At 45.0% G+C, this 60,948-nt stretch overlaps 6 protein-coding genes across 12 annotated transcripts in view; all 6 read left to right on the top strand.

Annotated features, from left to right (window-relative positions):
* The window catches only part of LOC115551936 (zinc finger protein 271), a 4,267-nt gene extending 3,150 nt beyond the window's left edge, over positions 1-1,117 (top strand). For both annotated transcript variants that reach the window (XM_030367559.1, XM_030367560.1), the window contains exon 6: positions 1-1,117. This exon is cut by the window's left edge and continues 101 nt beyond it. In XM_030367559.1, coding sequence (XP_030223419.1) covers positions 1-456 — 456 coding nt within the window. In that variant the 3' untranslated portion in view covers positions 457-1,117.
* The window catches only part of LOC115551952 (zinc finger protein 846), a 5,266-nt gene extending 1,477 nt beyond the window's left edge, over positions 1-3,789 (top strand). Inside the window, exons 2-3 of the mRNA XM_030367593.1 lie at positions 2,216-2,282; positions 2,722-3,789. Coding sequence (XP_030223453.1) covers positions 2,270-2,282; positions 2,722-3,281 — 573 coding nt within the window. The 5' untranslated portion in view covers positions 2,216-2,269 and the 3' untranslated portion in view covers positions 3,282-3,789. The remainder of the gene's footprint in view (positions 1-2,215; positions 2,283-2,721) is intronic.
* Positions 3,790-5,187: 1,398 nt separating this feature from the next.
* On the top strand, positions 5,188-8,827 carry LOC115551937 (zinc finger protein 570-like). Of its 2 annotated transcripts, none has more exons than XM_030367561.1 (6): positions 5,188-5,751; positions 6,019-6,113; positions 6,228-6,291; positions 6,806-7,038; positions 7,232-7,298; positions 8,070-8,827. In XM_030367561.1, exons 1-6 carry the CDS (start codon positions 5,445-5,447, stop codon positions 8,627-8,629), a joined length of 1,326 nt encoding a protein of 441 aa, XP_030223421.1. In that variant the 5' UTR covers positions 5,188-5,444; the 3' UTR covers positions 8,630-8,827. The 2 variants fall into 2 exon arrangements, with proteins under 2 accessions (XP_030223421.1, XP_030223424.1); XM_030367564.1 differs by having other exon boundaries at positions 5,190-5,751; positions 7,235-7,298.
* Positions 7,095-17,851, top strand: LOC115551944 (zinc finger protein 227). The gene is made up of 8 exons (XM_030367587.1): positions 7,095-7,104; positions 9,873-9,933; positions 10,748-10,980; positions 11,174-11,240; positions 11,743-11,778; positions 12,008-14,369; positions 14,539-14,605; positions 17,005-17,851. The coding sequence occupies exons 3-6, from the start codon at positions 10,777-10,779 to the stop codon at positions 12,565-12,567; spliced, it is 867 nt and encodes a 288-aa protein (XP_030223447.1). The 5' UTR covers positions 7,095-7,104; positions 9,873-9,933; positions 10,748-10,776; the 3' UTR covers positions 12,568-14,369; positions 14,539-14,605; positions 17,005-17,851.
* A 21,161-nt stretch (positions 17,852-39,012) lies between these two features.
* LOC115551939 (zinc finger protein 782) lies at positions 39,013-42,490 on the top strand. Of its 5 annotated transcripts, none has more exons than XM_030367576.1 (4): positions 39,013-39,434; positions 40,664-40,926; positions 41,096-41,159; positions 41,546-42,490. In XM_030367576.1, exons 1-4 carry the CDS (start codon positions 39,128-39,130, stop codon positions 42,151-42,153), a joined length of 1,242 nt encoding a protein of 413 aa, XP_030223436.1. In that variant the 5' UTR covers positions 39,013-39,127; the 3' UTR covers positions 42,154-42,490. The 5 variants fall into 5 exon arrangements, with proteins under 5 accessions (XP_030223436.1, XP_030223435.1, XP_030223434.1 ...); XM_030367575.1 differs by having other exon boundaries at positions 39,014-39,434; positions 41,093-41,159; XM_030367574.1 differs by having other exon boundaries at positions 39,018-39,434; positions 41,543-42,490.
* An 8,389-nt stretch (positions 42,491-50,879) lies between these two features.
* LOC115552758 (gastrula zinc finger protein xFG20-1) lies at positions 50,880-60,651 on the top strand. The gene is made up of 9 exons (XM_030369072.1): positions 50,880-51,245; positions 51,597-53,142; positions 53,428-53,522; positions 53,646-53,712; positions 53,899-54,705; positions 56,920-57,228; positions 58,567-58,661; positions 58,792-58,858; positions 59,175-60,651. Exons 2-9 carry the CDS (start codon positions 52,836-52,838, stop codon positions 59,969-59,971), a joined length of 2,544 nt encoding a protein of 847 aa, XP_030224932.1. The 5' UTR covers positions 50,880-51,245; positions 51,597-52,835; the 3' UTR covers positions 59,972-60,651.
* The last annotated feature ends 297 nt before the right edge of the window (positions 60,652-60,948 follow it).

The following is a 60,948-nucleotide window of genomic DNA, read 5'->3' on the forward strand; positions in this document are numbered from 1 at the left end:
CGGAATCAGAGAGTCCACAGAAAGGGGGAGGGCCCATTGGCGGCGGACGGCCATGACACCCTCTTCAGCACGTCCGAACTGGAGGCCCTGAGCTCGTTGTCTGCGGACCACAGCGTGGCCAAGAGCCTGGACTGCGGCGGCGTGCCGCTCGTCCACCGCGAGGAGCTGACTGGGTACCGGGCCTTCCGCAAGGGCCAGCCCTGTGTCGAGTGTGGCAAGATTTTCCCCAACAATGCCAAGATGATCATCCACATGCGTAGCCACACCGGCGAGAAGCCGTACGGGTGCGAACTATGCAAGAAGCGCTTCCAGCAGAAAGGCGACCTGAAGATTCACATGAGGAGGATTCATTCCGGGGAGTGGCCCCTTGTGTGTCCCCAGTGCAACGCCAGCTTCCGTGACTCCAAATATTTGCGTCGCCACATGATCCAGCACATGGGTAATGGGGTGCCTTGACACGGGGCAATGGGAGGCTTTGATTGACATCTTTATTGTGTCTGTGATGAAATTACTGCTTACGATATTTATTGTTCACGATTTTAAAGACTCTTTCCAAGTTTCCACTTTTTTCGTTTTTACTGTTGTAAATAATACATTTCTGCGTCATTACGTTACCTTTTGCAATCAAAAATTGCCTGCAAAGTTCACTTGTGGAATGAATTACTGCAATGTAAACCCTCGTTAAACATGATCATTTCAACTGTCTTTCAATTCTATTTGCTTAATCCCAACTTCCTCTTGTTTTGACTTTCTGTTTGCTGTCTTCTTTCGAGTGCCAGTATTTTCTAGTTCTTACCTTGGGTTTTATCACAATGGTCCATAATGGCTGAGTTCTACTTTCTACAATTATATAATCAACTAAAAAAAGTCACTGGTTAAACATAGATCTCAGTGATGCTTAAGTCAGTTTACGGTCCTCCCTCTAGAATGCAGCATTATCTGATGGGACAAAGTCTGAAGTTTCCTAAAATCGTTCACTCTTCAATCCTTGTTTGTCTAACGAAAGTTAAATGAAAGGATGATTAACTTATGTTAAATTCAAATTTAAAAGATGTCAATGAATGGTACGAGAGAACTTTTTCAACGTGAAATTAAATTTTTGAAGCTTTTTGCTAGGGTTAATATCTCGTCAATTATTCAGCTTGGATACTTAAAAATGCAATCGTATTTTAATAGAGTACAAAGCGGTTGCTTATTCTGAAATAATCGACCGCTGAATTATTTTAAAGGACCAATGTGTTCAGTTTGGAGTTTCGTCAAAGCCGTGTAGTATTGGCCACAACTTGCGCCACATTGTTGTTTTTACCAGTATTACGGTAATGTACAGGAAGTGGGAACTGTTCCTCTTACGTTCAGGGATAACTCGACATCACAGGGTCCGTTTAATTTCAGTTTCTCTAAGTTCTCGCCGGTGGTAGAATAAAATATGTCAATAAACATGTCGCCGTGCGGCTCAACTTTGGAAGAACAGCTTTCGTCCATAATGGACGTACTTGCGAAAGCGGCCGTATCTGAAATTAGCCAACTGTTCTCGGAAGGCTCGACTACCCTTCGCTTACAAATAACTCAGAGCCTGAAAGAAAACGAAGCGCTGAGGACGAGGATGAAAGTGATGAGGAGTGAGCTGTTTTCTTTGCGGCTTCAAACGAGATCAAATGCATCACGTGCGGCAAGTCGTTTCGCCCTGGCTCGAGCCAACATCTGCAAACCACGGACTAAACTACTGGGAAATGGTGAGTTGATCTCCGGCTGTAAAATAGGTGGAGAAACAGGACGGAGCAAGGGTTCTTTAAGCACTCTCACTTATCACTTATCTAGTTATTACATGTAGTAATAGCAAATTGTAATGATAACAAGGATCATGATTAATAATGAGCAATAACAGAAAATGTAAATCAGCTCACAACCCATGCCTAATACGATATGCCCTTCCTGCACTTTGGCTGCCCTTGGTCAAGAATGCAATGTATTCTTCATCCTCGTCATCCTCAGGTCAAAAGCCCCCGATGGAAAACAAGGTGGTTGGAGGTCCCCCTCATCTTAAATCATCCAAAAGTGAGGCTTCCTCTGTTACAACTCCAGCAGAGGTAGGCACAACAAACGCATAGAAGGCTCACACCTTTTATGATTCAATTAGTTGCTAATTGGGATGTACAACTTTTCTGAGCAAATGCAAGAATATGGCTTGTTTGTGTTTCCATCTTTATGTGAAAAGCAGCAGACCCTAGACACCATTTTAATTAAGGATGAAGAGGATATTGTTGGTGGCATGCTCTCTGTAGGTGAGTAATACAAATTGCAGCCATGCGAGCAAGCAAACGACTCGACTGAGATTGACCTTGATTCTTCCTGCGTTAAAAAGCCTGGTCCTTCAAAAAGTTCAGAGAATTCACAAGGAGCGTGTGTTTCATCTGTAAAGAGCAACTCTGGGCTCAATCTCATGTGTGAAAGGCCTACTACAGGGAAGGAGACGACATCCCTTGTTATTGTTATTGTTAATATAATAATTGCACCCGTCTTACATGTAATGGTACACTCAGCTTATCTTCGAGTCTGGGGAGGAAGGGGTGGGAGGAGACAACTCTCTCCAATACTGTGTATTTATGACTGCAGTACACATTCTTAACCCTCTGTGTCAAGTGTGTACAACGTACATGCTGTATCCCTTTGTGCAAATAATAAATTAATTCAATTACTTTCTCTTTGTTTTCCTCTCTGCAGAAGACTACGAATACATTGGAGGCCGCAGCACACAGAGAGGTGCCAACTCGGAGAGACTGCATGTGGACGCCCCTGGCTCCTCCCACATGTCCAGTCACAACGGGGATCTGCGGATCCTAAGTGTCCATGGAAAAGGGGAGGGCCCACTGGCGGGGGACGGCCATGACACCCTCTTCACCGTGTCTGAACTGGAGGCCCTGAGCTCGCTGTCCACGGACAACAGCGCGGCCAAGAGCCTGGACTGCGGCGAGCGGCAGGTCCATCGTGAGGAGCGGACTAGGCATCTGGGCGGCCGCAAGGGCCGGCCCTGTGTCGTGTGTGGCAGGGTGTTTCCCAACAATGCCAAGATGACCATCCACATGCGTACCCACACCGGCGAGAAGCCCTACGGGTGTGACCAATGCATGAAGCGCTTCCAACAGAAAGGCAACCTGAAGATCCACATGAGGATTCACTCCGGGGAGAGGCCCTTCGTGTGTCTGCAGTGCAACGCCAGCTACAGCGACTCCAGCAATTTGCGTCGCCACATGATGAAGCACACGGGGCACAGGATGCTTTGATGGACAACTCTATTGTGTCTGTGATGAAATTAATGCTCTATCTTTTATTCATTACAATTAAGGATGCCTTCCATTGTTAAGATATTTATTAAAAAAAAAATCGATATTCCTCTTTTTATTGTTGTTAATAATCTATGTCTGTGTCATTACCCCTTAGGGCTGATATGGTCCCACATTCGCACAACACAAGGGGGGGTTACGGACCCGATACGTCCTTACGGACCCTCCTTGCGTCCACTGCCAGGGCCTGGCGTGCGCCTCCCAAAAATTGTAACCTTCCATCGAGGCGACGCAGCAGCAAGGGCAGTGATTGGGCCGCTCACTAAAACCCGACGTTGGACCATAATCAGCCCTTAACCTTTGTTATCACAAATTGCCTGCAAAATTAGAATAGTGCAAAGTAACCCCACATTATACATGATAGTTTCCTGATTACCCATGGACCCCCCCCTGACTGGTTCTTGGTCCCTTTTTGTGCCACCTCAATAAAAAAAGCTTGGAATCGTAAGTAGCCCATTCCTGTGAGGAGTTATTTTTTAAAGATACTAGAAAATGCATTTCCTGCTGAAAATGCGGTGAGGTCTGTGGTGCAAAGTGAGGAAAGCTATGTGCAAAGCCACATAGATTAAGACACAGAGAAACGTTAAATGGCTTAAATCAACTGAAGGGATTTGAACAAAAGTCTAAATGGAGTAAACAATGTTAACATGCACACCATTTAAGAAAAAGTAAATGGTTGGAAACAAATAAATTGACTGCTGAATGAAAAGCGCAAAGCATTGCTAAAAATGTAGAAATGAATTGAACTGAAGAATCTGAAACTTCAAATGTATTGCCCTGCACTGTGTGTGTGTGTGTGTGTGTGTGTGTGTGTGTGTGTGTGCAGGGCCGTTGCACCAAATCCTGGGCCCTGTATACAAGAGGTACTGATGCCCCCCCCCCCCCCCCCCGAATTCCCCCTACCAGCCCCCTGCGCTGAATTGTTGAGGGGGGGGGGGTAGAGAACAATTGTTAAGGGGGGGGGGGGGGGGGGGGGGAGACGTGGCCGTGTGCGACTCCTAACACTATGGGCTGGTGGATAATTCGAAATAATATATATATATTTTTTTTTGCCATGGGCCCCCCTCTGCCATGGGCCCCCACCACGACTGCCTGTGTGTGTGTGTGTGTGTGTGTGTGTGTGTGTGTGTGTGTGTGTGTGTGTGTGTGTGTGTGTGTGTGTGTGTGTGTGCGCGCGAGCGTGCGTGCGTCTTTAAGAGAACAACGAGCCGATGCGTGATTAAAAGTAGCTCAATAGAGGGCGGAAAAACTGCCCAATCTGGTAACACTGCCTGAACGTCCTCCAAAAGTAGCCCAATCTGGCGAGAAAAACCGCCAAATCGGGCAACGCTGCTGAACGTCCTCACGCTCCAGCGTCAATGTAAATCAATGAGACCAACTGAGAACAACGCCATAAATCTGCAGATTTACATTTTCAAGGCAGTGTGATAACTGTAGAATAGCTCAGACGGAGGCTTTCTTATGGTGTTTTATTTAACATTGCACAGCTAGTACATGTTATCAGTTCCAACATATTCGCTAGCCAACTAATCAACCGGGGTCTCATGCTCACGTGACTACGTGGCTCATTGGGCCAATCAAAGCTCATCAATGCAATGCAGATACAACATTCTACAATAACTTCCTACATAGCTCCCACTTGAGTTTGTTTAGTGTGGTGAGTTGGTTCAGGTGGTCAGATGTAAAAATGTATTCACTCAACTGTATACAAATAAACCTGTTAATTGGCCTATCTGTGAATAAATGTGCTAATATATATCGCTTGTGATCCCTGAGTATGTAGGCACAAAATGTAGGCTGAATGATAAAGCATAGTACTGAAAAACAAAGCCAACGATTTGGAGTGGACACAGGTTATGGAGAAAGGGAGAAACGGACAAGGAGAAAGAGACTTCATTATTAATATCAAGTTGGCCACAACTTGTCACATATACACGCGCACGCATGCACACGATGTTGTGCGTGCGTGCGCAATTTTCCAGTAGTTACGGTAATATACAGGAAGGAGCCATAGCATCAGACGCGTTCCATTCTGGGGTTAAACAACATCACAGGGTTCGTTTATTTTCAGCCTGTTATTTCTCGCCGGTAGGCTAGTAAAACATGTTAATGAGCATGTCGCCAAGCGGCTCCACTTTGGAAGAACAGGTTTCGTCCATAATGGACGTACTGGCGAAAGCGGCCGTATCTGAAATTAGCCAACTCTTCTCGGAAGGCTCGACTACCCTTTGCTTACAAATAACTCAGAGCCTGAAAGAAAACGAAGCACTGAGGAAGAGGATGAAGGTGATGAGGAGTGAGCTGTTTTCTTTGCGGCTTCAAACGAGATCAAATGCATCGCGTGCGGCAAGTCGTTTCGCCCTGGCTCGAGCCAACATCTGCAAACCAAGGTCTAAACCACTGGGGAATGGTGAGTTGAATCCTAGCTGTGATAGGTGGAAAACAGGACCGTACAAGTGTTCAGGGGGTAATATTAATGAATACATTTGTAGTAATAGGAAATAGTTATTACAATAACCATGATTCGTAATTAACAATTAATCATCATGATTTGTAACGGAGAAGCAGGGTTACCTCACAACACATGTCTCATATAATTTGAGGATATGCCCATTACCTGAACTTTGAATGCTCTTGGTCAAGAATGTAATGTATTCTTCATCATCACCATTATCAGGCCAAAAGCCCCTGGTGGACCACAAGGCGGTTGGAAATCCCCCTTATCTTAAACCATCAATAAGTGAGGCTTCCTCCATTACAACTCCAGCAGAGGTAGGCACATACGCGTAGAAAACATACACCTTTATGATTCAATGCGTCTTAAATGGGGGGTTCTCTGCAAATGCAATATTATGTATTGTGTGTGTTTTCCTTTCTGTTTTAAAGCAGGTGACCCCAGACATCATTTTGATCAAGGATGAAGAGGATACCAGTGGATGCAGGCCAGCAGGTGAGTCATACAAATTGCAGCAACGATTCCAGGCTGCCTACTAAATTCTACCTGCGCTTAAAAGCCTAGTCTTCTTTTAAAAACGCATCTTGACCAGAGTCCTGATAAAGCACAAGTACATTTCTAAGATGGAGACAGCCAAGAGCCCAGAAGTTGGTGTATCATTCTCGAACAATAAATCAATTGAAAACGTCTAAATGTTAGTTGATCTGCTTACAGAGAATGACACGTTGTTGCTTGTTATTGTCAGAATATAATAATTGTCTCACATGTCCTGTGGTGCTCGGATCGTTTTGCGCTGGTGTTCGTTTGGTGTCCTCAACCTGGTCACCCTCTTGAGCTCCGAGCCTAGAGCCGAGGCTGGAGGAGACCTCCCTCTCAAAAACTGTGACTCTGTCAGCAATACACATTTTAAACCCTGTGTGTCAGTGTTGCATGATGTACTTTTAAATAGTTTCATTCACATGTACAGAGTACACACCTTTGTGAAAATACATATTTTCTCCCTCTGCAGAAGACTGCGATGCGTTTGGAGACCACAGCATGCAGCCCGGCGCCGACTATGAGCCTCTGCGTGGGGAGTTGAGGATCCTGAGTGTCCACGGACAAGGGGAGGGCCCATTGGTGGTGGACGGCCATGACACCCTCTTCACCGCGGCCAAACTGGAGGCCCTGAGCTCACTGTCTGTGGCCAAGAGCCTGGACTGCGGCGAGCGGTTGGTCTGCCGCGAGGAGCGCACTGTGCAGGTTAGAAATCCCCCTTCTCATTCCCCATCCAAAAGGGAGGTGTCCTCTGTTACAACTCCAGCAGAGGTTGGCACAGCATACACATAGAAAGCACACACATTTTATGATTCAATTTGTCGTTAGTGGGTATTGAAATCTTTTCCGTGCAAATGCAAGAATATGTAGTGTGTTGTTTCCCTCTTAATGTGGAAAGCAGCAGACCCCAGACACCATCTTAATCAAGAATGAAGAGGATATCGTTGAAGGCATGCCCGCTGTAGGTGAGTAATACACATTGCAGTGATGTAAGCAAGCAAACAAACTGGATCAACTGAGATTCTACCTGCGCTAAAAAGCCTGGTCCTCCTTGAAAAACACATCATGACCAGAGCCCTGCTCAAACACCTTGGGAGTTGTATTTCAAAGATGGAAACAGCTAAGAGCCTAAAGGTTTTCAAGACAGAGGCCACATGAACTGGTTTATTATATTGCAAACGGTTAAATGTTAGCAGATCCATTTACAGCTAGCCCTTTCACACATGCTCTGTTAGCCTGACATCCTCCGGATTACAGGCAAATGTTACAATCTGCCCCTCCGGAGTTTACCTGGCCCGGCCCCTAGTGTGAAGGAGAGACGGATAATTAATAACGAGAGAGTGGGCGTGTTGACGGTGTGTTGCTGACTGCAGTAAACTTTCTAAACCCTCAGTGTCAAGGGTGTACAAAGTACATACTGTAACCTTTTGTTCAAATAATGTATGAATACATTTTCTGTCTCTCTGTTTTCCTCTCTGCAGAAGGCTGCGCAGCGCCACCTCGGAAGGTCTGCAAGTCTGAACGTCCAGTCTAGATTAATTGCGCTTGTCTCACATGTCATGTTGTGCTCAGCTCATTTTGCACTGGTGTTCGTTCAGTGTCCTCAACCCTTGTCATCCGCTTGAGCTTCGAGTCTAGGGAGGAGGGGGCTGGAGGAAACATCCCTCTCCAACTGTGCCTCTTTTCAACCCTCTGTGTCAATGTTACAAACACAACTTTCTGTTTTTTCTCTGCAGAACACGGCGATGCCTTTGGAGACCGCAGCACACAGCAAGGCGCCAACTCGGAGAGTCTGCGTGCGGCCGCCCCTGGCTCCTCCCACATGTCCAGTCACAACGGGGAGCTGCGGATCCTGAGCGTCCACGGAAAAGGGGAGGGCCCACTAGCGGTGGACGGCAATGACACCCTTTTCAATGTGTCCGAACTGGAGGCCCTGAGCTCGTTTTCTGTGGACCACAGCGTGGGCGAGAGCCTGGACTGCGGCGAGCAGATCTTCCGCCAAGAGGAGCTGACTAGGCATCGGGGCGGCCGCAAAGGCCGGCCCTGTGTCGTGTGTGGCAAGGTTTTCCCCAACAATGCCAAGATGGCCATCCACATGCGTACCCACACCGGCGAGAAGCCCTACAGGTGTGACCAATGCATGAAGCGCTTCAGACAGAGCTGCAACCTGAAGATCCACATGAGGATTCACTCCGGGGAGAAGCCCGAAGTGTGTCTGCAGTGCAACGCCAGTTTCAGTGACCCGAGCAATTTGCGTCGCCACATTTACAAGCACACGCGCAATGTGGTGCTTTGACACTGGGCAACGGGACGATTTGATTGACGCCTCTATCATGTATTCGATGAATTATTATTTTTTCATGACGATGAAAAAAAAAAACGTTCCACCTTTTTCATATTTATATAAAAAAACCGTTATTGTTAATAATTGATGTAAAATTAATGCTAAATATATATTCTTCCTGAAATTGACATTTTGGGGATTCTGGATGAGCTTTCTTTTCACCGATCATCCTTTCTCCTTGTCTGAGAGTTGGCTGTTTTTATTTTTCTAAGAAATATTCTGAGTATCCCCGGCAGTACTTCAGAGTACTCCAAGGGGTACGCGTAGCCCCATTTGCTCATTTATGTTGTTTTCCCGTAGTTACGGTAATATTCCGGAAGAGGCCGTAGGGTGCATTCCGTTCTTGGATAAATAGACATCACAGGGTTCGTTTCATTTCAGTCTGTTATTTCTCGCCGGTGGTTGAGTAAAGTATGTTGATAAACATGTCGCGGAGCGGCTCCACTTTGGAAGAACAGCTTTCGTCCATAATGGACGTACTTGCGAAAGCGGCCGTGTCTGAAATTAGCCAACTCTTCTCTGAAGGCACGACTACCCTTTTCTTACAAATAACTCGGAGCCTGAAAGAAAACGAAGCACTGAGGAAGAGGATGAAGATGATGAGGAGTGAGCTGTTTTCTTTGCGGCTTCAAACGAGATCAAATGCATCGCGTGCGGCAAGTCGTTTCGCCCTGGCTCGAGCCAACATCTGCAAACCAAGGTCTAAACCACTGGGGAATGGTGAGTTGAATCCATGCTGTGATATGTGGAAAACAGGACCGTACAAGTGTTCAGGGGGTAATATTAATGACTGTATTTGTGGTAATAGGAAGAAGTTATTATTATAATCATGATTCGTAATTAACAATTAATGATGATTTGTAACGGAGAAGCAGGGTTACCTCACAACACATGCCTCATAATTTGAGGATATGCCCATTGCCCGCACTTTGAATGCTCTTGGTCAAGAATGTAATGTATTCTTCATCATCATCATTATCAGGCCAAAAGCCCCTGGTGGACCACAAGGCGGTTGGAAATCCCCCTTATCTTAAACCATCAATAAGTGAGGCTTCCTCCATTACAACTCCAGCAGAGGTAGGCACATACGCGTAGAAAACATACACCTTTATGATTCAATGCGTCTTAAATGGGGGGTTCTCTGCAAATGCAATATTATGTATTGTGTGTGTTTTCCTTTCTGTTTTGAAAGCAGGTGACCCCAGACATCATTTTGATCAAGGATGAAGAGGATACCAGTGGATGCAGGCCAGCAGGTGAGTCATACAAATTGCAGCAACGATTCCAGGCTGCCTACTAAATTCTACCTGCGCTTAAAAGCCTAGTCTTCTTTTAAAAACGCATCTTGACCAGAGTCCTGATAAAACATGCGTACATTTCTAAGATGGAGACAGCCAAGATCCCAGAAGTTGGTGTATCATTCTTGAACAATAAATCAATTGAAAACGTGTAAATGTTATTTGATCTGCTTACAGAGAATGACACGTTGTCGCTTGTTATTGTCAAAATATAATAATTGTCTCACATGTCCTGTTGTGCTCGGATCGTTTATTGTTTATTATGGATCCCCATTAGTTGTCGCAGAAGCGGCAGACTAGTCTTCCTGGGGTCCAATTAAAATCTGAACATACAAACAATTAATCATCACTCAAAATACATTAAAAGTAGTGACAAAACTACAAATACACAGCAACAGTCAAACAAACAAATAAATGGGCATCTGGGCGCCTCAGAGCACAAACACCTTCATCAAAACATAATTCATTGAGAGCCAAGCCAAGTCAGAGTCCCGAGTTCATATTTAACATAAATAAAAATAGGATTTAATTTGCCTCTTGAATTCCCTCGTTTTGCGCTAGTGTTCGTTCGGTGTCCTCAATCTGGTCACCCTCTTGAGCTCCGAGCCTGGAGCCGAGGCTGGAGGAGACCTCCCTCTCAAAAACTGTGACTCTGTCAGCAATACACATTTTAAACCCTGTGTGTCAGTGTTACATGATGACTTTTAAATAGTTTCATTCACATGTACAGAGTACACACTTTTGTGAAAATACAAATTTTCTCACTCTGCAGAAGACTGCGGTGCGTTTGGAGACCACAGCATGCAGCGCGGCGCCGACTATGAGCTTCTGCGTGGGGAGTTGAGGATCCTGAGTGTCCACGGACAAGGGGAGGGCCCATTGGTGGTGGACGGCCATGACACCCTCTTCACCGCGGCCAAACTGGAGGCCCTGAGCTCACTGTCTGTGGCCAAGAGCCTGGACTGCAGCGAGCGGTTGGTCTGCCGCGAGGAGCGCACTGTGCAGGTTAGAAATCCCCCTTCTCATTCCCCATCCAAAAGGGAGGCATCCTCTGTTACAACTCCAGCAGAGGTAGGCACAGCATACACATAGAAAGCACACACCTTTTAGGATTTAATTTGTCGTTAGTGGGTATTGAAATCTTTTCCGTGCAAATGCAAGAATATGTATTGTGTTGTTTCCCTCTTAATGTGGAAAGCAGCAGACCCCAGACACCATCTTAATCAAGAATGAAGAGGATAACGTTGTAGGCATGCCCTCTGTAGGTGAGTAATACACATTGCAGTGATGTAAGCAAGCAAACAAACTGGATCAACTGAGAATTTACCTGCGCTAAAAAGCCTGGCCCTCCTTGAAAAACGCATCATGACCAGACCCCTGCTCAAATACCTTGGGAGTTGCATTTCAAAGATGGAAACAGCTAAGAGCCTAAAGGTTTTCAAGACAGAGGCCACATGAACTGGTTTATTATATTGCAAACGGTTAAATGTTAGCAGATCCACTTACAGCTAGCCCTTTCACACATGCACTGTAAGCCTGACATCCTCCGGACTACACGCAAATGTCAGAATCGGCCCCTCCGGAGTTTTACTGGCCCAGCCCCTAAGTGTGAAGGAGAGACGGGTAATTAATAATGAGAGAGTGTGTTGCTGACTGCAGTAAACTTTCTAAACCCTCAGTGTGAAGTTTGTAAAAAGTACATACTGTAACCTTTTGTTCAAATAATGTAGGAATACATTTCATGGCTCTCTGTTTTCCTCTCTTCAGAAGACTGCAGAAGACTGCGCGGCGCCACCTCGGAAGGTCTGCAAGTCTGAACATCCAGTCTAGATTAATTGCGCTTGTCTCACAGGTCATGTTGTGCTCAGCTCATTTTGCACTGGTGTTCGTTCAGTGTCCTCAACCCTTGTCATCCGCTTGAGCTTCGAATCTAGGGAGGAGGGGGCTGGAGGAAACATCCCTCTCCAACTGTGCCTCTTTTCAACCCTCTGTGTCAATGTTACAAACACAACTTTCTGTTTTTTCTCTGCAGAACACGGCGATGCCTTTGGAGACCGCAGCACACAGCAAGGCGCCAACTTGGAGAGTCTGCGTGCGGCCGCCCCTGGCTCCTCCCACATGTCCAGTCACAACGGGGAGCTGCGGATCCTGAGCGTCCACGGAAAAGGGGAGGGCCCACTAGCGGTGGACGGCCATGACAACCTTTTCAACGCGTCCGAACTGGAGGCCCTGAGCTTGCTGTCTGTGGACCACAGTGTGGGCGAGAGCCTGGACTGCGGCGAGCAGATATTTTGCCACAAGGAGCTGACTAGGCATCGGGGCGGCCGCAAAGGCCGGCCCTGTGTCGTGTGTGGCCAGGTTTTCCCCAACAATGCCAAGATGGCCATCCACATGCGTACCCACACCGGCGAGAAGCCCTACAGGTGTGACCAATGCATGAAGCGCTTCAGACACAGCTGCAACCTGAAGATCCACATGAGGATTCACTCCGGGGAGAAGCCCGAAGTGTGTCTGCAGTGCAACGCCAGTTTCAGTGACCCGAGCAATTTGCGTCGCCACATTTACAAGCACACGCGCAATGGGGTGCTTTGACACTGGGCAACGGGACGATTTGATTGACGCCTCTATCATGTATCCGATTTATTTTTTCTTCATGACGATGAAAAAAACGCTTTCCAAATTTCTCATATTTATCAAAAAAATATATATATTGTTACTTGATGTAAAATTAATGCTAAAGTGTATTCTTCCTGAAATTGACATTTTGGGGATTCTGGATGAGGTTTTTTTTCACGGATCATCCTTTCTCCTTGTCTGAGGGTTAGCTCTTTTTATTTTTCTAAGAAATAATCTGAGTATCCCCGGCAGTACTCCTAAGTACTCCAAGGGGTACGCGTAGCCCCATTTGCTCATTTATGTTGTTTTCCAGGTGTTACGGTATTATACCGGAAGAGGCCGTTGGGTGCGTTCCTTTCTCCGATAAATAGACATCGTAGGGTCCGTTTAATTTTAGTTTATGTTACTTCTCCCCGGTGGTCGATTAAAATGTTAAAAAACATGTCACCGAGCGGCTCTAATTTGGAAGAACAGCTTTCGTCCATAATGGACGTACTTGCGAAAGCGGCCGTATCTGAAATATGCCAACTGTTCTCGGAAGGCTCGACTACCCTTCGCTTACAAATAACTCAGAGCCTGAAAGAAAACGAAGCCTTGAGGACGAGGATGAAGGTGATGAGGAGTGAGCTGTTTTCTTTGCGGCTTCAAACGAGATAAAATGCATCGCGTGCAGCTGGGGAATGGTGAGTTGAGTCCAGATGTTCTGCCAAATCATGCTCCCTATCAAATTGTGCTACCTAGTGCTTCAAACACATTAGGTAGCTTATTTTGATAGGGTAGCATGATTCTATAGACTGACAAAGGAGCATACATTGGCAAAACACGGTGTAATAGGTGGAAAACTGGACGGAACAAGTGTTCAGGGGGTACTATTTGTTACATTTGTAGTAATGGGAAATACTTATGATAATCATGATTTAAAAAAATAAATAAACCAATTATTAATAATTATATCGGAGAGGCATGCTAACTCACAATACATGCTTAATATAATTTGACGATATGCCAATTTCCTGCACTTTGAATGGTCTTGAATGTAATGCATTCATCATCAGGCCTAAAGCCTCAGATGGACACAAGGCGGTTAGTGATCCCCCTCATGTTACACCACCCATAGATTCTATGCCGCATAGATTCTAGGCTGACTGCTAGATTGTACCTGCATTAAAAACCCTGATCCTGTTTTGAAAAGCATCATGAGCAGAGCCCTGCTAAAACACAAGTAAAACTTGGGAGTTGCTGGTTTATAAATCCTAAACATGAATAAATTCAAAATATGTAAATGTTTGCTGCTCTGCCTACAGGGAAGGACACATTGTCGAATGTTATTGTCAAAATAGAAAAAATGCGCTTGTCTCGCATGTCATGTTGTGCTCAGCACATTTTGCAGTGGTATTCGTTCACTGTCCTCAACCGCTTCTGCTTCAAGTCTAGGGAGGAGGGGGCTGGAGGAAACATCCCTCTCAAACTGCCCCTTTTAAACCCTCTGTGTCAATGTTACATATACAACTTCCAGTTTTTTCTCTGCAGAACACTGTGATGCCTTTGGAGATCGCAGCACACAGCAAGGCGCCAACTCGGAGAGTCTGAGTGTGGACGCCCCTGGCTCCTCCCACATGTCCAGTCTCAACGGGGAGCAGCGGATCCTGAGCGTCCACGTAGAAGGGGAGGGCCCATTAGCGGTCAACGGCCATGACACCCGCTTCACTGCGTCTGAACTGGAGGCCCTGAGCTCGCTGTCTGCGGACCACGTCCACCGTGAGCAGCAGACTGTGCAGGTTGGCAATCATCTTCTCGTTCACCTTCCAAAAGAGAGGCTTCCTCTGTTACAACTCCAGCACACACCCATAGAAAGCACACACCTTTATGATTCAATGTGTCGTTAGTGGGGAACTATTCAGTGCAAATGAAAGTGTCTTGTGTGTGTTTCCTTCTTTATGTGGAAAGCTGCACACCCCAGTCGCAGTTTTTAGCAAGAATGAAGAGGATATTGGTGGAGGCATGGACGCCGAAGGTTAGTAACACTCATTGCATTTATGCAAGCAGGCAAGCAAACGATCTGGATCAACTGAGAATGTACTTGATGCTAACTGCTAGGGGTGCAACGGATCACAAAACTCACGGTTCGGATCGTGTCACGTTTTTTTTCGGATCAACAAAAACATAAAGATAACAAGACAAATGTGACTTTAAATAAAATCATCAAATGTGTCAAAACAAATTAAAGTGAAAAATTAGGTCATAATCCTGCTTCCTTTAAAGGGGACCTATTATGCTTTTTCGACTTTTATGACCTATAAACGTTGTTATAATGATTGATAGTCATGTTTAACCATACCAAAGTGTCTAATGATGTACATGCATTTTGACGTATTCCCTGCTGACAGTCTGGGGTGGCTGTGCAGAGCGCTAAACACTCGGAACAACGTTTGCGATTCACTTGTTCACATTTCCGGGAAATCATCTACTTAGAGGCAGTCCTGCCACGCCCCCTTGTGCCTGGTCAAATCTGCCCGCGCCCGTGCTTCAAGTCCACACTTTTCACTTCACAGTGTAGCTTTGCACGTTTATGGAACAATGCTTTCCCCTCCCAATTTTTTATATTTTTTTCAAAAACGCCATTTTATGTGATATTAGCTTACAATATGTCTCCAATTACCTTTGCTGTAGTAGGCTACATGCACGCGCAAAAGGAGGGGGTGGAGCTCGACTGCCCTGCGCAAGTCCGGAAGGTAACCAATCACAACGGAGTGGGGTTGGCAGGAGGGGGGCGAGGGGGCGGAGAAGGACAAAACCGAGCGTTGACAGAGAATGCTGAAAGCGCCCAGATGAGAGGAAGAGTTTCCCGAAAATCGACATCGTTTTTTGTGCTGTGATTCGTTTCAGGTTGCGCTATAGGAATCATTAATAAGAAATGAAGACCAGAAAAGTAGTATAATAGGGTCTCTTTAAGCACAGTCAATATAAAAAAAAAATTGCAATCATTATTCCTTCGTCTTTTTAACATGGATAGTAAATAATCCCTAACCCTGGATTTACAATTCAGGATGTCTGCATTGCCTGGGGAGAGTTTAGAGTAGGCCTACACTCTCCCAAGGTAATGCAGACATCCTCATCTTCTTTTTTTTCATCAAGTATGGTAGCGAAATACAGTTTCTGTCGTGTTTTATTTGGCATTTTGTAAATCCATTGATTTCGGTTGGAAGACTCATTGCTCATTGCAAGAGGGGTTGGTTGTAATCTTTTCGCTCGGTTCTAGCCCTACTGTTGATACGGAGAACCGAGCGAGAAGACTACAACCAAACATAAACATGTCGGGTTCCGGTTCCCGTTTCAATGGGATTGACGGAACGCCAAATAAAACACAACAGAAACTGTATTTCGCTACGATACTTGATGAAGTTGTTAATACCGGAATTGTCCTCTAAACATGCGCTGATCACGTGAACGCACAACTCTCTTTTTTTTATCAGCCGATCCGCGGATCACTTGCGTCCCGAACCGTGAGGGTTGATCCGTACGGATCACGGGTAACCCGTGAACCGTTGCACCACTACGTAACTGCGCTATAAAGCCTGGTCCTCTTTTGAAACCGAATTCTGATCAGAGCCCTGCTAAAGCACGAGGACTATTTACAGTATAGGACAATGATTTTCATCTTCTTCATGGCACCAAGGGGATCGGGAAAGCTGAGATCAGCTCTGATTCCCAATATAACTACAGTATTGGTAAAACAGGTGATAGGAAACAACAGACGAGCTGTGTTGGAGCCATTTTGATATTTATGTTGCAAATTAAGATTGATAACACTGTTGAAATAACTATAATATTTAAGTTTATGAAATATTGTTTAATAGTATGGTGAATTATGGTTTAAAAATAACGTAATTCTATGTGTGAAAACAGAATGACTGCCGCAATCTGTCTGGCCATTGGAGTGTGTCGTTGGACGTTCTGACTTGATATATTGATGGGTTACCTATGACCAGGTGGGGCGGAAGTGGCAAACAATTTTTCAACCGCGTGAATGTGATAGGGACATCTATGTTTGTATTATTGACTAAGAAGGAACGAATAAATAGATTGATAATTTACGACGTGCGTTGTCCGGTTGTATCCGCTCCCAGAAGTGGCCGCTGGAAAGCTGCCACTACAAGCTGAGTTGGGTCTTTATGACCTCCCCACTTCCTTAAAAGGGGGAGACGTAGCAGATGCTTCTCAGCTTGAGCCTCTGACTCTTGAACCCCCAAAGGGGACACGGAGAATGCATAATCAACCAATGGAAGTTAGAAAGATTGTCCAAATATAATCTTTCCGATTCACAAGCATGTACAAAGTACATACTTTATCTCTTTGTGCAAACATTGAATTAAGACCACAACTTTCTCTCTGGCCTTCTTTTTCTCTCGGCAGTAGACAATGCAATGACATCAGAGACTGCAGCACACAGCGTGGCGCCAACTCGCAGAGTCTGTGTGTGGACGCCCCTGGCTCCTCCCACATGTCCAGTCACAACGGGGAGCTGCGGTTCCTGAGTGTCCACGGAAAAGGGGAAGGCCCACTGGCAGTGGACGGTCATGACACCCTCTTCACCGCGTCCGAAGTGGAGGCCCTGAGCCCGCTGTCTGCGGACCAAAGCCTGGCCATGAGCCTGGACTGCGGCGAGCGGCTCGTCCACCGCGAGGTGCTGACTGGGCCTCACGGGGGGCGCAAGGGCTGTGTCGTGTGTGGCAGGGAGTTTCCCAACTATGCCAAGGTGATGGTCCACATGCGTACCCACACCGGTGAGAAGCCCTACGGGTGCGACCAATGTCAGATGCGCTTCCAACAGAAAAGCAACCTGAAGCTCCATATGAGGACTCACTCTGGGGAAAAGCCCTTCAGGTGTGACCAATGCGTGCGGCGCTTTAGTCAGAAATCCAACCTGAAGATCCACTTGAGGACTCACTCCGGGGAGAAGCCCTGTGTGTGTCTGCAGTGCAACGCCTGCTTCAGCGACCCCAGCAATTTGCTTAGGCACATGCTCAAGCACACGGGCAACGGGACACTTTGATTACAATTTGGGCATTTAGCAGACGCTTTTATCCAAAGCGACTTGCATTGGTTAATACACACATTGACACACCGACTGTTCTGCCTTCCGTAAGAATTGCATTGTTTTTCAGTTTGTGTTCGTGTACATCTTGCCTTAGTTTGGTAAATACTTCCACCCTGTGGTCAAATTGTGATACTGGCGTCAGTATAAACAACTGCAAACCTACTTCCGTTCCTCTTCGTGATTCACTCTACACGGAAAGTTCACGCTGTAATATCGCCCCTGCAATCTATCGAAAATACGTTTTCAACTTTGGAAATTAATTGTCTGTAAGTAACTCTCTCAGGTATCCTACATTATGTTAAATGAAATGATTTAGTTCAAGCGAATTCCCCCCGAAGTATTGCATTAACATTTCTGAACTTGGTGACCATTAAAATACATTGAAGGACATTTGCAGCATGTTAAAGAAATACTTTTGGGGGAATTCACTTAAACGAAGTCATTTAATTTAACATAATGCAGGATACCCACCTCCGTTCAGTAGGACGCCCTCTTCAGTTCTCCAGAAAGAAGGGTATCCCGCGCAAAGAGTATGCTGCGATCTTTATAGCTCCATGGCTGGCATATTCTGGATTCATTACACATCAACAGAAATATTGCAAGCCTTTTATTATTTTAATATTGCTGATTATGGCATACAGTTTAAGAAAACTCAAAAAATTTGAATATTTCCTCAGACCAAGTAAAAAAAAAAGATTTATAACAGCAAAACAAAATCAAACATTTGAAAATGTCAATTAATGCACTCAGTACTTGGTTGGGAATCCTTTTGTACGGATTACTGCATCAATGCGGCGTGGCATGGAGGCAATCAGCCTGTGGCATTGCTGAGGTGTTATGGATGCCCAGGATGCTTCAATAGCGGCCTTTAGCTCATTTGCATTATTGGGTCTGGTGTCTCTCTGCTTCTTCTTCACAATACCCCACAAATTCTCTATGGGGTTCAGGTCAGGGGAGTTGGCAGGCCAATCGAGGACAGTAATGCCATGGTCAGTACACCAGTTACTGGTGGTTTTGGCACTGTGGGCAGGTGCCAGATCATGCTGGAAAATGAAATCATCATCTCCATAGAGCTTTTCAACAGATGGAAGCATGTAGTGCTCTAAAATCTCTTGGTACACAGCTGCATTGACTCTGGACTTGATGAAACACAGCGGACCAACACCAGCAGCTGACATGGCTCCCCAAACCATTGCTGACTGTGGGAACTGCACACTGGATTTCAAGCAACTTGGATTTTGCTCCTCTCCAGCCTTCCTCCAGACTCTAGCGCCTTGACTTCCAAATGAAATACAAAACTTGCTTTCGTCTGAAAACAGGACTCTGGACCACTCTGCAACTGTCTAGTGCTTCTTTTCCATAGCCCAAGTCAGACGCTTCTTCCGTTGTCTTGAGTTCAGGAGTGGCTTGACCATGGGAATACGGCTATTGTAGCACATTTCCCGGACACGTCTGTGAACAGTGGCTTTTGATAACCTGGACTCCCGCTTCAGTCCACTGTCTTTGAAGCTCCTCCAAATTCTGGAACCGGCTCTTCTTCACAATGCTGTTAAGGCTGCGGTCCTCTCTCTTGGTTGTGCAGCGTTTCCTGCCACATTTCCTCCTTCCAACAGACTTTTTGTGAATGTGCTTTGAAACTGCACTCTGTGAACAGCCTGCTCTTTTGGAAATTTATTTTTGTGTCTTACCCTCCTGATGGAGGGTGTCAATGATGGTCCTCTGGACAGCAGTCAGGTCAGCAGTCTTCCCCATGCTTGTGATTTAGTTTACGGAACCAAGCTGAGTGTTTTTAAAGGCTCAGGGAAACCCTTGCAGGTGTTTCGAGTTAATTAGACTATTCAAGTGATTAGTTAAATAGCCTGCTATTATACTTTTTCATGATATCCTAATATTTTGAGATAGGATATTTGAGTTTTCTTAAGCTGTATGCCATAATCAGCAATATTAAAACGTCAAAAGGCTTGCAATATTTCAGTTGATGTGTAATGAATCCAGAATGTATGACATTTTCATGTTTTTAGTTGCATTACAGAAAATAAAGGACTTTATCACAATATTCTAATTTTCTGAGACAGTCCTGTATATTAGGGATGGGCACGAGTAGTAAATTCCAAACTCGAGTGATCAAAGGAATTCCTCGAGAATCAATCGAGTACTTGTTTAATCAAATGTATTTTTAGAATGCAACGCATCAGCAGCAGGAATAGGCCTAATGATGAACAGCAATATTACCAACCAAACATGTAATGCTTATCCTCCATCAAAACAGTCAGTTATCAGAGTATTCATTATTTATTTTTGCAAACGTTCAAAACACATTTTCCTTACAAAAATAAATATGTCTCACAATTTAAATCACGACGAACCAAGGCCTGTAACGGTTTAAAAAAAAAAAGAAAAAAAAAAGTAGCCTAACCATTGCAAATAATTTAAAGCTGCAAATAAAACTGCAGCAAATGGACTATGGAAATACTCAGCGTTGTGATCTTCTCTACACGGCCGGGATTACAGCTGCGTCTTGCGGCGGTGAAAATAGCCGACACGCTTGGTTGCTGCGGGTCTGCTTTCCCGAACTCCCCGTTGTGTTTCAGGAGCATATGTACCGCATATTACTTGTAGTACTCTGGTAGCTCGATTTCGTTTGGCATATTTTAAATTTCACCTTATGATCTCCTATTTCTTTAAAGTATTTCAATTCTTCGCTGCGCTTTGCTTTAACGGCCATCTCTTAAAGGGCAACTTCACCCATTTCACTTAAGCTTTGCATCATTAGAAACCCACTCATATTTTTGAATGGTCGAGCATCATTCCCTTATTTTCTGGAGAGACTGGAGAGATCTGTATCAATCTCCAACACTTCCTGTTTACAATGACGCAATATGACGATTTTTGCGTACAAGAAAATAGGAAGTGTAAGAGGGGATGATTCTCGTAAGACTACAACCACTAGTCCCACCCCCCTCTAGGGGGTGGGACCCACTGATGCTACAGACCTATTAGAGCAGTGCCAGTGGGTGGGACTTCACCAGCAGAAACTAACATCCACAGCATCTGAAGCTAAGTGAAGTAAAATGGCGGAAGGTACTGGAATCGGACCTAGAAGATCGGGATTTTTACGCTCTGATGCTGGAATCAGATGTTCGTGGCTACCTCTACGAGCCACAATATAGTGATGAGCAGCTGCAAATGATAGATGAACAGGAGGCGGCAGAATAACTACTATAAATACTTTATTAGCACCATCATATGACAGTGATCTGTACTCCTGTTCTCGGGGTGAGGAGCCCCGAGACCCTTGATTTTCTGTGTAATAGAATACAGAATAGTAGAGCAGAGAGAGATGGAGTGGGGTGCTGGGCTGAGGGCTTTTGAACAAGGTTGTGGCAGCCTCCTTTGGTGGATTATGTACAGGGGCAATGTTGGCTGGCAAAGCAGGTTGTGCCAGGGTGAGTGAGGAGGTTGGGACTTTGAACGTGATGTTAGGGTCATGCCTTCTGTCCATGACCCTGTTGATTAGATGTCTGATAAACTGGGTGGTGTGTGGCGTGAAGATGGTTTTCAATATCCACTGTTTGGACTTCTTGCAGTACACCGGCTTGAACAGTGGTTCTCCTGTAAATGACAAGGAATATGATTACACAGAAAATCAGAAAGAAGCTTTTTCTAGTAGACTACTCTCCTCAGGAATAGATTAAACCTTTCAGCCACGTATGCCTATTGAGTAAGCTGTGAACTTTCTAATTTTGGTTATTATACTATTCAAAGAGCACATGGTAACACACCTGTCACTGTGGTGTCTTGCTTCCTTTTCACCATGTTTTCATTGTGCTCCAGGATAGCGAGGTAGCACCTCTCCCTCATTCCATCATATGAGAAGGCCTGCCGTTTGGGGAGGTATTTCAGGAGAGCACTATTAAAGTGGCCCTGTGGGCAATTAAAAAGAGAGAATGGATGGGACTAATTAAAATATGTTCATTAGCGTCGTGGAAATATCAATCATAACAAAAATATACAAATTACATTAACCTTGTTTATATACTTACTATTCACATTAAAATTAATTGTATACATTCTCCCTTCCTCTCTCTAACTGAGAGAGGTTAAGATAGTTCACATTTGCATTCCCACTGCAGCCAGTATGATACTGAGGCCAGGCCTGTTGTGTAGATGCCTTGCAGCCTTGCAGACATGTCTACTTCCCCCATAGTGTGTTGCCGTTAGCTTGGCCGCTAATATGCGAGAGTAAAAGGGCATCTATTCTCACCAGTATGTTTGAAGAGGGCCATCTTCTCGAGGTCTTTCAATAGCCTTTTGTATAGGACCAGCGACGACAGGTCCTGAAATGCCACCGAGTCCTTCTCAATCCACATCCTCTTCTTCTGCTCACGGGCGGTAAGAGGAGTGTGGTCACACGATGACGATTTCCGTCACCATCTGTCCATTCGTGTTCATTGAGAGCATGGTGTGGAATAAACTTCCACCGTTTTTGCAGTGCCTGTGTGAAAGAAAAGATTGTCAATAATACTATTACTAAAGAAAAATAGGATAGAAGCTTTATCGCAGCTTTTGCTTCCTTACCTCAACGTCCCCCTTACTTGTGGCACAGGTAAACCACATGTGGTTGACGACAGACCTGTGAAAGATATTCAAATTAGTAATTTTAAACCTTGTAAACCAAAGGAACTTCTGCAAGATTACAATCCAACACTGACCTGGTCCATGAAAGAAGGATTTCATTGCCCCTTTTTTTCCCCTTCTTCAGCATCTTTTTCCTGAAACCTGTGATCGTAAATGCAGCATAATTTTGGTCAAACACCAATAATTTCCAATTATTTCTGTATTGTCTCCATTCACCCTGTCTTAGCCATATATATTCTTTTAGTTTAGGTTTATTTAGCTATTACTATTTACTATTGCACAGGGTGTGGCTTGTCACTGGGATTTAGGTAGAACTACAGGAGTGGTGATCAGTTAGGCCAAATTGTGGATAGTGGGGGGAACAATGTGTGAAGTACCAAACTTTGATAATGGGAGCACTACCCAAATATGACGCATGTAAGGACCTATGATTCTGTTTTGCTATGTGTTGAGAACATTTTGACATCCATGCAGAGGGTTTATAAGATAGCCTCCACACACACCTTCTAGTTTCTCACTCTCAACCCCCTCCCAGAGCTTCGAAGCATTGCTTCCCTCAGCCAGTGTAGGCGTGTGGATTGTGTGTTTTCTTGAATGAAAGGAAATCGAGAGTTACGTATGTAACTACGGTTCTATGAATTCTGGATGACCGCCAGAGGCAGTGCTTAACACTGGATGTTATCCATCACGAATGCGCAGGTCGAGTATTTAATATCAACAAAGTCACACGTGACCGGGGATGATGTCGGGCCGCCCGTCTATATAAGCCCACGTCACTCTCCAAGATGTCCCTTCAGAATCTTCTCGCAAGATTCCGAGTGACAGAGAACTCTGGCGGTCATCCAGAATTCATAGAACCATACATACGTAACTCTCGTTCTATTTCATTCTTACTGACCGCCAGAGGCAGTGCTTAACACTGGATGACTATTACGAACGTAGTCACAAGGAATCCTGTACCCACCTATTAGGAAGGGCCTGAGGGTTCCTGAATAACAGCTGCAGCCACTGCGTGGTGAGCAGCTACATTGACCCTGTAAAATCGGGCAACGGTGCACGCTGAAGCCCAGGAGGCCGCTGCACAAATCTCACCTAGAGGCACTCCTCGTAGTACTGCCCAGGAGGTGGAGACACTCCTGGTGGAATGGCCTCTGATCTTAAGAGGCAAAGGCAGTCCTCTTGACTTGTATGCCTCCTCAATTACCTCCACCACCCACTTGGAAAGCCTCTGTCTGGATAGCGCTTGCTCCTTCCTCGGGCCCCCGTAGCAGACAAACAGGCCATCAGACTGGCGAAAACCAGCAGTTTCCTGTATTTAACATCTCACCGGGCAGAGTAGTTCTGCTGAACTAGCTTCCTCATCCGGTGGGTGTGAGGGGCCATAAGCGGCTAGCTCTATGACCTGATTATAGTGGGCCGAAGACAGCCTCTTTGGAAAAAAAGATGGTTTAGGCCACAGTGCCACCCCTGTGCCGTCTGTATACACTGTTCACTCCCTGACAACGCATGAAGCTCGCTCACACGCTTGGCTGACACGATCGCTAGAAGAAAGGCCACCTTCGCCGACAGCCATTTCAGTGGCGCCTGGTCCAGGGGCTCAAACGGGGGGAGACGGAGGGCTCCAAGTACCAGAGGTAGGTCCCATGAGGGAACCTTGACAGCCCGTGGGGGGTTCCTCCGCTGGGCTCCTTTTTAAGAAATCGGGTCACCAAAGAATGAGACCCCACCGTCTGGCTATAAACCTTAATGTGTCTGGATGAAATGGCAGCCACATAGACTCTTAAAGTGGAAGCAGATAGCTTCCTTTCCAATAAGGACTGCAAAAAACGCAGTATCATTGGCACTGAGGAACACTCCGGTACCTCTTTCTGTGCCTCACACCACTTTGCAAATATCTTCCACCTGTTAGCATAAAGTGCCTTGGTGGAGGGAGCTCTTGAGTCCATGATGGTTTGAACTACCTCCGGGTCACATTCCCTTATAAGTGGATCAGGCCCCTCAAGGGCCAAACCCATAGCTGCAGGCACTCTGGTCTGGGGTGCCAGATGTGGCCCCCCAGCTGTGAGAGCAGGTCCCGCCTCTTCGGCAGGCACCATGGATCTCCGTCTAGCAGCCTGTACATTACTGGAAAACAAGGTCTCCCTGGCCAGTTTGGGGCAACCAGTAGGAGTCTGTGGTTCCCCTTCTGAACTCTGTGGAGTTAACCCTATCAGTGGAAATGGCGGGAAGGCATAAAGGAGCTGACGTGGCCATGGATGTGCCAAGGCATCCTGTCCCATCGGACTAGTCTCTGACGGAGAGAACCAGAGAGGGCAATGTGTTCTGGACTCTGAAGCAAACAGGTCTACCAACGCTGTGCCGTATTTGCTCCTAATTGCCACTACTACCTCTGGTTGGAGTCGCCAGTCCCCCGACGGAGGTTTCTGGCGTGAAAGAAAGTCTGCCACCGTATTCTGTGGCCCTGGAAGGTACATTGCCCTGAGGCTGGAAAAGTAAGGGAGAGCCCATACAAGAAGTTGCTGTGCAACCTGTAATGACTGACTCGACCTTGTGCCCCCTTGGTGGTTCACATTGTAGACAGCTGACTTGTTGTCGCATCGTACCAGAACATGTCTGCCCCTCAAATATGGCAGGAATTGGTGGAGCGCTAAATAAATAGCATGGATCTCGAGCACATTTATGTGCTGTGTCCTGTGCTGTGCACTCCAGAGCCCTCTCACCGCCCTGTGCTGCTACACTGCCCCCCAGCCAGAGAGCGAGGGTGTATCCACCCTTCTTCTCCAGGAGGGTGGATACCTCCTGGCTGAGGGCCTGTCACCTTGTGGGATCGCTGACTGTAGTCAGTCTGATCCCCCTGAAAACTGGGGGCCGGCGTCGGAATCGGAGATTGTACCCCTGGGAAAGCGTGGTCACCACCCAAGGGTCTGTAGTGCAAATTCCCCAGCAGATTAGGTGCTGCTGGGTGAAGCGCCCGACGCCCGGCCCTGAGCCATCAGTACCTGCCCCCACGTCCTCTTGGGGGCCTGGAGGGGGGAAACCCCGACCCCTCTGTGCCTGTGGTGCTGGCCTCGGTGTTGATAGGGTCGCTCAGGAGCTGGTGAGGTCCTGGGATAACCACTAGGATGCCCTAGCAGCAGGGGACGATTGGTGCCATAACCTTGTGGAGGCTGCTGCCTCGGTAGGGATGCAGCTCCCCGAAGGCTAGCAAACTGCTGCCGTGTCTGGTTAGCCTGGATGCCACGATCCAAGGCCTGTTGTGCTGCTTAGGAGTTCCCGATACGGCCCATACGTGCCGCTGTGTCATAGCACTTTGTTAACAGGTCATCAGTGATGCGACACTGTGGCCTGGGACAGCGAGCATTCGGCCTCAACACCTCCTCTGGTGCCACAATGAGGGAGGCAATCGGCGGCTCTACGGCTGGCATTCGGTCAAGTCCATGCTTGCTGGCATTCTGCATTGAAGCCAAGGCCCTGCTGTCACTGGTGTGATGAGATAGAGATCTGGGGTCTTGCAAGCATCTGTGAAGCTCCTCAATATATAGCTGGGATGGAGGAACAGAAAAAGTATCTTGTGGCGGGACACGCCTAAAGAATGCACTAGCTGGAGCGATTACTGCTGGAGCCTCATCCAACCCTAAGCGTGCCAGTGCCATTCGGACCACTGGCTTAACCGTGGCCGGGGAAGCTTCTGTGCCTGCCCTAGACCCACTCCCTACATGCTGGGAGCCCTTCAGAAGCCTGGGTAGAAGCCTCTACCTCGCCCTATCCCGGCCTGTCTTCATAGAACTGGCTACAGGAAGCCCTCGTAGACAGAGCATCTCCGTCCCATTCTGGTGTAGTTGGAGCCTCAGCCTGAGGGATTGACGCCAACCTGACTGGCTGAAGGTTAAAGAGCAAACTCTTAATCTCAGTGAACTCTGACACTAGCTTGTCCACTTTGGCATAACCGTCAGCCTTCCTAGCCTTCTTCCTGGGTGGGGAGCGTACTCGTACCACTGGTTCTCTTCCAGGCGGGGGAAACTCACCTTCAACCTGAGGTCCTTCCACCTCGGCTAGTCTTGCCACTTTCAGCCCATGTGGCATGAAACCGCAATTCATACACTGATTGTCAGACAGCCCCTCCCTCAGGTGGGCCACACCGAGGCATGCGGGGCATTCATCATGTCCATCTAGGGCTAGCAGTCGAGCCATGCAAGTGCGGCAACCATGTGAGAACATGTTGGGGGAAATAAGCTATCAATCTCCGATAATGGTAATGGCAATCTCCGATGCAGCGAGGCAAACAAAACAAGACGTAAGCTTAAGCGGGTGCCGAAAACAGGATCCCCTTATCTTACTCAACTTTAAAGCTAACACAGAGAAAATACTTACCTTAGCAGCCTTCGCTACAGCTGGTGAAGACGCTGTGTTAGCCTAGCGTGAGCCGAGCTCACCGGTGAAAACACTGGTATGCGGCGTTCAAAACATAGCCGTGCGTGACAAATCGCAGCCCTTGGAGGACGAATTCGTGGCTCCAACCATGCGGTTGCAGGGCTACCAGCAAAGAGTCACCGGCTAATATTGCTTTTATTTAAGAAGATACAAGGGACATCTTGGAGAGTGACGTGGGCTTATATAGACGGGCGGCCCGACGTCATCCCCGGTCACGTGTGACTTTTTTGATATTAAATACTCGACCTGCGCATACGCGATGGATAACATCCAGTGTTAAGCACTGCCTCTGGCGGTCAGTAAGAATGAAATAGAACACATCTCTACAATGGCTGAGTTCAGCGAGGCTGCACAGATCTGGGCAGGGGTGAAGAGTGATACCATGAGGTATCAATGGGGGGTAGGCGTCAATGGGGGGAAGGTCCGGAGAAGAATTCCGTGTGTATGTTTACAAGGATGGAAAAAAATACATACCTTTGGCTGTGTGCCAGATGTCAAATTCGTGCTTGACACTAGGATATTGTTCCCAAATTATTTTTTGTATTGATGTGGAGCTGCTCGTGGCCATCACCTCCATGTCAAGGCCCAAGTCCAGAAGCTCAGTCATTCCTCTCGTAAAACCCAGTGGCTCCATGGCTCCAGAGCTGGTGGCCTCTGTACACTAAAGATTCAAGTTTGATAAGTTGCATGTCATCAAAATGTTCAACATAGAAAGACTAATTTTCCATTATTGTTATTCTGCATCCATTTATATGTATCTTACCTGCACCAGTTCTGTGTGGAGTATCTCCTTTGTGTCGTCCAACATAAAGGTGTAGTGGCAGTATTTTGCATTGAAGCCTGGCGAGTCACATCGGCCATCACCTGCCAAACGTGGCCTCTTTCCATCTTCCTGTTCCAAATAAACTCTTGCCAAGAGTTCTGTTCTTTTCTCCCTATACACATTCTCAATAGCAGGGTGCAAGTACGCCTTCTGAATGTTATAAAACGTGGTTGTCCCAATCATTTGGAGACCCAAATCTATCCTAATAATAAATCCTATGTGACCAAAGATATACAAGAAATAATACATGAGAGAAAAACAGCCTTCATAAATAAAGACTTTGGAGCACTACAATTGGCAGAGAAAAAGCTAAAAAACAGAATTAGACAAGCAAAATCGGCACATAGACAGCGTTTGGAAGACGCATTAAATTCTAATAATCACAAAAAGACATGGGACACAATGAAATCTATGACGGGAATGTCATCCCCATCCAAACCTATTTTGACAGAAAATGAAGGTGCCTTAAGCAATGACCTAAACACATTCTTTGCTAGATTTGAATCATTAGATAATTCCTCAAAGTGCACTGAGATACTTAAGGCTGTAATACCTGCCCCCTCAGACAAAATGACCATCACTGAAGAGGATGTGAGAAGTGTGTTTCGGTGTACTAATACAGGGAAAGCTAATGGGCCAGATGAGTGCAGTGCTTTCCTCCTCAAGAACTTTGCATCTGAGCTGGCTCCAGTGTGGCAACCTATATTCCAAACCTCTGTAGACACACACACAATCCCTCTGTCTTGGAAAACCTCCTACATAAAACCACTACCAAAAATCCGATGTCCAAAAGAGCATAAGGATTATAGACCCATAGCCCTCACTTCAGTGATCATGAAATCACTTGAAAGAATATTGCTACAATATCTTGTTAGTTTAACCAAAGAGAAACTTGACCCCTGTCAGTTTGCTTATAAAAAGGGCTGCGGTACAGAGGATGCGGTCGCCACACTGTTCCACCTGATTACAAAACATCTAGATCAGTCTAAAGACAACTATGCAAGGGTGTAGTTCTTGGACTTTTCTTCAGCCTTCAACACGATACAGTCTGATATATTGGTGTCAAAGATGGTCCAGTTAGAACTGAATCCATATTTGATTCACTGGTATGCATGTTTCTTAACCAACAGAGTACAGAGAGTAAAGGTGAACAGAACCCTTTCCTCAGCATTAACTACAAATGTTGGCGCTCCACAGGGTTGTGTAAGCTCAGCTGTACTCTTCACCTTTTATACTGACAGTTGTCGTACTGAAGAATGTCTGTCTGAGGGTAGGAGCAAAGGACCAGATCAGTACATTCTAAAGTACTCTGACGACACAGTTTTAATTTCTCTCTTAAATAGTTTCAGTGACCCTGGACTGCACCAGCAGAGAGTAAATAAGGTGGTTGAATGGAGTGATAACAACGCTCTCATCATAAACACAAAAAAGACAGAAGAGATTGTTTTTGGTGCACCACTGGAGATATGCAAATCTCCTATTACTATTCATAGTGAACAGATCGATCAGGTATGTTCATACACATACCTAGGAGTAGTAATAGACCATCTTCTTTCCTGGAAAGATCAGATTGAATCAGTGTGTAAGAAAACAAAGCAAAGAATCTATTTCCTTCGCCGTTTAAGATCTTTTGGTGCCAGTAGAAGGATTCTTCTTTTGTTTTTCACTTCTGTCATTATGAGTGTTCTTCAGTACTGCAGTACCACCTAGTATGGATGTCTGTCTGTAGCCCTAAAGTCACAAATGTTACAACAACTAAACATTTGTTCAAAGATTGTTGGACAACCACTTCAGGAGCTGTATACTTCCACATATGACAACAGCATGCTGAGGTTGGCAAAAAACATCACCTCAAACACTAGTCATGTTTTGTATAGTGAATACAGGTTATAAGGAAGGAGAAGGAGGTACCACTTTTCAAGGTTAGACTAAAAAAGTATTTTGTCCATCAATCGACTTTGATGCTAAACCGGAGATAGGCGAAGTGGTGGACAATGTGCTCTCGACTATCTGTACCCATGTATGTAAATTTGTTGTGTTTCAATGTGTCATGTCAATGTGTGTAATTCATGTTTTCTGTTTTTACATGCAACGGCTGCTGGGTCGCAAGACAAATTTCAGCACTGCTGACGAATAAAGTTCATATCATCTATCATATCATGGTTTTCACGGAGGTTGAAGTGATGACACTTGTGGGTGAGATGGAGGCCCGAAAGGTAGTTTTGTTCGGCGGTCACGGGATTGGGATCGCCAACAACAAAAAGCAGAGTGAGTGGCAACATGTTGCTGCAGCAGTGAACTCTGTCAGTAGCACAGAGCGCACAGTCCCAGAATTAAAAAAAGAAGTGGTCTGACATAGAGTTACATATTTTTATGTAGCCTACCAATAAATTGTTATGGTCCCTAAATACCCTCTCCCTCCGAATCCTGCCATTTGCATGGTCCGCCAGAGGTGCCATATAGTGCAGCACTACCACGGCGCAGACCTCTGTATTTATAGGGTTACGGTAATAAGACTGACCGAGAACACCTTGGATAATCAGTTTGTAATCACCCACGTAAAATGTTCTTGAACATAACCCCTTTTTAATGCGTGATTTGTCATGAAAAGCATCAAGAGTAACGGACAACGTTTGTGATGAGGAGTGTGGCTTGGTTTTCCACACTTGGGATTAAATTGACATTTGATTATGTGTTTACAGTGTCACATAAAAATATTATGTGATGCTTTATTCCATGCAGTCGCGCCGTCAGTGGACAGTATGGAGTGACGGGATTAAATATAGAGAATTTTTTTTAATTTCTATTCTAAGGAGATGTTTCTGGAGTAATAACTGAGAAATAACGCAGTTGACTTAAATTATTCTGATTAGGATTTAACGCATGATACGGGTTGAAATTAAATTTATGAAGGGCGATGATAAAACATAATCGTTCTTCTCACTCTACAATTCTTCGGCCTGATTTCAGTTCACCACCACACCATCTGTGTCGCCAATACTCCTTTTCCTCCAAACCATGCGTACACATGGGTCAGAGTTTGCTTAGGGCTGCGCACATTTTCCCGTCAAGTTGGTTTTTTATAGATCACAACCTTGGCGTGGAAAGTCACGTACGCCAATTTCAGCCCCGTTTTGTGCGTACCCAACGGTTATAAATGAGACCCCTGGTGACTATAAAACAAAAGAGGTTTATTTTCAATGTTAAATTCCACAAATTACAGTAGTTTTATAATTCCATTACAGACAATATGCTGTACAAACTTAAGAACTGTGCTCTGCCAGAGGGAGGATTCTTCATTGGTGTTGACATCATTGGCTCTGACTGGCCTTCCTCATCTTCTGACGACGAGAACAAAAATTGCAGCAGATGTTGTTAGAGTCTGAAATGAGATATGATCAATAAGCATTTTAATAACATAAAACTAACATACGTGAAACATCGATAACAGCAAACGTATATAGAATACTCAGCAACCAACAACAACACCTACGACCACAATGAAATGGAAGCCATGCCGGCAATGCGTTGTGCAGTGGGCTACTGCACAACAAATTGCCGGCATGTCTGTCGTTTGATTGTGGTTGCTGAGTTACCACTGAAATCAATGGGTCAGTGGGTGAAATCGGTCGTCAAGATGGCCGCGCAAAGCTACAGTGCTGTCGCGTGAACCAAACGAATAGGCGTTATAAGTTGGCTGTTTACAAAGTAAAGCTGCCGTCTTTCGCATGTTTGGGTCGCATGTTGTTCTTATGTGCCGGCATGTAACAGTAAATACATTATGACATAACCTTATCCATAATAATTCAACTCAGGTTTTGTGGGGTAGCAGCCGACCGAGGAGCCGAGTAGCAAAAGCTCTAGCAGTAACCTGATCAGTGTGTGTCATCAGTCATATAGTTGAGTGAGTCTTACCTCCAGGCACATGCGTTTAGCGCTGCTAGTTGTAGACATGCCGGGCTGTTCATCGTCCTATGGAACGCTAAATATTGACGAAATTGCGGTGTTCAAAAGAGCTCCTCTCTTCGTTCCCAGGACATTTAATACGAAATCTTCCGGCTTGAAATGGAAGCTGCAAACCTTCTTCAGTTGTATGCCTTCCATGGCTGTGTCTTCTCCAAAATTTGGATGATTGATAGCCCGTAGCCACTGTTTGCAACGCTCCAAATCTCTTGTTGGTAAGTGATGAAAACTAACTGCTTGTCCTTTCCTTGTCCTGCTTGAACATCCCAGCACCATGCAAAAGTTCACCATTTCACAAGAAAGAAATAGAGTAATTTGCTAATGACTTCACCAGAGTTCACTAGAAATGTTGTTTGAATTGATTTTCAAGCTGTCTTGCGGTATCAGCTTCGTAGACGGAACCGCGAGGTCTCTGATAGGCGGAGATCTAGATCAGTGGGAGTGGCCTGCGAAGCTGTGCATCGGGGTGCATGGTGGGAGTTGTTGTCTTTAATCCACAAGCGACAAAAAGTCACTTTCTGCCTTTTCTCGGTCAAGACGGCACCAAATTAGAAATGTATTTCATTACTCGACTACATGACCCGATTTCAATACATATTAATTTCTCCACCGGTGAAATGCTCCTTTAACTTTTTGAATTATGGCGTGCCTGCACACGGCACGGCAAGCGCCACATAGAAATTTGATACATTTCATTTGCTTTGTTCCCACGGCATGCGTTAGTGGCGCCGCACAGAAAATTGATACATTTGCTTCAGAAAACTTTGTTTGTGTGTGTATATGCAAACTGCATATACACCAACCGAGTTAATTTGTAACGAGGAGTACTCGAGCAATCGATTCCTCACGCCCATCCCTAATATATATATATTAACTAGATGTCTCGTCCGTGGTGCTGACCAATGGAGTCGAACGTCACCACTGCCGGCCATCTTACCACAGTAAGCTGGTCACCAATAACATTGTGTTGGTAGTGATTCATGTACTTTTTAAATAAGCATAACTTGCTCAATTTTCAACCGATTTTCAAACGGTTTGGTTTGTTATAAACGTCAGAGATGTAGGTATGACAGTACATACTTATGAATAATTGTTAGGTTCTAAGAAAAGTAGAATGTTCAAAAATAGGTACAATATTTCCCTTTACAGATATACATCAAGAAAGGCTGCATGTTGAAATCCCCACCCTGTACAGAGATGTATTTATGTAATTATAACCATGTGTTTTCATATGAAATGAACATTAAACAGAACAGATAGGTGCAATAAATACACACGCACAAGGTATTCATGTTATTCATGTTAAATCAATATATGGGCTGCTAAAACTCCGCAATCTATTGTGTTGGTAACTTCACTCAAATCTATCTACAGTCAAGTATGCATTTAGACAAATACGTTAAAATATGAATATAATATGTGCAACCTTTGTGGCTGTTCAAGACAGACTGAAGGCATGATGCCACCATAGGTTTGAAACCTTAAAAAAGTGAGGAATGCACCCAGATGTATTAATTATTGTCAACATTTTCAATCAGTATTTAAGATTAACCACACTAAAAACAACATTCTAAAAAAAAAGGCTTTTGTCAACAACTTCTAGCAATACTAGCCCTGCTGTTCCTGTGTAACAGGAATTGTATATAATTCCTCTAAGTAACTACCGATTATCCTAAAAATAAAAGTCATAATATTGTAATATCCTGCAGGTGAAAGGTGATCCCACGGGTTCTCGTTTCGAGAGTTCGCAGATTAACGCATCCGTATAGTGTATATAACATTATGTAAGACAAACAAACCCGATTGGAAATCATGTGCAGCTTCAGTTTAATCATGTTCAAATTAAATTATATTGAAAATAGAAATTCTGCCTCTCCCATCAATGTAAAATTACTGGGTAGCTAGTAGCCTACCCGTGATACACAACTAAGCTGCACGATTAAGTAGTTTTTCGAAGAGAAAAGCTGGAATTTAAACATGTTCAAGCATCCAGAATTATAACCACGTTAATAACGTTTGTAAGAAACCAAACCGTTTGTAAATCCGTCCAGATTTCAGCGAGATAAGAGTATTAGCGTTTGTGCAGATCACTGTCTTACGTCCGCTACAACAGATTCCACCAGAAAGCTTTACTGTGGTAAGATGGCGGCTATATGGTGACGTTCTAGACGCCGCCATAGGGCATCTAGTTAATATATATATATCTATGTTTAGCACCTGTGTGTTGCAAATTTTGCCAACGTGTTGCAAAACTACCTGCAAAAAAATCCACAGCTGAGACTTGCAGGAGCAGATTCGAGCAGTTGTAAAATAGATTTGTGCTCTCTCATTAAAATGCTGAATTAAGGTAGCGTTCTTTATCATTTTATTTGTGAGAATTTTTTTCACAGATGTGCAACTTCTGATGCATTAGTTCAAATTTGGGGTTACGAATTCACACCTTTTGGGCATGTTTTCAGATTATGAAACACGGGTGTGCGAATGTGTTTTGCACCAACTGCGCTGCAATAATTGTAGCAAAAGGATTTGTGCACCTGTAACACAGATTTGCGTACTCGTAGAGCCTATTTTGTGTTTACATTGGTATAAAAAATATTTACGACTACAAATGTACTTTTACACATTTGTGACTTTAGAGTCCACATGCAAAATAAATATCTACAACTTAAAATGTATTACTCAATCCATCTATGTGAATACAATCGACATGCTTCAACTTTAAACTAAAGTGCGAAGAGAGTGCGTGTTCCGCTGCATCGCCACGGAGATAGCAGTGCTGCGTTCAAGTACCAGCGGACCGATTGTGTAAATTACGCATACCAGTTTGGTAGCTAGCTCCGCTAGCTGCTTGCGTTAGCTGCTAGCAAGACAAGAGATATGACAACTGCAGGTAAAAAGAAGAAAGTTGTCATGGGAGAACTGCTCAACAACGCTGAACCAACAGCAAGGCGTGTCATCACCGCCTACAACCCGGACCAGAAGTACAAAGTCAACCTGAAGAACTTGAAAGCATGCAAGGCTGCCCCGCTAGAAGCATGTGCCAAGCTACTCGGGTTAGCTCCTCGGGACGAAGACAATAAGAAGCTCTACCAGAACCTAGGTATTCTGAGCGACCGCATCATTCTTAAGATCAAAGCTCTGTTCGAGATTGAATGCGACGACTGCAAGGAGACTTACAGGAATAAACTAGGAGACACGCCCCCTCTCCACTGTAGGCTGTGCCTACAAGGCTCCCACAGCTGCAAAGCTATTCAGAAAAAGTTGGAGGTATACAAGCCAATAGTCGATGCCGGAGACACCCCAACTGGAATAGTATGGCTCTGCCACGAGTGCCTTAAGAAGAAGCATCTCGACTTAATGAGGCCCACTAACAACAAAGAAAAGCCAAATGAAGTTGAGAAAGAAGGAGAAGAAGAAGAAGAAGAAGAGAAAGCAGGGGAAGAAGAAGAAGAAGAGGAAGAAGAAGAACGGGTGAGTCTCAGACGTGGACGGGAAGGCCAGGAAGACCGCCCTAGAAACCCACCAGCCCCCAAAGACACGCGCCCCAACGCAGGTAAAGACAACATCTGTGAAGACTACAAGAGACGGAAATGCCTCCACGGCCGTACTGGAGAACTACTGGTCAACGGCGAGCGATGTAGTAAAAACCATCCTCCCCGATGCCGTAGATTCTGCAACTTCGGACCCAACAACAGAGAGGGCTGTAACAGAGGCCAGCAATGCTGGTACTGGCACCCTCGTCTTTGCAGAGATTCGGTAAAGAACCAGCTCTGTGTCAAAGAGGATTGTACCTTCTTCCATATGAAAGGTACAATGCGCTATAGCGCCCCCAGGGAACACCGCAGAAGAGACGAAGAAGAAGAACCTGCACCACGCATTCCGCAACGGGAAAGGAGGAGCAGCTTCAGAAGAGAATCGGTCCAGGGGAACGAAAACCCCAACGCCCGTCAATCCCCAGTCTTTTTTATTGCGAATGATAGAGAACCTGAAAGACGGGATATTCACCCGCATGGAAGACCAGATGTCAGAGCCAGTCTCCCCCAGATGGTTCGAGACCTGGTACACAACAACCAGCTGCCCCAGCAACCACCAGCCCCGATGCACCCCTTCAACACCCAACAACTCCCTCCAATGATGCCCCACCACATGATGGCACACATGATGCCCCACCGGCTGTATCAAGCCTCTTCCTATTAAACGGGCAGAGTGTCTCGCCGGCAGCCACCAGCGCCAACCGATGGAAGATACCATTCATCGAACACAACGTCATAAGTGGAAGTGGCTGCCCAACCAGAGAGAAGTACACCCTGAAGCGCAGACGGAGGAAACTAAACGCCCAAATCAGTACCTTGAGGCAGGAAAACCCCACCTCACAGAGACTGCCAAAGCTCATCGAAGAAGTGAACCTCTTGGCCTTCGACATCAGTGAAGCCATCATTAGCGACCTGGATGCACAAGAAGCAAAAGCCGTTGGAACTGTGAAGTCAAACCCACGCTACTTCTACAGCTACGCTAAGCGGTTCTCGAAAACCAAGTCAACAGTCGCACCCTTACGCAGGGCAGACGGAGCCATCACCAATGACCCACAGCAGAAGGCAGAGCTGCTGCAAGACCAGTACGTCAAAGTGTTCAGTAATCCGGATGCAGTGAACATTACTGAATGCTTGGCTAACGTCCAACCTGAGCTCGAGGAAGACGTGGAACTGGATGACTTCGAATTCACCGAAGAAGTTCTCATCAGCGCCCTCAAGGAGCTTGATCCTTACTCCGCGACTCCCGATGGCGACATCCCTGCAAGGATTCTAGTTAGCTGCAAGGAGCAGTTGGCAACCCCCCTCAAGCTGATGAATCACTGCAAAGTGCAACCATACCACCCTCACTGAAGACCCAATACATCACTCCTATCTTCAAGAAGGGTAACAAGACGGACCCCGCCAACTACCGCCCAGTCTCGATAACCTCACATCTTATCAAGACGTTTGAGAGAGTTATTCGAAACCACATGGTGTCTCACCTGGAAGGCAGCAAACTCCTCAGCGAGAGTCAGCACGGCTTCAGGAAACAGAGGAGCTGCCTCACCCAGCTTATCAGCCACGTCGACAACGTCTTAGAGTGTCTCAACAACGGAGAAGAAGTCGATACCATCTACCTCGACTATGCCAAAGCGTTTGATAAAGTAGATCACAACATCTTACTAGCTAAACTACGTAAATACGGCATCAAGGGGAAAGTATACAACTGGATAAAGGAATTCCTCAGACTTCGCATACAGATCGTCATGGTAGAGGGGAAGAAGTCTACGTTCCGCATCGTCATCAGTGGAGTTCCGCAGGGAACAGTGATTGGACCGATCCTCTTTATTCTTTACATAAACGATCTCATCGAAGTGCTAAAACACAGCAAAGGGCTCAGCTTTGCAGATGACACAAAGCTAGTAAAAGCTATCAGTGGTATGCAGAGCGTGTCACAGCTTCAAAAAGATCTGTGGCTAGTTATACAATGGTCGCAAGCCAACAACATGCTGCTCCATGAAAAGAAGTTTGAGGTTCTCAACTATGTCCTGAACACCTCATCGCTTCTACGGCAACTGCCCTTCTACGGCTGTAAGGAGTATACCACAACTGAAGGGCACGTCATAGAGCCAGCTAAATCAGTCCGGGACCTCGGCGTTCTCCTGTCAAGTGATCGCTCGTGGTCTCCCCACATTGAACAAACTGTCCAGAGTGGAAGGAAGATGGCTTCGTTGGTACTCAGTGTATTCAGAGATCGCTCACCCTTCATCATGATGACTCTGTACAAAGCAATGGTACGGAGTAAGCTAGAGTACTGCTGCCCAGTTTGGAGCCCCTCCAAAGTACAAGACATCAAAGCGTTGGAGAACATCCATAGAAACTTCACAAGGAAGATCTCAGATTGCCAGGACCTCGACTATTGGGACCGCCTAAAGAAGCTCAAGCTCCTATCCCTGCAGCGAAGACGGGAACGATATTGTATCATCCACGTCTGGAAAATGTTGAATGGGTTAGCACCAAACAACATCAAATTGGTGTTTCGCGAGCACAGCCGACTGGGGATCAGAACAACTCCGCCCCCATTAAACAACAAGGCCCAGATCTCGGTCAGAACGGACTATGAAAACTCGTTCAAAATGAATGCTTCCCGTTTGTGGAACTTGCTCCCAAAGTCCATCAACACCGTCACTTCGCTGGAGGCTTTCAAGGTGGCTCTAGGGGAATACTTGAGAAAAATCCCTGACACCCCACCTGTACCTGGCTACACCGCTGTGAACAGAAACTCGCTGCTCGACTGGAGCAACGAAAAAGGAGGACGCACATGATGCCGTTGTCCAGATGCGAGCCCAGCCGAACCTTCAAAACGTATCAAAACGTACGTACTGTGACTTTAGTGTACGCATTCAAATTCTGCAGTTACAGGTGGTAAAGACTTTTGCTACAATAATACCTTCATTTACTTGTTCCACTGTGGCAATTACTTCTAAATGTTGCACTTATATTAACCTATATCACTCTATAACGAATAACTTTGTACATAACGTACCTTATTAGGCTTAATGACATTTAACAAAACAAACAGGCTATATATAATATCTAAAATACATTATTTGAATGCGCCCCAAATTACAACTAATATATCACTCTATAACGAATAACTTTGTGCATACCTTATTAGGCTTAATGTCATTTAACAAAACAAATAGGCCATGTATATAATATCTAAAATACATTATTTGAATACGCCCCAAATTACAACTAATATATTTTATTGATACTGATAGACCAACGATTTCATCATTTTAAACTGTAGGGCTACTTCAATATAAAAATATAAAAATAATATTTGCAATAAAGAGCTGTAGGAAAGCATGGCTTTCTGGTACTTCAACTGTCGCAAAATAACCATTAATAACATGCAAATTAACTGATAAACGACCGCCCATAGACTTTGAGCGACCAAGCCGCCAGCGACCACAGCTACTGAAAGCAGCCAGACGAGCGACCTACGTTGCGACCAATGCGACCTACGTCGCGACGCACGTCGTTGGCCACTCAGAGCTCGGCCTTCCTCACGCGGTTAAGTTAAGTGTCTTGCTCAGGGACACATCAACACTCAGCTAGGAGGAGCTGATCGAACTAGCATCCTTTCGTTTACGTTCGGTTACAAGACAACTGCTCTACCTCCTGAGCTAAGCTGACCCCATTGATGATTGCCTCTATCTTTATTCATGTGCTTAATTGAATTTGACTGTTTTCAACCACTTGTCCATTTTCTCGATTTTCTATTGTCTAGCGTTAAGAATTAAAACATGCTCTGGCTGAAAAATGGATTGATTGAATCGACAGTCTGCTGTTTTTATTTATTGGGAGAAATGTTCTGCTTACTACCTGCAGTATTCAAAAGTCCCCCTAGGGGCACGTGTACCTCCATTCGCTCTTTGATATCGTTTTCCAGTCGTTACGGTAATATACCGGAAGAGGCCATTCTGTTCTGGGATATATCGACATCACAGGGTCAGTTCCATTACAGCTTTTTTTTTTTACCTCTCACCGGTGATCGAGTAAAACATGTTAATAAACGTGTCACCGAGCGACCCAACTTTGGAAGAACAGCTTTTGTCCATAATGGACGTACTTGCGAAAGCGGCCGTATCTGAAATTAGCCAACTATTCTCGGACTGCTCGACAACTCTTCGCTTACAAATAAATGAGGGCCTGAAAGAAAACGAATCGCTGAGGACGAGGATGAAGGTGATGAGAAGTGAGCTGTTTTCTTTGCGGCTTCAAACGAGATCAAATGCATCGCGTGCGGCAAGTCGTTTCGCCCTGGCTCGAGCCAGCATTTGCAAACCACGGACTAAAGCACTGGGGAATGGTGAGTTGAGTAATAGTTGGAAAACAGGACAGTCCAAGTATTCAGGGAGTGCTATATATGACTTAATTTGTAGTAATAGGAAAAAGTTATAATCATGATTCAGAATTAATTATTTATATCGGTGAAGCAGGCTACCTCACAACTCATGCCTCCTAATTTGACGATATGCCCATTGCCTGCATGAATGTAATCAGTAGCGTGCGGTGCCCCTTCATTTCGGTGGGGCAGAAACTACTGGCGTATGACCACACCCACCATTTATATATATTTTTTAACGTGTATATTTGGAGCTACATTAAAACATGTTAACTAAACTAATTTTGAGTAAGAATGAAAAGTAAACTAATAGCCTGATGTTACTTCACGCTTTTGAAGTGCCATCCGCAATAGACCTACTCGTCATATGATGTCCCTTTTTATAGGGAAGTTATTTCTTCCATATTTTATTTTAACAGGCTTAGCGAGTGCATTGCAAATACATGAAAAGTAGAAATACAAGTCATCAATCAAGCAGACCTTCGATTTGGAACTTGGCCCGACGATGTGTGCAAATCTCTCAATAACACTTTTGAAATCAGATATTTCTCAATAACAGCTGTTTAAATCAGGTATGAAATCAGGTAAACAATTTTAATACCTGCTGAAATAAATAAATAGTCTTCAATGCGGAAAGATACAGGCGGAGTAATTCGATTTTAAACAACAGTCCTAGAATATGACCATGGGCAGACTACTTTACGACCATATGGGCGTCTTAGCGCGGATTGCAATTCGTATTGCAGCCTGCAGGGTTATAGATTCTAGGCAGTACCGATTATAGGCTGACTGCTAGATTCTACCTGCGCTATAAATCCTGGTCGTCTTTTGAAAAGCATCATGACCAGTGTGCCCTGCTAAAACACGAGTAACACTTTAGAGTTGCATTTCAAACATGGAATCAGTTAAGTGCCCATGGGTTTCAAGACAGATGCCACATGAGCTGGTTTATCATTCTCAAACATAAATAAATTGCAAATATATAAACGTTGGCTGATCATCATCAGCTTACAGGGAAGGACAGCTTGTTATTCTCAAAATGGAATAATCGCGCAGCTTGTCTCGCATTTAATGTGCTTGGATCATTTTGTGCTGATGTTCGTTCAGTGTCCTCAACCTGGTCACCCGCCTGAGCTTTGAGTCTCGGGAGGAGGGGGCTGGAGGAAACATCCCTCTCAATCTGTGACTGTCAGAACGCAGCATAGAGCGTGGCGCCACCTCGGAGAGTCTGCGTGTGGGCACCCCAGGCTCCTCCCACATGTCCAGACACAACAGGGAGCTGAGGATCCTGAGCGTCCATGGACGAGGGGAGGGTCCATTGGCAGTGGACGGCCATGACACCCTCGTAAAAGCATCCAAACTGGAGGCTCTGAGCTCGCTGACCGCGGACCACAGTGACGCCAAGAGCCTGGAGCGCAGCGAAGGGCTTGGCGTCTGTGAGGAGTTGACTGGGCAGGTTAATAACAAATCCATTTCTCGTTCACTATCCAAAAAAGAGGCGTCCTCTGTTAAAACTCCAGCACACACCTGTGAAAAGCACACACCTTTTATGATTCAATGTCATGACCTCAGTGCAAATGAAAGTATATGTCTTGTGTGTCTTTTCTTCTTTATGTTTAAAGCAGCAGACCCGACACACCATTTTAATCAAGGAGGAAGAGGATATTGGTGGACGCATGCCCACTGTAGGTTAGTAATACACATTGCATCAAGGCAAGCAAGCAAGCAAACGATCTGGATCAACCTAGAATGTACTAGATTCTATCTGCGCTAAAAAAAAACTGGTCCTCTTTGAAACCGCATTATGACCAGAGCCCTGCTTAAACAGGAGGACTACTTACAGTTTATAGGACAATGACTTACATCTTCTTCGTGGCACAGGTGGCAGGAATGCTGAGATCAGCTCTGATTCCCAAAATATAACTACAGTATTGTTAAAACATGGAATCCAAATTCAAGGAAAAGGCATACTCAACCAATGGAAGTTAGAAAGATTGTCAAAGTACATACTATCTCTCTTTGTGCATATAATGAATTAATAATAAAAAAATCTTTGTTTTTCCTCTTTGCAGAAGACGCAATCTCTGAGAGACTGCATTTGGACGCCCCTGGCTCCTCCCACATGTCCAGTCACAACGGGGAGCTGAGGATCCGGAGCGTCCACGGAAAAGGGGAGGGCCCACTGGCGGTGGACGGCCATGACACCCTCTTCAACGCATCCGAAGTGGAGGCCCCGAGCCCGCTGTCCGCGGACCACAGCGTGGCCAAGGGCCTGCACTGCAGCGAGCGGCGAGTCCACCTTGAGGAGCGGACTAGGCCTCGGAGCGGCAACAAGGGCCCGCACTGTGTCTTGTGTGGCAAGGTTTTTTCAGACAACACCAAGATGGCCATCCACATGCGTACCCACACCGGCGAGAAGCCCTACGGGTGCGACCAATGCAAGAAGCGCTTCAGACAGACCGGCAACCTGAAGATCCACATGAGGACTCACTCCGGGGAGAAGCCCTTCAAGTGTGACCAATGCATGAAGTGCTTCAGTCAGAGCTCCAACCTGAAGACCCACCTGAGGACTCACTCGGGGGAGAAGCCCTTTGTGTGTCGGCAGTGCAAAGCCAGCTTTAGTGACCCAAGCAATTTGCGTTTGCACATGTTCAAGCAGTGTTTCCCCCAGGAAATGTCTTAGTGAACAAAACATTACCAATACATTACTTATCTTTATTCTTTGTACCTAATGGAAGTAGTCTGTTTCCTACCCTGCGAGAGTTGGGTAAGGAAATTGTTAATGCATAATAATTTGTTAATGCATAATAATAAAAAAATATATAAAAAAATGTATATATTTTCTTTTCCTTTTACATTGTTAGTCAAGGCAGGGCCCTATTGTTGTTCAAGTGTAATTCCTGCGAAGATTGAACCCAGGGTCTATGTTTTGGACTTCTCCTTGCGGCGTTTGTTTCATTGTTTGTTGTATGTTATTTTACCGTTATTACACAAATATATGACCACAATTGTTAAACGTTCAGATGACTCTTCCTCCTCCACACCAATTGTGAAAATTCATATAACACGACAAATAAGCAAACAACTTTACCTCAAGTCTATCCGTAGCCACTTGCTGCACTCTTGGAATAGCATTCTTCCTCAATGACACTGTCTTTGGGTTCTTTGGGTCAGCAGCTCTTTTAGGAATGATGAAGTCGTCCTTATCGAAATGAGCACTCCAGACACGGTGATCCTTCTGCATCAGCATCTCAATTAGTGATCGGCCAATATTATCGGTCGATAATTGCGTTTTTTACGTGTATCGTATCGGCCGATATATATGTATATTTTTTGCCGTGATTTACAGACGGTTCAATAAATGTTACTTTTTTTTTAATTGAGGCATTGTAACATTTGTTATCATCAGTGTCATTTTTATGATGTAAATTGAGAGAGGCTTAGCCTGGACATCCAAACCCGCATCTAGAAAGCTGTAGGGTCTGGCAACGAGTAATGAAAATGGCCCAACTCGAGGGGCGGCACCAAGCATGCGTTTGAAAATATCACTGGATCACTATGACCAATCAGAAGAATACAAGGGGTGACTATCCAGACAAGTGGAGCTAACCAATAGATGAGGCTTGCCGTATCCGGTCGGTAAAACAGCAACGATTTTGGCCCGCATATATTATTACATCGATGTGATTGATTAATGTTCTGGGCCAGGGGACGCCCAGAATATACACAAGTACATTGCTCGTTCCCAGAGAGACTCGCTGAGCAAATTCAAATTGTGCTCTCGCGAGAACTCTGGATTTCCAGGGTATTATCGGCTCTAAATATCGGCTTAAGAAAATCGGTATCGGCGTATCGGTTATCGGCTAAGGCTGATGAAAAATAAATCGGTATCGGTATCTTTCTTTTTTTTCTTTTTTAGGATTTTGTATCGGCCCTAACAAATCCGTATCGGTTGATCCCTAGTCTCGATGTCGATATTCAAAACAATAAGCCACTGGTTTACCAGAGATCGGTCATTGTACCGCGATGGCTATAGGAAGTTTCTGGGGTGTAACTTTTCATTTGTTTTCTGCAGCCGGGGAAAACACAAACACGAACCAGCTCTCTCTCTTGACTTCAAGCTGTAGATGGGTCGCTTCTCCGGTGCTTGAGCTGTCCTTCACTCTATGCCAGAGGTGTCAAACACAAGACACATTATTATTATTACATATATTTTCAAATGTATGTAATTACATGAACAAGTATGCAATGTATATTATACACTTGAATAAATAATAATCAAACACAGAGACAGTTATTTAGCAATATCTTAAGGAATAGAATTATATAGTCTTACAGTTACAACTGGCCCTTTCAGGGACACCCATAATGCTTGTGTGGCCCGGGGGTGAAAATGAGTTTGACACCCCTGAATCACTCGTGCAGTGCGTCTTCTGTCAACAACGTGCCATGATTGATTGTAGTGAATAAATATTTTGCAACTGTAACTTACATATGCAAGTACTTTTATTTACGTGTCAACACTTGCTATATATTATTTATAAATATAAATTATATAAAGTATACATTTATATACTCGATTTTCAATGAAAAAGGTATATGGAGGGGTTATTTGATGTGTTTTCATGCCAAAACAAAGACCCTGCCTGGGTTCAATTTTCGCCAGAATTACACGCGGCCGCCTTAACCACAGTGCTGGGGGAAACACAGGCAATGTACTGCTGAGTATTCTCGAAGAAAGTTGTCCAATCCCGGGTTGCTTTAACTCACTTCATTTATTATAAAGTCGTCGGCATGTTTCGGTATGGTAACTGAAGCTATACGGAGGGAATTGTTTCTAACGCGAGTGAGAGGAAAATACCGTGATCTACTTCAAGCCCCCCGGGCTAAGGCCCGGGTGGCTTGCTGCGCCGTCTACCTATTGAACTCTGGCCTGTTCACTCGACGTCCTCCGTACAGGACGTCAAGTGGGTGTGGCCTATGCAGTGGGCGTTGCCTAGTGGGCGTGGCCGGAGTGACGTTATGGCTTCGGCTTCTTCACTTAAAGGTTGGGTAGGTGATTTGCGAAACGCCAGCAGATTTTGAAAATACACAACTCAAATGGTCCTACCCCCTCTCCTTCAACGCTGACTCTGACTCCACCCATTCCAAGTACCTGGACGCGCAATCATGCACGAGCGCGAACAGAGATTCGCGAGAGCGAGCCAGGCTAGCGTAGGTTTTCGTTTAACAACATGGCACTACATTCAGCTGTAAGTTGCACCCAGTACCGCGGGAAGTAGGAGTGCTGGGGGTGCTGCAACACCCCCTGTCCGAGGCCCTGTCTTATCACAGAAAACGATCATTTCTAAAAACACCGGCCAAAGTGGAGATTTCTGAAAACGCCGGTTATGTGTTGTCGTGTCAACGGGGAGAAACGGGATTTTAGGTTCTGAAGCGTCACATTATGCACCAGGAAATGCTTAACGTCATGTGAGCGCCCGCTGTACCGTATTGGTCCGAATATAAACACAAACCCCATTGTAAGACGACCTATATTTGGAAAAAAGATTTGAAGACCAGATCCGTTTTTTATGAATAAATAAATTGTATTCATTGAAATAATATACGAAAATAAAAAGGCATCGAATAAAACACTGCATTGCCACTAAACAGTAGTGCAAATAGGCCGTACTGATGTGTACACCAAAGACTATTCCTGACACTCCTCTGCCCCGCTGTGTTCGCTCTGGCTGTGGTCGCTCCGAACTGTTTCGGCCCGTGGCAAAGCGAGTCATCCTCGCTGCTGTCCAAGGCATTTTGAGACGCAGCATTTATTTAATGCTCATATGACCTAGTGCTGAAGGTTATATGAAAAAGTGTGAGGGTAGCGGTGGTGCGCTAAACTTGTTCTGTGAGCAGCTGGATGTGAACGATCGATTTTCAACTGTCCGCGCATGCACTGGTGTTATTGAGCTGCGCTGCTATACATCTTTTTTTATCAATGTAACGAGTTGCGAGTCTAGTGCAGGCTGAGTTTTTTTTTTTCCCAGCACCCCCTGCTGAGAATACGTTCTCGCTGCAATGGTTGGACCAGATGTTATAAACATTAAACGGTCACATAAATCATTACTATTTTTAGAAAATGTATGTTTGTTTCATATAATTGTATTGGAAGTCCTGGTTTTCACTAGGGTTGCCGCGGTGTGGACATTTTCACACCGAGTAATACACTCGTCTCCACACCGGTATTACCGAGTATAAACGGTATAAACTTTGAAACTAGGTCAACCGCCACACAAGCATCGGTTTTTAGACCCTTCTCGTCCTTCAGTTGCCGCCAACGTTCGAAAGCAGCGCCTAGGATTATTCTTGATTTCAGTTTTTCTCTTTCAGCGTTTTTATTATCAATTACTCTCTGAAAAAGAGTTTTCCTTCTCTTTGCTGGTGGTGGTGGTGGGGATGGTGGCGTCTTGTCTGCCATGGAAATTGTCTTCTACTGCTAGGTCCAAATGTGGATTAACTAGTTCCAGTAGCTACCGCAGGATAACAACAAACAGGAGCTTGCTCTGGGTCACGAGTACTGCACGAAGGGGTCGCGCGCGGGGCGCGGGGGAGGGGGAGTGCAGTACGACCGTTTGATTGACGTACTTACTGTCCAATGCAACTCGGTGGCAATGGAAATGATTGGCTGGAGTTTTTCGAGCCCTGCCCGTTCCACAGATGATTGACTTGTTTAATTTTCATGTCAGTACTTCTAACTCAGTGGCTGTAAGCGGGTTATGATAAGGATTTCAAGTAATTTTGCAAAAATGGCCAAAAAAGCAAATCACCTATACAACCTTTAATTAAAGGTGAAGAGGGAGCAGCCTTCAATAACATCATGCTCCCCTTGTGGCTATGTGAGGGTAACGCAGCTTATATGTTTGGTCCTGCATCATTGGGTCTATGTGTGGGTAGCTTAGATTCTTAAAATACGTAACAGTCCCTCCTTGGTCATCTTAGATGACCATACAATAATATTTTAAATCATAAACACCATTTACCACACCGAAAACATAGTCAAAGTAGGATCAATCATCAACACCATCAACCGTCGCGGAAAGACCTCTTGAAGAGAGGGGAAAAACCACTACGCGTCCCCATAATACTGAGACGGCATTCACGTTGTGGGTCTTATTGGAAATACAGGTCATTATTTAACAATACAACAATGAACACAAATCTTGTTAACATACAATCACATGGCCAAACAGCACACAAACAAAACTATCCATAGAAATCCTGAGCTAATACTTTTTGGTCATGTGCTACAAGGTCATACAATTTTCATCATGTGCAAAAGTAAAGTAAAAATTGGTAGTCATAATACAATTTTAAAAAATTCAAGATTATTGATAGCCTAGCATGGATTCGGGTGGTTCAGGTGATCTTCGTGCATTGGTTCGCTGTTGCATGTGGGTGGTTTGGGCATGGATTCTGTCGCCGTCGGGCCTGTAGTTCATGAACCCAAGACTCGTCCCTCCTTGTCAAGGGCTCAACTCAGAGAGGTTACTCCTACATCATGGGAGCCTCCAAACAGGTTCTCCGTCGTCGTCGTGTCAGCAACAGGTCGCCTGTAAACAACCGTCTCAAAGATCAACAGTACCATTATCAATGCAGCGATTCAGAAATAACGGGTTGCACTCGCAACCAAGCAATACTACCAAATAATAAACATAGTCTGGTATGGTTGTTTTAAAATGTGTTATTCAAGTAAATCCGGGATATTGATTATCTTAAATACAGTCGATTCTACTAGAATAGTATAGGTGTTGACTATTCTACATATTGCAGCTGGATAGGGTCGGGCCCCTCAGGTAATGTAAGCCTGAATGGCACTTGGCACTTCTGTAGCGCCCACTGCTGTGGTGATCAGCAGATGCAGTAGCCCTCGTGCGCAGGGAATACAACGGCAGCCGGTGACAATTAACACGGTCTCTGCATTTATTCCCGCGACGGGCACTTACTGGATTCTGCCTTTCCACCTCCCAGACATATTCTCCATCCATCCTGTGAAAGGGTCATTAATGCCGGAGTTCTCTGCCAATTCTAACCTGAGGGATTGTAATCATACCAGCGCCCTGGCCACCAACCCATCCGGTGCGATTCAAATCCTGCTGTTATTTGATCTCCTCATGTGACTGTTAGTCCTTGCTCGGCGGTGGTAGTTTGTAGGCTCCGGGTGTGTCTGCATCTGGTTCTGGAACTTTTTGCTTCTATTGCAGAAATACAAACTCATGTACAGCAGTTAGTTGTTCAAAAACATATTTCCATGAATTCTAATTTTAATTGTTTTACAGTATCTACTTTGGTTTAATTTCACACTACATCCCTCCTTGCGCATTGCTTCAGCCATGTGCATTGAATGACAACCAAAGATAACAACACCGTAGTTCAACCAAGTTGCTATAACCAAAAAGATGTAAAAGGGAATTAACAATGTTAAAATTTGCATGTTCAATATCACTTCTGTGTTAACCGTATTTCATAATAACAGTTACCTTCATCATACTACCCGATTGTCCTACACTAACTATGCATATTGGATGACCTAATCTTCATTTATTCTACCTATTGCTCGCATTTGATGTTGTCCACACTTTGATTCACTCCTATGTACATCGCATACCACATCAAACGTGAATACGCCTTATTCTCTGCACAATATCCTATTGCGCCACTTTCTGCATACCACATCAAACGTGAATATGTCTTAGCAAAGTGAAGTAAAATAAAACTCAGTTTTATCTTTACTTATTTTATAGCTACACATGTCCCGGACACGTTCATTACTATTTCCAAAACAGTTTTTTTAGCTACGCAGGTCCCAGACCTAACTATACCATTACATGAACAGTATTTATTATTATAATTATCTAGTTTTTTGTTGGTCAACATCAAATCGATACATTAATTCAACCTTCTGACTTACTGACCCACCCGATTTCTCCCCGTGTGAGCTCGCGAATGACAACTCTCCCGGGGCCTCCCCATGAGCCCCACCGCCACCACTCCCCGTGTGAGCCCGCGATTGTACTCTCCCGGAGCCTCCCATTGAGCTCCACCGTTACCACCTCAGAACTCTGCAGGAACGATTAGTCGATTAACGCGTGGCTCGGAGGCTCGGAGTGCAACAATCCTACGTCTTGACACCTGGTGCAGTCGACGTGTGGCTCGGGGGCTCCCAGGAAGTGTCACAATCCTACGTCTGACACCTGGTGAATCTTGAGCTAGGTCAATCAAAACCGTCTAAACTAGGTAGAATAAAGAGTCATCCAAACTTACAACAATTATGCACATCTTGGTATTAAATATATGGTGATATTCTATAAACAAAACAAAAACTGAACCTAAAAGAAAAATTCAGAAGTTATCGGTTGAAACAAATGTTATTGTAATTGAACTACAGCAGTTGAGCTAACACCCGCCTTGGGCACCGGTTAAAACCATGAATGCCGGGCATCCATCACTGCTTGTGTTGCAAAGGCCTGGAGAGGAAGAACACATTTAGTACAAATGTGAACATTTACAGATCGTTTAAACTATTAATGTTGGTGAATCAAAAAACATTGATTACAACCCACACAAACATTTGCGTGTTTTGCCGATATCAACTAGGGAGTGGCTCTCTGTATTTCAGCACCTAGACACACAGACCCTCAAATATACAAACACTAAATTTACATCCTGCCTCCAACACATGGCTAGGTGTGAGGGTGGGAGGCCTCTCTATTGTTAGTTAAATCGAAGCCCCCGTCCCACCGTTCCCGATCTTCTTTAAGCAATATGAATAAGGAAGGGTAGGGGAAGAGAATGTTTGCAGGGACAAAGGGTGGGGAGGGGGGGATCCGACGACTGGACCTGTGGACAGGGGGATGGGGGGTCTGACTACTGGACCTGTGAAGACTGGGACAAAGGGAGTGGGGGGGTTTCACGATAGGATCTTCTAGAGGGAAGGGGGGGGGGGGAGAAGAGAGAGAGAGGGGGGAAGGAGAGAGGGAGAGAGAGAGAGGGTGGGGGGGGAAGAGGAGGGAGAGAGGGGGGGGGGCTCCCCGCTGCTCTTGGTCTCTGCAAGACCCAAGATGGCGGACGTCTGGACAAAGGAAACCCACGTCACGAAGACGCGCCGTCTCTTTAACACCCCGTGGTTACACTCTACGGCTGCGTTGTATACTAATCAAAATTGCACATTAGATTTGAAATGAACCGGGAGGAATCAATCCAATTTGAACTCCTTGGCCAAGTCTCCGTTTTAATATGCAACTAAGCTAGATTAACGTTAAAAACCTGACCTTTCCTCACCCCACCGTAAAGAGTTTGGAAGTTTGTGGCCGGTAATAAATAAACCTTATAGTGGCCCGGCTTAACTTCGGCGCTTTCACTATTTACCTTAGATGGTCTCGGCCTAACTTCGAGACATTCATCAATTACCTTATCTCGGCTTAACTTCGAGACATTCATCATATAAATCAAAAAAACACAGGTACTACGTCTCCCACGTGGTACAGACACAGAGACAGAGACAGAGACAGACAGAGACAGACAGACATAACACACCGGGGGTCCCTTTGTGCAGGCTACCATTGCCTTATCAAACAGCCAGGAGCGCCCAGGTAAACAAAGGGATGGGGGGATGGGGGATGGGGGGGGGGGGGGGGTCTTCACAGTTCCTTGCAACCGTTGATCTACACGTGTTGTTATGCTAGGCCTCTGCAGCAGCACAATCGGACGGTGGCTAAAACAAGCTTACACCTAAGTGTTCTTATAACCAATCCTATTTCAGATTTAATCTTTAAAACAATGATTTATACTTACCTCAGACGTGTGTGGCCTGTTGAAGTTGTTTTAGCGTCGCGCCCCCCGGGATTTTCGGGACTTTCTTCCAAACGTCGCGGGTCACCAAATTGCTGAGTATTCTCGAAGAAAGTTGTCCAATCCCGGGTTGCTTTAACTCACTTCATTTATTATAAAGTCGTCGGCATGTTTCGGTATGGTAACTGAAGCTATACGGAGGGAATTGTTTCTAACGCGAGTGAGAGGAAAATACCGTGATCTACTTCAAGCCCCCCGGGCTAAGGCCCGGGTGGCTTGCTGCGCCGTCTACCTATTGAACTCTGGCCTGTTCACTCGACGTCCTCCGTACAGGACGTCAAGTGGGTGTGGCCTATGCAGTGGGCGTTGCCTAGTGGGCGTGGCCGGAGTGACGTTATGGCTTCGGCTTCTTCACTTAATTAAAGGTGAAGAGGGAGCAGCCTTCAATAACATCATGCTCCCCTTGTGGCTATGTGAGGGTAACGCAGCTTATATGTTTGGTCCTGCATCATTGGGTCTATGTGTGGGTAGCTTAGATTCTTAAAATACGTAACAGTACTTTGACACAGGGCAACAGGATTGTTCAAGAGAGTGATCATGGGAAGATACAGGCAGCAAAGTTAAAAACTATACATTCAATGAGACGATTTGTGTACATGATTCTTAAAGGAAAACTCTCACATCGTGGGTTAATACAAAGGAAACAAAGTTGAGGGAGAGTGACCATCATTGAGAGTTTAGGATTGGCCAGACGAGAGACCAATTTAAATTACAATACACCGGGTGAAGTGGACATGGCTGGAAGACGGTTAACGGAATCAACAGTACAGAGGTCAGTCGATTGGCCACAGTATCAGGTCCTATGGTTTTTGTGCTAATGCTAATGTTTGGGAGCGATCGACGGCACCCTCATCGAAATAAAGCAGCGATCTAACAGGAAAGGTAAGCATTCCCTTCATGTGCAGGCTGTGACTAAGTTCAGACTCATGGATGTCTCGTTAAAATGGTATGGGAGTGTATACGATGCACACGTTTTTGCTATTTCAAAGCTTAGCTCATACTTCAAGACTGGCAAGATACCTACTCTGAAAAAGAGGATTATGGATGACGAGGCCATACCAATTTTGCTTCTTGATGATGACACAGCCTACCCTCTGATGCCTTACTTGATGAAGGAATATTCCAGCGGTGGCTCCCAACCTCAAGAAAAATATTTTGGGCTATGCTTGTGTAGGGCACGCATGACTATTTACCATTTTTAATTTACCCTTGTCTCATTCTTCATTACTTTAGTGAGGACATAAAGGAGACTGTGGCTGAATACTAGGAACAATACATGATAACGACTTGCAGTCTCCTATACAACGCAACATCTACATCACAATGTAATGAGGGGGAGGGAAAGCGAGTGAGAAGGGTGCTAACGTTCCTTGACCCTTAAACAAGAGACTGGCCAAGAGTGAATTGTTTACTGATTGTCATTTTGAAGTGTTGTGAATAATGTATGTGATAAACAAAGGATGGCATTCACTTTCAGAGATCTGGCTTTTATTAAAAAAGTAACGTTTCTTAAATGTGCAGAATAAGTCCTCAGGAGAAAGACACGACAAACACACACAAACTATACAAGAAACACAATGGTGCAAACGTGCACCAAAGCACAGTGCAGTCACTCCACATCATCTGTCTGCAGCAATGCTCACCTGATGAAAGCATGGTTTCAATCCTTGGGGAGCGTGTGGGTGTATGTGTGTAAGCATGCGGTGTTGTATGAAGATGGCGGGTACCCAATAGTTTAGCCTGGTTACCCTTGGGATTTCAAGGCAACTTTGATGTTAATCTGGGAATGTTAACCTGACAGTTAATGGGTCCTGGTGGGATCGGATGATATAAATCTTGTTGAAAGGATAAGTATAACCGATGGGCACACAAAGAGACAGACGGAGGGACTGCAAAGTTGATTACAGGTTGGCCACAATTTAGAGCTGCACTGCTATGTTATTTTCTAGTAATTACGGTAACATGAGTGGCGAAGTCACGCCTCTTCCGGTAGATCTCTCGGCTCCACTTCACCCCGTTTTTCCAAGGGAAGGATAACAGCATCGATAGAGAAAACCTATTATAAGTTGGGGCATGTGGAGACTTTCAGTTATGCCGATGGGGAGATTGTCGGTCTTGTCCACGCCAGTCGCAAGGAGCGTGACGTCATATTCATACGAGACGTGTAGTCTTTCTCATTGTGTTTTATCTACAGCCCTTAACTGAACAATTGCACAATAAACGGTCAGGCATGAAAAATTATAATTTAAATCAACAAACAACATATGTGTACTCCGGGGCATATAAAGACTGGGACCAGAAGATAATTACTTTCTCTCCATTGAAACCCATTCATATTTTTCGATCTCATAGGTCCCATGGGCTCTACCGGAAGGGGTGTGACTTCGCGGCTATTCCATTCTAGGGTAAATCGACAACACGGGGTCGTTTCATGTCAGTCTCTGTTACTTCTCGCAGGTAGTCGAGTAAAACATGTTAATAAACATGTCTCCCAGCGGCTCCACTTTGGAACAACAGCTTTGCTCCATAATGGACGTACTTGCAAAAGCGGCCGTATCGGAAATTAGCCAACTGTTCTCGGAAGGCTCGACTACCCTTCGATTACAAATAACTCAGAGCCTGAAAGAAAACGAAGCGCTGAGGACGAGGATGAAGGTGATGAGGAGTGAGCTGTTTTCTTTGCGGCTTCAAACGAGATCGAATGCATCGCGTGCGGCAAGTCGTTTCGCCCTGGCTCGAGCCAACATCTGCAAACCATGGACTAAACCACTGGGAAATGGTGAGTTGAGTCCCGACTGTGATAGGTGGAACACAGGACGATACTTAGTGTTGGGGGTTCATTAAGCACGATCAATGTACTATGCATTACTATATGTGTAGTAATAGGAAGTAGTAATAATAATCATGATTCATGTTTAACAATTGATAATGAATAATAACATATCAGTAGTCCACCTCACAAAAAAGACCTGATCCAAATTGACGTTATACCCATTTACTGGACTTTGAATGCTCTTGGTCAAGAATGTAATGTATTCTTCTTCATCATCAACCTCATCATCAGGTTTAAAGCACCTCAAGGACCACAAGGCGGATGGAAGTCCCCCTTCTCATTCATCATCCAAAAGTGTGGCTTCAACCAATACAACTCCATCAGAGGTAGGCACAGCACACCTATATAATCACACACCTTTATGATTCAATGTGTAAATGGGGATTGACAACTTTTCTGTGCAAATGCAAAAATATGTCTTCTGTGTGTTTCCCTCTTAATGTGGAAAGCAGGAGACTCCAGACATAATTTTAATCAAAGATGAAGAGGATATCAATGGATGCAGTCCAACTGTTGGTGAGTTATAAATTGTTTAAGTGTTAACACACAATGGTCATGTTTAACTAATTTGGGAAGAAACATAGCAATAGGTTAAAGAATTTTAATTTAGTAAGCCTGTGTAAAACCACCCATACACAAGCCATACCCATATGGAGAATATTGTATTCAACATTTGCTTTCTTTCTATTTTCCTCTCTGCAGAAGACTGCGAAGCCTTTGGAGAATGCAGCACGCAGCGTGGCGCTACCTCTGAGAGTCTGCATGTGGACGCCCCTGGCTCCTCCCACATGTCCAGTCACGACGGGGAGCTGCGGATCCTGAGCGTCCACGGAAAAGGGGAGGGCCCACTGGCGGTGGACGCTAATGACACCCTCTTTACCGCGTCTGAACTGGAGGCCCTGAGCTCGCTGTCCCCGGACCACAGCATCACCCACGACAGCCTCCTCAGCTTCAACAGCGGCCCCAGTGAGAGGGCCCCGTCGCAGGGGACGCAGGACAGCAGGGGGGGTACCGGTAGTGACGGCCACACAGAACGGCTCCAGTGTGTCCAGGCCGCCTCCCGGTCCCTGAAGCATGCCGCGCTAGAGGCCGGCGACAAGGGAAGGCGATTGGGCAACCTCGGTGCACAGTTCCCACAGCAGCACAACTTGTTATTCCCGCAGGGAGAGGACAAGAGCCTGGACAGCGGCGAGCGGTTCTTAAGCCGCAAGGAGCTGGTCATGCACCGGGCCAGCCACAAGGAGGCGGCGCCTATCCCGTGTGCGTTGTGTGGCAAGTCGTTGGCTAACAAGGCAAAGCTGAGAATGCATATGCGCATCCACACAGGTGAAAGGCCGTACGGGTGCGTCCAGTGTGGGAAGCGCTTCACGCAGAGCGGTAGCCTAAAGATCCACCTGAGGACTCACTCTGGGGAGAAGCCCTGCGTGTGTCTGCAGTGCAACGCCCGCTTCAGCGACCCCAGCAGTCTTCGTCGCCACATGGTCAAGCACATTGGCAATGAGGTGATTTGACACGGGGCAACGGGATGCTTTGAATGACCCCTTTATCGTGTATGGGATCAAATGAATGCCTTTGGCTTTTTTCATCACAATAGCTGCGTTTCCTCCCCCCTGATTTCATGCAAATTTTTCATGCAAAATTCTCATAAAAATCCTCTAATTCTCAAAAGAAATTATCCGCTCTCTTGAAGTGGTTTTTGAGAATTGCGAAAGAGTAAATGTGCAAAATGGGAGATGGAAACACACTTTTCGAAACAGCTGTGACGTAGCGAACATTGAACACACAGGACTGACAACATCCTTCCGATTTCCGCATAACGACTGGCCATAGCAACCCTGCCGACGTCAACTTGTAGCGTCAATATATATGTATTTTTAAGCGTGTGTATACATAGACACCCTATATCATTCATATATATATATATATATATATAGGATATCTATGTTTGCATATCCTTTAATTATACAGTGTCCATTAATCCCTGATATATGGACAGTTTGGACACCTAATGCCGCTTTTCCACCGCACATGTAGCTCGACTCGACTCGACTCGACTCGACACGACTCGACACGACTCGAAACGGTAGCAGCACGGGTCGTTTTCCACCGCAAATAGTACCTCCTGGACGTGGGCGGGGTCGGCTGCGCGAAAGGGCCGTGACGTATTTTTCTACGCGACGCAAACAACACCTACGCAACCCACAAAAGGACAGAACCCACATAACAACAATGGAGGACATCGATAACATTACTAATATTAGCTGGCGTGTTGAAGAAGTTGAAGAAGTGGAATATGTTGGCTGCGGCGCTGCTATGGCTGTTACCAGCATGTCGCTCTCGTGACTTCGTCACACTCTCCGGCCAATCAGTGGCCGGCCGTCTGCCGACGTCACCTTTTAGCATCGGCTCTGCTCGCTTGGAACCTAGAGCGAGGCGGTACTAAAAGAAGCAGCCACTTCAGGTACCAGATACCATGTTTTCGCGGTGGAAACGGAAAAAATGCGAGTCGAGTCGAGTCGAGCTGGTACCATGCAGTGGAAAAGCGGCATAAGTAATTACAGTCAAATTGTCTGTTCAGCCTTCAAAACTATCTGGTACATTGTAGAAATGCATTAAACTGTAAACAGACAACGTGGTTATATGCTAAAGACCCTGGAGTATCTGCGGTAAAAAGGCTGCAACGAATTTCGAATTATAAATATGAACAATGTATCCTTTAAATACGTCAATGGAAGAGATGGCCAATGTGAATAATAGATAGTACGTGTGGACCGCTGAAGAGGTAAAACTTTTCCTCGCTCTCATCGAAGAAAAAACATAACAGATATTTGAGATGGAAAACAACGCAATTCCACTCTATATCAGGACCTAAGAGAGGCTGTTATCAAAAGGATACGACAAGTCCTGGAATATGTGTCGTTTTCCGCTCCAACCACTTGATGGGAATGCACCTGATTGAAATTTATTTTTTGCAAAATTTCTAAAGATTTGCTCACCTTTCAGATGGAAACGTGACTTATGAAAGATGCTTTCCAACATTTCTATTTGTATCATTTTTCAGTTTTTTTTTTAAAATAAATAATGTGTCATTATCGTTATGTTTGTAATCACAAATTGGCATCAAAGTTAACTTGTGGAATAGGGTATTGCAAAGTTATGGCACTGGGCAGATCCATTAGTTTTAAACTGCAACAGACACCCGCCTTCAAGTGAGTTAACGTTGGTCAGTTAGATCCAGACTCTCTGTGCAAATGAAATGAAGTACGAGAGTCTGGTAGGACCAGGCTAGTATTTTGTAGTTCTTACCTTGGATTGTATCACAAAGGAGTGAGTTTGAAATCCAAATGGGTTATAACACTATGGTTAACACGCCACAGTGGTATAACTTGTTGTAATTAACAATTTTTAAGTTATTTATTTTAAAAAAGTATATTTATTTTCACATGAAAATAAATATATCATTTATTGTTATTATTTTTATCACTGGTCCGTTATTTTTCAGACCACAAACTACTATATAATTTAATAACATGCTGGCCACAGCTCAATATTTATAAGTACAGACACCGACTGATTAATTGACATACAGGTTTGTACTACAATGTTGTTTCAAGTAATTACGGTAACATACCGGAAGAGGCCATTGTGGGTATTTCGTTCGGGGGTTAACTGTCATCACAGGGCTCAGTTTAATCTGTTTCAGCTCGCAAGTGGTCGAGTAAAATATGGCAATAAACATGTCGCCGTGCGACTCAACTTTGGAAGAACAGCTTTCGTCCATAATGGACGTACTTGCAAAAGCGGCTGTATCTGAAATTTGCCAACTATTCTCGGAAGGCTCGACTACCCTTCGCATACAAATAACTCAGAGCCTGAAAGAAAACGAAGCGCTGAGGACGAGGATGAAAGTGATGAGGAGTGAGCTGTTTTCTTTGCGGCTTCAAACAAGATCAAATGGATCGCGTGCGGCAAGTCGTTTCGCCCTGGCTCGAGCCAACATCTGCAAACCACGGACTAAATCACTGGGAAATGGTGAGTTGATCTCCGGCTGTAATAGTTGGAAAGTGTTCATAGGTCTTTAAAGACCCTCACTGTACTATTAATTATTACTTTAGTTATAATTAAGTGAAGTGGCATGCGAGTCACAATTCTGGTGGGGTGGGGTCGGGGGGGAATGGGGTCCTTCCCTAGGAATACATGGAAATAATTACGCAATTTTATGTATATTTTCAAAGACCTAAAATTTACACAACATCAGTTTTGTAGCTCGGTAATCTCCCACTTTATATTAGGGTAAATAGTGTATTTATTTTCTTTTGAGATTTTCGTGTGAATTATTTGTGCTGTTATGTTTATCGCACTTATTGCCTCACTATTTCTTATGAAAAAAAGAGAAGCCTTATCTGCTTCACCCACAACTTTGAAGGGGCATGATTTCAATCTCACTTTGAAAACATTATCATTCCCATCATCCTGTTCATGTCGTTGTTGTGATAGACAACCAGACTAGTATATGGAAATGCAAATGTAAGTTGGATAATTGTATTTTTATTCAAAACTTCACTAAAATAACATACATATCTGGAAAACGATAATGCTATTGTATTATTACATTCACAACTTTACATGGTCATTTTAATATAGTCCCCTAGGCTTCCATTTGCTTTACACATATCAGCAACTGCTTGACTATCATCCTCCCTTAATTTGTTTGAAACTTCAAAATGGTCAAATGGGATACGGAACCAATCCTCAATTAAATCTACATATATTTCCATTAAGGAAAAATAGCCTATCCCTTTCAAATCTCACCCGAGATGACCTATCTCTTGCTGTAGCACTATTAACCTCCTGAAAGAGGACAGGGCTGGGGCTTCCTGAACAATGACATTTTCCTCTGCATCTTCACCTGAAAATATCTAATGGAATTCAGGGTTTTGTTAACTTTAACCAGTGATAGTGGTGGTAAACACACCTCACTAACATAAGATTCACACAGCTCTCATTTGGCATATTAAATAGGATACTATGCTACAAGTCACGATTAGCAAGTGAGTCAGAAGGCTGAAAAACAGGATTAAGGTACGGCTACTAACTTCAGCTGGTAACCAGGGCAGTTTCTTTCTATATGCAGACGGTGCTGTTGCATTGGGCCCTCAAAGACGCAGGGGGGCCCCCAAGCTTCCATTTCAATTTTTACAATCAACATTTTGTAAAAAATGTATGCGTAAGATGTTATTGTGCAAATTCAGATCATTTTATGTTTGTTAAAATGCTAGGGTCGAATTGAGAGACGATATGCCAATTTCTTGCACTTCTTGCAAGTGCTCTTGGTCCGGAATCTAATGTATTCTTTATCATCATTATCAGACCTTAAGCCCCAGATGGACCACAAGGAGGTTGCAAATTCCCCTTCTCATTCACCATCAATAAGTGAGGATTCCTCTGTTACAACTCAAGCAGAGGTAGGCACAACACTCACTCATAGAAAGCAAACACCTTTTATGATTACTATTGTTGTTCATGGGGATTGCCAATTTATCTGCTTAAATGCAAGAATATGTCTTGTGTGTGTTTCCCTCTTTATGTGGAAAGCCGCAGAACGCAGACATCATTTTAATCAAGGATGAAGAGGATATTGGTGGAGGCATGCCCGCTTTAGGTAAGTAATAACCATGCAAGCAAGCGAAGAAAATGTATCAACTGAGAATATACTTGATTATTCCTGCGCTAAAAAGCCTGGACCTCTTTCATAAAAGCATCATGACCAGAGCCCTGCTAAAACACAAGTATACCTCGGAGTTGTGGAGATTGAATGTTCTCCCCGTGTTGACGTGAGTTTCTTCACACACCAAAAGCCAACCGTGTTAGGTTACTCCTGCCGATGCCCTTGACCTAGGCACTAGGCGCCCGGTAGCCCTGGTTTTGGTCCTCGGGCACTTGTGCAATTTCACTGTCTTTGTTTTTCCTCTCTGCAGAAGACTGCGATGCCTTTGGAGACCGCAGCAGGCAGGGCGGCGCCACCTCGGAGAGTCTGCATGTGGACGCCCCTGGCTCCTCCCACATGTCCAGTCACGACAGTGACCTGCGAATCCTGAGCGTCCACGGAAAAGGGGAGGGCCCACTGGCGGTGGACGCTAATGACAACCTCTTTACGGCCTCCGAACTGGAGGCCCTGAGCTCGCTGTCCCCGGACCACAGCACCACCCACGACAGCCTCCTCAGCTTCACCAGCGGCCCCAGTGAGAGGGCCCCTTCGCAGGGGACGCAGGACAGCAGAGGGGGTCACGGTAGAGACGGCCAAGCAGAACGGCTCCAGCACTTCCTGGCCGCCTCCCGGTCCCTGAAGCACGCTGCGCTGGCGGCCGGAGACAAGGAAAGGCAACCGCGCCAGCTCAGCACACAGTTCCCGCTTCAGCCTAACTTGGTGTTCCCTCAGGGCGTGGCCAAGAGTCTAGAAGGCTGCGGGCGGTTTGTCCGCCGCGATGAGCTGGTCATGCACCGGGTCCGCCACAAGGGGACAATGCCCATCCCCTGTGCCTTGTGCGGCAAGGTGTTGGCCAGCAAGGCCAAGCTGACCATGCACATGCGCATCCACACGGGTGAGAAGCCGTACGGGTGCATCGAGTGTGGGAAGCACTTCACGCAGGGAGGCAACCTGAAGATCCACCTGAGGACTCACTCCGGGGAGAAGCCCTGCAAATGTCAGCAGTGCAACGCTAGCTTCAGCGACCCCAGCAGTCTGCGTCGCCACATGGTCAAGCACACGGGCTAAGGGGTGCTTTAACACGTAGCAACCGGACAATCGCATTGACAGCTTTCTTGTGTATGTGATCAATGATTGCTTTAGTTTTTTATTTCAGATACTTTCCAAGTTTTGGACTTTTATTATTTTATATTATATTATTTTTATTATTATGCTATTTGAATTATATTATTTAATTTTGTTTGTTTTTATAGATTGAGATACTAGTTTCTGTCAAATATTTTTAATGGTTTATTCCCCCTGAATACTATATTATTATTTATAAATATATATTATTTTGATATTGCAGTCTCATCTATCGCAAAGCCTGACATAAATTCACCTTCCCTGTATGCAGTCATGATTGAGTAATAATTTTCATAGTTGGTTGATCCACTAATGGTCAGTGGTGGATGCACGATATATCGAACCTACATCGGTATCGCCGATATTCGCTCTGTTGACTGATAACGGACTATCGGAAAATAAAATGGCATTCACCGATGGAAGTGGCCGATGCTTATTGGTTGTGTCAGTCAGCGCTGCCTAAATGTTACCTTGGTTAATTGTGGTCTGACTTGCCTTTTCGGAGAAAACCTAACAGGTGCTAGGCTACTATATTACCACCCATAAAAGCCCCTGGCTGGAGACAACTCTGTCACAGCGCGCACTTGTGATTTGTTTACAAATAAAAGTGACAGAAAATGTCAGTCGTGGGATTATTTAACTGTCTCAGAGAAAGTTCAGCGATAAGCAGTTTGTCAGACATGTTTTAGTGACATTGCATTTATCTATCCAAGAATTTGAATCGATCAAATCTAATCAGCCATTTGAAAAGCACACATTGATATGTGTACAAAGACTTAAAGCCGATAAAAAAGTTATTCAAACCGACAGTACCGCAGATATTTCATTTAGTTTAGTTTGCTGCGTCCGTGAACATAATTTTTGCGAGTCGGTCAGCAGTTGCGGAGCTAGGGGTTGGCCGGGACCACCCTAGACCGAAA

This window comes from Gadus morhua, chromosome 10 (genome assembly GCF_902167405.1).
Source record: "Gadus morhua chromosome 10, gadMor3.0, whole genome shotgun sequence".
NCBI lineage: Eukaryota > Metazoa > Chordata > Actinopteri > Gadiformes > Gadidae > Gadus > Gadus morhua.

Excerpts from the sequence above, each read along its gene's own strand:
- LOC115552758 (XM_030369072.1), top strand. The coding sequence starts at position 52,836 with ATGTTAATAAACATGTCTCCCAGCGGCTCCACTTTGGAACAACAGCTT. Across the intron at positions 53,713-53,898 it reads TGGATGCAGTCCAACTGTTG|AAGACTGCGAAGCCTTTGGA; the intron begins GTGAGTTATAAA and ends TCCTCTCTGCAG. Across the intron at positions 58,859-59,174 it reads TGGAGGCATGCCCGCTTTAG|AAGACTGCGATGCCTTTGGA; the intron begins GTAAGTAATAAC and ends TCCTCTCTGCAG.
- LOC115551939 (XM_030367573.1), top strand. The coding sequence starts at position 39,128 with ATGTTAATAAACGTGTCACCGAGCGACCCAACTTTGGAAGAACAGCTT. Across the intron at positions 39,435-40,663 it reads GACTAAAGCACTGGGGAATG|AACGCAGCATAGAGCGTGGC; the intron begins GTGAGTTGAGTA and ends TGTGACTGTCAG. Across the intron at positions 41,160-41,542 it reads TGGACGCATGCCCACTGTAG|AAGACGCAATCTCTGAGAGA; the intron begins GTTAGTAATACA and ends TCCTCTTTGCAG.
- LOC115551944 (XM_030367587.1), top strand. The coding sequence starts at position 10,777 with ATGCAGCGCGGCGCCGACTATGAGCTTCTGCGTGGGGAGTTGAGGATC. Across the intron at positions 10,981-11,173 it reads GCGAGGAGCGCACTGTGCAG|CAGCAGACCCCAGACACCAT; the intron begins GTTAGAAATCCC and ends TAATGTGGAAAG. Across the intron at positions 11,779-12,007 it reads GCGCGGCGCCACCTCGGAAG|AACACGGCGATGCCTTTGGA; the intron begins GTCTGCAAGTCT and ends TTTTCTCTGCAG.
- LOC115551937 (XM_030367561.1), top strand. The coding sequence starts at position 5,445 with ATGTTAATGAGCATGTCGCCAAGCGGCTCCACTTTGGAAGAACAGGTT. Across the intron at positions 5,752-6,018 it reads GTCTAAACCACTGGGGAATG|GCCAAAAGCCCCTGGTGGAC; the intron begins GTGAGTTGAATC and ends CACCATTATCAG. Across the intron at positions 7,299-8,069 it reads TGAAGGCATGCCCGCTGTAG|AACACGGCGATGCCTTTGGA; the intron begins GTGAGTAATACA and ends TTTTCTCTGCAG.